The sequence below is a fragment of the Lactuca serriola genome, chromosome 8, assembly GCF_051521515.1.
Source record: "Lactuca serriola cultivar US96UC23 chromosome 8, Lser_US96UC23_V15, whole genome shotgun sequence".
NCBI classification, from domain to species: Eukaryota; Viridiplantae; Streptophyta; class Magnoliopsida; order Asterales; family Asteraceae; genus Lactuca; species Lactuca serriola.
Window position 1 is genome coordinate 182,852,313 of NC_136415.1, and position 72,089 is coordinate 182,924,401.

Sequence of the window (72,089 nt, forward strand, 5' to 3'; positions counted from 1 at the left end):
GGTATGTATTAGGTCCAATAGACCATCGCCCCTTTCACACGTACTTGTGAAGGGTGACTTGGTCATCTTTCCAAGTAAACAAGATTCGCATGTGTCATCTTCCCTAAGGTCGAATGACTCCAACCCTCCATCCTTTTGGAGTTGGGCTATGCGTTTCTTGTTGACATGTCCAAGACGACAATGCCACAAGGATGCTATATCCATACTATTGGAAGAATCTATGTTCAAAACATCATTTCCTAAGTTATCAACAATCATAACAGTTTCATAAATTCCATTACACGGTATTGCTTCAAAATAAATGACACCATTTAGATAAGCCAAAATAGAACCATTCTCATTATTAAAAGAAAATCTAAAACCTTGTCTAAACAAACCACGAAATGAAATGATGTTTCTAGCCATTTCTGGCGAATAGCAACAATTGTTCAAATCTAAACTTAAACCATTCCTAAGCACTAAAGAATACACTGCAATCTTGGTCACAGGCGACGATCTTCTGTTCCCCATGATTAGATTAATTCTTCCAGCCTCCACATCCCTATTTCTTCTTAGTCCCTGCACATTAGAACAAATGTGGTAACCACAACCGGTATCAAGAACCCAAGAAATAGCATGAGATGAATCGTTGGATTTAATTATGTATATACCTGCGAAAGACGGCTAGATCTTTCCTTCCTTGATGGCTTGCAGGTACTCTGGGCAGCTTCTCTTCCAATGTCCTATTTTGTGGCAGTGGTGGCACTCTACCTCCTTTGGGTTAGGGCAGTGCTTAGCAGGATCAACTTTGGTCCCACTAGAAGAGGCACCATCTCGGGCTTTAACCTTGCGATAGTTCTTAGAAGAAGCCTTCCTCTTCTTTCCCTTTCCTTGTCCAATAGCCAAAACAGGAGCAACGGGTGGATTGGGAGTTGGTGCAACAGACTTGTCCTTGAAGTTGCTCTCAGCAACCCTTAAGAAACCTTGGAGTTTGCTTAGGGTGACTTCCTCTTTATTCATGTGGTAGGTCATCCTAAATTGATTGAAGCCTGGAGGTAAAGAGTGAAGCACCATGTCGATCGCCAAGTCTTCCCCAAAGTCAACATTCAACTTGCGAAGACGGTCAACATACCTTTGCATCTTTTGCAGGTGCACGGTAAGAGACTCTCCATGACCCATCTTAGCGGAAATCATGTTAGTGAAAATATCATAATGCTCTTGTCTCGTGTTTTGGTGGTATCTCTCCAATAAGTCTTGGTGCATCTCGTACGGGTACATGTCCTCATAGGACTTTTGGAATTCAGAGTTCATAGTGGCTATCATGATGCAATGAACCTTCGTTGCATCACGCTCGTGAGTTTCAAAAGCAGTCATTTCAGCCGGAGTAGCGATTTCAGGGTTGATTTTCTCGAGCTTCTCATCGAGGACATACTCCTTATCCTCATAGCAAGCAATAGTGCGAATGTATCTTATCCATTCGCTAAAGTTCGTTCCATCGAAGGTGACCTTTTGACAAAGGCTCATCAATGTGAATGAACTAGCAGCAGCGTTGTTTGCGTTCTACATCTACAATTAGAAAGGAAAAAGCTAGATTAGAATATGAATCCCTAATTACCACACAATAAGAAAAATTAGGGCTAGGATCCAACAACAATATTTACATATTAGAAAAGGGATGCCGTAATTTAACATGTAAACAATTTGAAGGTAAGTGAATGACAATTCACTAATTCTCCACCATGAAAATCTAACTTTAAGTTCTAAATGAATTTGAGAATTCCTAGGTTTAGATGAGATTCATTGAAACATTTCAATGGCATGTTTAAATCTCGATATGCCCCTCTTGTTTGTGACTGGGATACCGAGGATCACAAAGCGGGTGTGAATTACCATGCAAATTCACATGGTGCCTTCATTGTAACGATCACCCATTCGATGTGCCGGTAAACCACACACGCTTTATCGAACTATGATAAACAATGAATCACCCTTTGCCACCTTCGCTTAGAACCAATTAGTGTGCCGGTAAACCACACACGCTCCACTAACTTCTTAGCAAGGTGCAAAGTGTAATTTCATGGGATTGCATCAATTCACTTTTCCTAAAGTAACTAAGATTGGGAAATTTTTGAAAAACATGTAGTTACTTTGTATTTCATATTATACTTTTAATGAGAGGATGAGGTTGCACTATCCTACCCGTTCGGCTAATGACCCTCCACCGATCTAGCAAGCGGTGGGTGTGAGTGTACACCCATTAAGCGCCATTTTATAGGCCGCAACCTTATACCTACCTTATAGATCGGCTTCGTGGATGAGGCCTACTAACGGTAAGACTAGCATTTTAGTTATACATACATACATATATATATATATATATATATATATATATATATATATATATATATAAATCTTGTAATATTATATTAGTATAGGGTTGTAATTTAAACTTGTAAAATTCTAGGGTTTGAAATTTAAATTGTCTAAATTAGAACTTTTAATCACAAAACATAAATTTCAAAACTTGAGGACAAGTTGTAAACATTTAAAACATGGAGGATCAAATAACAAATAATCTTTAATTAACAATTAATTCCATAATTATCCATATTTGATTTATTTAAGATTTCTTGCATAATAATTTACCAATTTGATCAAAATAATTAATTAATTATCACATAAGGAAATTAAATATTTTATTGATTGATAAATATATTTAATTAGATCAAGATTATAGTCATATATATCAAAAAATCGGATTAGGGTTGATCTAATATGATAAATGCAAGTTTCCATAAGATAAATATCAAAAAATCCCGAATATGGCCCTTCCTGACGCTCGGACTCGCCGAGTGCCCAACTGGACTCACCGAGTCAGGCCAACTCGCCGAGTCCACTATGGGACTCGCCGAGTCCATGACTCAGAAACACAAATTTCGAATTTTGCAGGTAAGATTCAAACAAACAAGAAACAATTTAATAGAAACCAATCTAGGCTCTGATACCACTGATGGGTTTTGGCCATATGAACATTCCTATGTGCACATGCAAACCCTAATGCTTGGATCTAGGTTTCTCTAATTAAACATGCTTTGAATCCAAGACTTCTAATGACTAATTAGGTATAAGAACTATACAAAATCAGATCTAGAAGTTTACCTTTGAATCTCTTGTTTGATCTTGTTGTCTTGGAGCTCTAGAGTCACAATTGTCACTCCTCTAATGGCTTACAAACACCAAATAGCAAAGAGGATGATTTGAGAGAGAGGAGAGGGATTAGAAATCGGCCAGGGTTTCTTTGCTTTAGCAGAGGTGCCGATTTCCCTTGCCCTAGGGGTCTATTTATACTTGTAAGGCTCCTAGGGTTTCACCCTTAAACCCTAGTTGGATAATCTTTCCTTAAAGCAATCCAAATCCTTTCCAAAGATAAGCCTTGGACGAATTTGAGGCTATCCCAAGCCCTAGAATTCGTCCAACCTCCATCCAAGAAGGATTTACAGCCCAAAGTGTAACTATCAAACAATTGACAGTTTATATCCTCTTATTTAATTAATCTCTTTAAGTCACCAAATTAATACTAATTAATTCATGAATTATATTAATCAAATAACAATATTGTTATTCATTATATTATTCTCATAATATATCAATAGTATTTATTCTCTCATAATAAATCATCCTGTCAAGTTGCTATGGTGAAGGCAACCCAAAAGGACCATGCATAATCGGTCAAATACTAGCCTAATATAGTTGCAGCCTTAGACACTATTCCTATAACCTTATCCAACATAATCTTGGCTGGAACAAGATGTTTTTCAATAACTTAGAAAAATTCCTTTTGCTTTGTCTTTTTCTTCAGATAGAAAAATCCAAGTTCATATTCTTCATTAGGGACGTTGGGTAAGATTTGAGCTTTAGGAAGCTCAGTTCAGATGATGATTAGAGGATCATCAGATGGATGCAATGGTGCGAACTTGATATAGAAGCGTCCACGAGGAGAGATTGGTAAGCCAAGTTGATCTGAATCATTTGTTGGAAGATAAAAACTCATGAAGGGCACAAAATTAATGTCATGTAAGATTCCTTCTTGGACGATAGGAGAAATGCCCATCATCAGATTGGGATTATCTTTCAATGGTTGAATCCAAATGCATTTTTTAAGAGCTTGTAACGTCTATTCTTTGGACCACTCCTCAGACTTTTTCAATGAGTTCACTGGTTTTTGTGATTTGGAAGAGATACATTTTCCTTTTTCATTAGTTGGATCTTCTTGGGTATAGATGGAGGAGATGATTTGATGGCTGGATTGAGTGATGATTAGCTCAGATTGAGGAGGAACCAAAGTCTGTTTAGGAAGATGACCAGGTTTTCTGGTGGGAGAACCTTCATCAATTGGAACAATCCTCAGAGTCTGGATAAGAGGAGGCATTCGCTGAGTGGGTCAGAAAGCATAAATAGTCAACTTTGTTTTTGCATATGTCATGTCGCAAATCCTTTTAAATGTTTTTGCTAGAGTTGATGGCCAGAAGACTGAGGAACATTTCTTCTTTCATGATGGTAGGTTGTTCCTTAATGGCTTAAAGTCCAACAATAGCATTACTCACAATATTAGTTTCATCAAATTTGTCTTCTTCATTGAATGCATCTACTTCAATTATCTCTTCCTCATTAGTTTCATATCGGAGTTCGTATTCAGAGATGGACTTCCATAGAACTATCTTTCCCCCCCCTAGCATGGGAAGGCATTGCCTCTGATGCAAGCAAAGTGTCTGAATTCAAATCATCCTACCAATCGAACACCCATTGGAATGTCTTGTTGATTTTATTGGAAAGAAAATCATAGGCATTTGTAGTCAGATCTTGGGCTTTAAGATGGTTGAAGGTTTCATCTAGGATAATGAGAATTTCATCAAATATATGGTTTGGAGTATCCACAAATTGTTGAGCTGATTGGACAACTTTCATAAGAACTTCTTGCATAACCATATCCATGGCATCCTCGTGAAGAATTTCCTTCTTCAATCTTTGAATTTGATTTTCATGATGAACATGAATTGTCTTGATTAGTTCTTTGGTGGTAGATATCATGTTATCGTGGATCTTGAGTATGGTAGAAGTGGCGGAGATGTGATGATCAAGGTTGTCTTTGTATCTTTTCTCGACTTCTTCTAAGGTGCTCTTCAGGCGGAGAGAAATAAGTTCATCTAGTTGGTTTGGATGATCATGTTCCAAAGGGGCCGCAACCTTGATCTCAGAAAGATATTTGATCACCAAATCGAGTTTTGAGTCAAGTGATGCGACCTTTTAAGTGACCTTCTCGACTTTAGAATTTTTAGTGGCAATGTTGTCTCGGATCCAAGAGTGAAAACGGATCAATAATGTTCTCTTCAGAGGATCCGGTGTCTGAGGTGGAGCTTTCAGACCTTTTATCACCATCTTCATCGTTATCCGTCTTCAGGACCCTTGTCGTCATTGTGTTGGTCACCTTGAGTTAGATTTTCTTGATCACCATCTATGGTTGTTTCAAGACGAGGAGAGGTGGTGTTGTTTTCTCCTTGATTATCGTCTCCTTCCATTTCATTCGAGGATGATGATAGACCAAAGTCGAAGTGAGCCTTGGATGAGGAAGGCTTTTGTAGCATGTTAAAAGTAGAAGGAACTGTGATTGCCCAAATGGTTTTATTATCATCTCCAAACATGATTTTATTAGAGATATCTTCTTCATCATCTGGCTTGGGTGTCTCAAAGATTAATATGGAGACATGGACATCTTTGGTAGAGTAAATCTTCAAGGGAGGATCATCGAACACAAAGGTTATATTGGGAACTTCTTTACTTGTTTTGGTCTTCAAGGCAATGATACATACAAGGAGTTTTTCATTAGTTTCCGCATTTGAGGGATAAGTGAAGGGAGTGTGATTTTGGAGTGCATGTTGACACATCAAGATGAGAGTGTATTAAAATTGATCCTGTGTTAGCTCCGGATGCCTCGAGGGAGAACTATCAATAAAATCAAATCAATCCTTGTCTAAAATATCCAATCATCCTTTACTTGAGCAACGTATCAAACCGGTTATGGATTTCAAGGTAGGATGGACTACTCCCATCTCGAAAAGCATGGAATCAGTGATAGGGGCCAGTGACTATGCTTGTGTAGAAGAAATGGGATCACTCAAATTGACACCTGAGTGTGTCCTAAAGGGATCCAAGGGACTTTGTTCAATACTAGCACCACCCTTTTGGGAGGGTGGGGGTGAATTATAAGCAGAATCTGTGTATGTGTGTGCAGATTGTGTTTTTGAAACTCTAAAGGGTATTTCGGAAGATTGGTTAGGTGGGGTAGGCAGTGACCTAGAGTTAGGTCGAGATCCGATCTGTGAATGCTTTTGAGAGGATTCACCGACTTTGGTTCTCTTTTTGGCTTTTGGTTTTTGAGGGGATGCCTTTCAATTTTGAGCGATGTGTTTCTTATGATCTTCCGAGACAGCTAGTCTATTCTCTTCCAAGGAAATCTCATATGAGACTGGGGCAGGTTGCATTGGGTTAAATAAAACCAAAGTCTTGATAATGTATTTTATATAAGAGAGTCGGAAGGAATAGTGCTCAACAGCTAGTTTATTTTCGGCCGGTGAAGTTATTGTAGATCACGTAAAGCCAATCTTTGCTCATCGTGTTAGTTCCACCATGAATCCTTTGAGAATGAAGTGCATCAAGATGGTTCATAAGCTAGGAACCGCTAACTTCTAAAACTCTTTGGCTTTGAATTCACCATTGTACTAGATTTGAGTTAGGAACGATTGGAATTCATCTGAAGTGGGTTCCTTCACTTGAAGACCTTGAGGGTTTTCTACAAATACAATAGCACAAAGGAAAGTTACTTTATGAATTGGTACAATTCGATCATCTATGATTTTTACTTCAACCTCTTCGATCTTGACTCTTTCAAAGGCTTTGTTCAATAGCCTAAGAAGGAAGTTAGGGTTTGGTATTTTAGTGAGAGGAATTGAGATGGGATGTCTGGAGATGAACTTAATCATGATTCTAACAAACTCATCATAGTCCATGGGATCGAGGGAAAAGAGTTGGGTGGTGTCCCTAAGGCTGAGTTTAGTTGAAGATGACGAAGAAGACCCATTTGATGATTTCTTCTTATTTGCATGTTTGGAATTGTTAACACCATTAATGAAGTCTGAAGAACAAGACGAGTATGGTTGAAAGGTTCTAAGAAGCTGATACCTAAAATTGAGAAAAATGGGAATAGTTAGGATTCAAAATCCTTTTATATTTGAATGTTTCCGGGGCGGGTCAAAGGTTAAGAATGATGACAACCGAAAAGGAAACAGATTAAATTTGATGCACATGTCTAAAAAACCTTCGTATGTGATAGTTGGTAACCACAAGATGAGACGTTTGTTTGTTCAATTTGGGTAACCGATGATTCGATTCGAAAACACTCAACACTTTATTGGAATACGTGCCAAAAGCATGTTTATTGGATATTAAGAGGATAATCATAAAGAAGTTACCTTTGATTTATCAAGAGAAAATGTTTCAGAATTAATTCTTTAAATGATGATCTTATAAATCATTTATTGTTTATTTATGAGGGAATCTCAAAGTGATCATGTTCTGAGATAGAAATGACATTAGATACTTTGGAAGAATTTTTCAAAGCTGCATTCATTCTTGATATATGTTCAGAGATGACATAATCTCCAAATGAGTATCAGAGATTTCAATGGATGAAGATCTCAGAGGTCAAATTTTGAAAAGTTTAGATTTGAGAACTTCCGAGAGATGAAGGAGAAAATATCAGAATGAGATAAGTTTGAGATCACATTACCAATTCGGAGTGGAATTCCAAGGTCTATTCATCGTTAGGATCTCAGAATGTGATATATTCTGAGGCGTAACATTTTTGTACTAGATTACTTCAGACATGACTTTCATGAGGTGGCGTGCTAAAAAATGTAGGATTAGAAGAAAAAGTTAGACAAAAAGACATATAATAATCCTTTATTTTCCGAGAAGAAACAATTCCGAGGTGAGAAATATTTGGTTCGAAATTATTTGACATTCTGATGATTACATCAAAGAGTGAAAAATTCTTGGACGAATTGAGGGACATGAATCATGATTCCTATTTTGTTTAGAAAACCATTGAATTTGGTTTCGTCTAATGGCTTAGTAACTATATTAGCAATTTTATTTTTAGATGGAATAAAAATGAGCTCAGTGTTACCTTTAAGAACACGATCTTTAATATAATGGTACCGAAGATCTATGTGTTTGGTCATGGAGTGCTGAATTGGATTGTATGAGATCGCAATAGCACTTTGTGAGTCACAATAGATTTGAATTTGTTGAAATCGATAATCATAGTCCAAAAGATGAGATTTCATCCATTAAACTTGATAGGTGCAGCTTGAAGCAATAATGTATTTCGCTTCGGCCGTAGAAAGAGCGATACCATTTTGTTTCTTGGATGATCAGCTAACCAATCTTGTAACATCCCAATTTTCAAGACCAAAATTTTTGTTTTTAACTAAGTAACTTATAAAATTGTTCACTGAAAAACCTCATCGAATCATATCATTTCATAAAATCATAGTCACATGTCTCAAAACCATATCATAAAATAGTAACAATGTCAGAGTACAATCCCAAGAATCTCATAATGCAGAAATCCTGTGTGTGTGCGATGCGCTGCTACCGTGTCTGCTCCTTCCTTTTCGAAGAAGAGGTACCTGAAAACAAAACTGAAACTATGAGAACAAAGCTTAGTGAGTTCCCCCATAATACATCATACCATACAACAACATACTACCAGGCAGTTCTGGGGTGCCTGACCTACCCATGTCTAGCCATTCTGGGGTGCTTGACCTACCCTCCGGTTTATCTGAACTGGATACGGGGACTACCCCTACTACTACTACCGTATAATAAAATAGCGTAAACATACTGCCAGACAATTCTTGGGGTGCCCGACCTGCACTTAGGTCCTTACGACTGTGACACAGGGACTATTCCCCCTACTACCACTATCACATAACATCATATCATGCCAGCACATAAACATATCAAGCAGTAGCAAACATAGATAATTATCACAAAGACAATCATCTAATCAAATAACACCTACTAGTGGGCCGACATTGTGGCCGTAGACCCACTTCAACTGGAAGGTAACTCACCTCAATGTCGTGAAGTGTCTGAATTGTCCTCGATGTTGAGATAAACTCCTCTCAAACTCCTACACATAACAACCTTCCTTACTCTTAACCCTTTCAAGGGTCAACCTAGGTCAAAGCCAACGTCAAGGTCAACACCCTAGTCAAAGTCAAATTTTGGTCAAAGTTAACATCTGGTTGACTCAACTCTCCGAGTTGGACCACCAACTCATCGAGTTCCATAATCCACCAAAATCCTGAAACTTTGCTCCTACTCGTCAAGTCTTTCAAGAACTCGTCGATTTCTCCTTCATACAAAATCGGGACGTTTTTGCTTCTGACTCGCCGAGCTCGTCCATGAACTCGTCGAGTCCTTCTTTATACAAGTTGAAGCGTTTAGTCCTTGACTCGACGAGTTCTTCCTGGAACTCGTCGAGTTCGTCTTCATATGAGTTGGGACATTTCCTTGAACTCGTCGAGTTCTTTGATCTTCAAGTCAATATTCACGTCCATCTTGTTGAGTCCTCTTCTAGACTCAACCAGATCGATTAGAAACAGTAAAGGTTGGGGAACCATGACCAGACTCGCCGAGTCCTATGAGCGACTCGCCGGGTCCGCCAAAGTCCAAGTCTACCTATTTGATTTCAGTCGAGCTTAATGCATCTAGAACATAGATCCGACCTTCTAAGATCGATATAGCACGTAAAGTTACAAACTTTATGTGCATGCATGGGTTAAATAGCTTATAAGGACCTAAAATGAAGTCTACATTGTGCATAGGACTCCCATGGCAATGAAGTTGGCACCTTTATGCCATGGGAACCCTTAAAGGTTCAAGATATGAAGTGTAACTCCATGGATGCTCACAATGTCGAATATGGCTTCACTAAGACCTAGAAAAGGTAGAAAATAGCACTAAATGGAGATCTAAGAAATGGATAGTCAAGGTATCATCTTTATACCTCAAATGAGCAGGAAATGTGCCAAAACTTATGGATCTACTTGCTTTCTCTTGATCTCCCAAGCCTCCTCCTTCTTCTCAAGCTTTAAAGACACACAAATGGCATAAAAGGCTCAAGAACACTCAATATTCGATTAGGTTTCGTGAAAAGAGTCTGAAGGTGATGGAGGCTGGAGTGGAGGCCCTATAAGTTGTTTAAATAGGGTGAAACCATCAATTTAGGGTTTCATCCAAACATGTCTACTTGTCGAGTCGGGCTTCCGACTCAGCGAGTAGACTTTTCCACCCGCGTCCAATCATTCACACCTACTCGATGATTTGGACCTCCAACTCGTCGATTCCCTGTGTAAATATGCAAAAACTTGTAATAAAAATATGTACCGAGTGTTACAAATCTTCCACCCAAAAATTGACAACCACGAGATGTGTTTTTTCTATTGATGAAGTCTATCACAGTTTGAGTCAGAATAAGCTTGCAATAGGAGACTTTCATTGGTAGGGTACCAAATTCTGAGGCTCTTTTTTCCTTTGAGATATCTAAAGATTTGCTTTACAGCCAAGAGATGAGACATCTTCGGATTGACCTGGAATCTAGCACATAAATATGTGGAGAACATGATGTCGGGACGACTTGTAGTGAGATAGAGTAGTGATCCAATCATTCCCCTATACTTCTTTTGATCAACAACAACACTCGATGGGTCCGATAAGATCTTGTGTCAGAAACCCATTGGAACCGTTATAGAGGCACATGTGTTCATTGAATATTTCTTTAGAAGCTCGGAAATGTAATTTCTCTTGATGTATAAAGATTCCTCTGTTGGTCTGTTTAACTTGCAGTCCAAGGAAGAAACTTAATTCTTGATTCATACTCATTTGGAGTTGACTAACCATCTGTTGGGTTTTGGTATAATACAACATCCTATGGTGCACATACAACCCTAAATACCATGGATCTATGTTTTCACTAATTATACATGCAAATGGTTTCCAAGGCATTAAACCTATAACTAGCATGCATTTGACATAAACCATATAATATACTAGTTAGGGAAACATACCTTTTATGTGGCTTGAAGTCTTGATGTATTTGGCCTTAAGAGCTTAGCACCAATAGTATGAAATGCTTCAAATGGAATCACAACACACCTAGGACAAAGGTGGCTTTTGAGAGAGAATTCCATGCACCAAAACACCTCCATATTTCTCTAAGAAAAGAAGTGGTGATTTTGGCTATGGCGTAACCTATTTATATGTAGGATTCCAAGGGTCATGGGTATAACCCATAATCCATACCCATAGGTTTTATGATCCATGGTTCATGTGGCCCAACTCTTTATGTATCCATACATAAACTTGGTCCAACATGGGTCATAAGCCCAACACATATAAATATAACTAATTATCATAATTAGTCCCCATAGATTTAATTAGTCTCTTTTGATCACTAAATTAATTCCAAATTAATTCTTGATCGATACTAATTAAAACATATGATTTCATATTAATATATTATAACTTATAATATATTAATAAACCATAAATAACCTTCTCTCAAAAGTCCATCCTAACAAATTATCCTGATGATATGCAACCCAAATGGACCATGCTACTCTCGGGTCATGTACATACCAATAATAGTTATGGGCTTAGACATCTAATCCAACAGTCTCCCACTTGGATAAGTCTAAAACTATTATTGCAAGTACGACTTCATAACCCGACTAGCAATCGTAGCTCTTAAAGCCGTTGTCGAACTCTGAACAAATCAATGACGCGTCCATTAGATAAGGGATCATATATTCCTCCATTCTAGATATCATATGGACTGAGACATGGATTATAATCATTCTCTATGTTCATTTGTTGTTTCCTGATTTCCGATTTATGACGACTGACTAATTGAACAAATCAAATCAGTCCTGGCCCGGCCGAGCACTTCCATTTGTCATCATCAAATCATTGAGGGGCCCGCAGATATCGTTTTTATCCCGAAGGTAAAAGGAATGGATAAACTTTGAATCATATGGCTTGTTCTACTACTTGTTGAATCATACGCAAAGGCATGTTTTATAACATCGAGTTACCAATGCGTTTTCATGCAATCAATGTATAACCAACTCATAGTAACAACTCATATCTCTAGGTTTGAAGAATATAAGATATTATCGTCTCATGATCACTCGTGATAAAATCCATGAAGTGATTCCAATGAGCGCGGGTTGAATCCAATACTCGATACTTATGAGCACTCATGAGTGTTGTAGCACCACCTTGTCCAACATCTTAGACCTCTACAAACCCAACCCATGACATTCTTGATTCATATATACTTCCAACATATGACCGATTGTGGATGGTTTGAATAATTTAGTCAATCAGAACAATGACCTAGTTATTCTGGAAGTCAAAACTTGCAATGTGAAACACAATAATAATCGAATCCAATATGGTCTCAGAACTTATGAATATAAATAAAACACCTTTTATTTATCACCATATGATTACACATTATTCATCGTATACTGTTTCAGATATCAACTTTATTCTTGAATTAAAACAATAGTTGTCCCATGCTCTAAGCATGTACACTATGTTTTTCTAAACACTAGTCATGCCACACACCAAGTATGCATACTATGTATGTCTATGATCTTTACTTTCTGAAATAGATCAATTGAACATAACTCCAATTATTCTCATTTCACAGTCCCAAATCTTACTACAAATGCAAGAATTCCAAATTCATGCCATTTACTGAAATCTGTTAGATTCTAAACGTATATGCATTGATCCTCTTGTAATGATTATGCACATTTTAGTCATATCAATTTCTAGTCCTTTTTCCCTTCTTCATGCCCCAGGCATTTGGAAAAACTGAGAAAGAGTGAATATAGCACATGTAATCGATCCTATATCCGAAGCATATGGGACACGATTCATGATGTCTCACAAAAAGACTAAACTAGTCTTTTGCTATAATATTTCCATTTTTATTTGCCAAGTTGTCATAATTCAGATTATGAAAAGGGATGCCGTTATCATAATCAAATTTTAGAACGCAAATAATGAACCCATATATAGAATTTCCTTATTTTGAGCCATCCCAACATGAAATTCATATATATTCTTGACTAAATACGATTAAGACCTCAATCTAAGCTTTTAGATTTGAGATGAAGTATAATTTCCTCTTCCTTAATTATAACAAAACAAAATTTTCAACCCCTGCAACCTCACGAATTGAAACTTTTGTTTTCTATAATTAACATTGCTAACTTGCAATACTTATCATAATTATCATGCTCCCACTAACATGATGATTATTAGCATAACACTTATGCTCCCACTAGCTTTGACATGTACCCAGAAATCAACTGAACTTCTAGAAATCAATACTTTAATGACATTCTTACCAAAGTTCAGATTTCTGATACTAGATTGCCTTGATAAGACTTTATCAATATCATAAACCACTCTTAGATAGCTCACATGTGTGTCTAAACAATTATGAAGAGGGATGTCATAATCATAATGTTTAGACCTTTTGTCATTCCCACAATTGCTATCTACTCAAAATCTACTTAGTGAAAGAGTTTCCTTACCATCATTTTCATGAATCGAAGAGAAACCTTATGACACTTAGATTTAATGGTGTATGTGTTCTTATCCATGTGAATTTTCAAAACCATAGTCACAAGACAAGGATAATGACAAATCCAAACTCATATGGATTGAACTTGTGCAATCTTAACTTCTTGCCACCTGGAAACTCAAGGGCCTGCCATTGCTTCCAAGTAGTTATGCAAACAATTGAGAACATGTAGAACTCAATTGTATAGCCAACTTAACTGGAATGGGCACAGAAATGTCGGCACGATAGGTTATAAACCTCTACTTGTGTGCTAGCGATGAAATACAGGTTTTATTCTTGATTACTTCTTGAAAACTTTTTCAGGATCTTTTAGACTCCCACTATCTCCTTGACCTATATGACTTTCTTGCCAAATATTCAAGAGATAGTGTGGATTCTAATCAAGATAGACACTTAACACAATTAGCCTTAGTTGGTCTTTGTTTTATCCAAAACATCACAACTTACCAATTTCAAATGTACAAGAGTAGAAAACTTTTACTCTTACATTTGACAAGTGTTTTAAACCTTCTTTAAGACATGTCACTCAAGTTACAATCTTAGAGTATAACTCTGTGAATTGTTTTGGAATGAAGTATGAATCATCTTCTTGATTTAACCACTTCAACAATTCATAACTCCTCTTCTTAAATATCAGAATGTAATTAGACGATGAATTGTGATAAGGTCTCAAAATCATTAAGATGACCTTAAAACATGATACTAAAGTACTCTCCCATCTTTTCAAATTTGAGAAACTTTTATCCTTCTGCCTAATTTGATTCTTCTTATTCGTTCTGTCATACATTGAAAATTTTCCAATGTTTCAGAATTATACTTAAGCTTGTAAGTATAATCATATTTACTAAAACTTAGTAAATCATGATGAATAGTCTTATCCATATTTTGTGGTGGACTTTGACAACTACACAAGAAAGTGTACTTGATCCCTTAGTCCTTCTCTTGACTCACACATCCATGTGAACAACTAGTTAGTCTTAATTTTTCCAATGCTCGAAAGTTCTCATTCATCATACTATACAACTTGCATGATTCCATGTTTGGGTCCAATTGAAACTTGGGTGACGAGAATCTTTCCTTATTTGGTAAATTTAGACACTACCACAAATGAACGAATCAAATTCATATTTCCAATATTGCTATAAACATACAATCATCAAGTTTTCATGAATGCCATTGTAAGGAGATAAAAATAAAGTAAAACAAACTTTTATTTATTTTAAAATGCGGAAAAAACTTTTTCCTTACAATGTAACTTGAAATGAAAACAATGTTATTACTTGTTTCCTAGCAATCTATCATAACTCCTAAGAGTAGCTCAAGAATGCAATATTCAATCAAGCGATAGAAATCCATCTTCGCGATCAGATTCAACATACTCTTTCTTTAAGTTTCCTTCACTTTTCCTTTGATTCTTAAACATCAACATGTGACCCAGTCACATCTTGTAATATAAATCTCATAATAGAAACTTAACCGAGTTAGATAGTGGACCTTACCTGAAATAGAGTCAAACTTATTGACTTTACTAGCCTTATGATCTTTCAAGTAAAATTGACAGCTTCGCAACCAATGCCCTTTCCTTTTGGCAATAGGAGCATATGGACCCTTAGGTAATAGTACATGGGACTATCTCAGACGTAGCCTTTCTCTTTACCATTTGGTCAACCGAGTTGCCTATGGCCGATCCCTTTCCATTGGGAAGAGAATGCTTTTCTGGATTTCCTGTGTCACTATTGTCCATGTCCATAAAGTTTTGGGAAGTTGATCTCCTAATCAAATTTGCTTTACTAGTACACTAAATCATTTCTGATTTAGCAGCACCAAGAAAATAGATAAGATCATTAAGGGTCTTGTCATAGTCTGTTTCATAGGAGTCCCAAGGAACTCACTATGTGACTTAGAAAGTGATTGAACCACTAACTTTCTTAAGACTTTGACACCCAACTCTCCCGGCTTGTCAGTATGTGACTTCATCTCCAAGATGTGATAACACCTAGAACTTGCCTTGCCAATAGGGCTTGAGTGACCTTGAACTTGTGGGTTAGGGAGAATAATTGGAGGAGGTGGAGGAGGTGAAGTTTCAAGATATTTGGGAAGATCATAGATGTCTGAACTAGACATCTTTTGGGAGATATTCAAGATAGTTGATTTAAATTCCTTAATATAACACCCAATATGAAATATTAAGGCTAGGACCCAACAAACTATTTTATAACTTGGAAGAGGGATGCCGTAATCCAAGCTATAGAATATTTGAAGGTAGGTGAATGACGATTCACCAATTTCCACCATGAAAAACGAAATAATTTATTAGGTTTTAATTGGATTTGAAACTCCTAGATCTTTTGAGATTCATTGAAATTTTCAATGGCATGTTTCAATCTCTAGTGTGCCCTTCAGGTTTTGTGATTGGGATGCCGAGGATCACAAAACAAGGTGTGAAGTAACCATGCAAATTACTTGGCACCCTTAAGTGTTTACCCCTCAATCGATGTGCCGACTAACCACACACGCTCCATCGATACTATGATAAACATTAAGTTACCCTTTTCCTACCTTGTTAAATATGAGTTAATGTGCCGGTTAACCACACACGCTCCACTAACCGACTTAAACAAAGCGCAAAGTGTAATTTCATGGATTAGCACCTTATTCACATTTTCCTAAGTAACTAAGATTGAGTATTTATAAAAGGTTTAATTACTTAGTATTTATCATTAATACTTTTAATGAAGGGATAATTATAGTCCTTGTCCTACCCGTTCGGCTAACGACCCTCCACCGGTCAAGGAAGCGGTGAGTGAGAGTGGACACCCATTAAACTGCCATTTTATAGGCAGTAACCTTATACCCCCTTATAGACCGGCTTCGTGAATGAGGCCTACTAACGGTAAGACTGACTTTACTCTTATACATATATATATATATATATATATATATATATATATAAATATTATTAACTTATAATATTATAAAGTATAAGGGTTGAATTTTAACTTTTAAAATTCTAAGGTCTAGTTTGGAATTAAAGTATACATGGGGGGTAACTTTACAAATTCCAAAACTTGAGGACAAGTTTTGAAACCTTTCAAAATTCTTGGCTTTTTCATAACTTATGAGTTTAATTAAGGTTTAATGAAAAAAAATTCAAGTTCCATAACTTGAGGACAAGTTATGGAAGACATTAAATCATTTAATGATGACATTAAAAATAGAGACTCTTCTATTTTCATAACCTATGAGACTTAATGACACTTTAAAAAGAAAAAATCTTCACTTTCCATAACTTGAGGACAAGTTATGGAGTTCGTAAAAACCATTAAGATCAAATATTCCAATTAACACAATAATCAAATAATTTTTCTATGATCTAGATTAAACTCATAAGTAAAGATAATTCACATCAACAATTTTCAAGAATTTAAATAATCATATAAACTAATACAAATCTTGAAACTTTGACAATTATCCTTTGAAGACTCTTGGACTTCATAACCTAAAGAGTTAATAAATGAGACATTTCACATCCATAACTTATGGAAGTTTCAAAACTCTTAAGATCATAAGTTAAAAAAAAAACTTTTGAGTTCCAAAATTTTATGACAAAATTTGTAACTCCTTAAAACCACTTAGATCAAACTTTTAAAACAAATAAAATAATCATATCATTCTATCTTTTAATAAATTGACCTAATTCAACTCTTGTAGTAAAGTGACTCAAATTTTACAAATAATTAGTTTTTCATAAAATCAAGTAATTATCATAAAATTTGACAAACTTCATGTTTTTTTCTTTTTTTTTTCATCAACTTGAAAAAAAATAGATTTGCATCAAATATAGTAGAAAACAACCCATGGCTCTGATACCACTTTTGGTTTTTGGTATAATACAACATCCTATGGTGCACATACAACCCTAAATACATTGGATCTATGTTTTCACTAATTATACATGCAAATGGTTTCCAAGGCATTAACCTATAACTAGCATGCATTTGACATAAACCATATAATATACTAGTTAGGGAAACATACCTTTTATATGGCTTGAAGTCTTGATGTATTTGGCCTTAAGAGCTTAGCACCAATAGTATGAAATGCCTCAAATGGAATCACAACACACCTAGGACAAAGGTGGCTTTTGAGAGAGAATTCCGTGCACCAAAGCACCTCCATATTTCTCTAAGAAAAGAAGAGGTGATTTTGGCTATGGAGTAACCTATTTATATGTAGGATTCCAAGGGTCATGGGTATAACCCATAATCCATACCCATAGATTTTATGATCCATGGTTCATGTGGCCCAACTCTTTATGTATCCATACATAAACTTGGTCCAACATGGGTCATAAGCCCAACATATATAAATATAACTAATTATCATAATTAGTCCCCATAGATTTAATTAGTCTCTTTTGATCACCAAATTAATTACAAATTAATTCTTGATCGATACTAATTAAAACATATGATTTCATATTAATATATTATAACTTATAATATATTAATAAACCATAAATAACCTTCTCTCAAAAGTCCATCCTAAGAAATTATCCTGATGATATGCAACCCAAATCGACCATGCTACTCTCGGGTCATGTACATACCAATAATAGTTATGGGCTTAGACATCTAATCCAACACCATCAACTTAGCGAAGTCAACAACCATCGTTGGATCAACTGAACCAAAGATGATGTCGTCGACATCGATTTGAAAGGGTCATAAACCCAAGAGGTTGTTGAAGACAAACTTCACTATTGAGATCACCGTTGAGAAAGGCACTTTTGACGTCCATTTGGTAAACTTTAAAGCCTTTGTGAGGAAAGTAATCTAGAAAGGTTCGGATTGCTTCAAGTCGGGTAACATGAGGAAAAGTCGTGTCGTAGTCAATACCTTCTATTTGAGTAAATCCTTTGGCTACCAATATTGCATTGTTTCGGATGATAACTCCAGCGTCCTCAAGTTTGTTTCGGATATGTCAGTTTCATCATCATTCGAAAAGGAAAAGAAGTTGACATCATCTTCATTATTGTTCAGTATTTCAGCAAATTGATCTACTACATCTTGTAATCCATTGACATTTGATTCGATGATTGGATTAATTTCTTGCCTTTGAGGCACTGAGGCAGAGTTATTCTCCCCCTCAAACCGAGATGTGAATATTTCAGAATTAAATGGTGGAAAGGTTGGGGTCGAACCAGATATATTTTGAGAAACAGGAGTGGTAACTAAGGATGGTCTTGATCTAGATTCCGAATCAAGAGTGGTTTCTATTGGTCCAAACAAGCTTTCGAAATCAACCTGATAGATAACTTGAGGATTTGGAGACCTAGGAGGTGGAGCGTTAGACTCCATGATGTGTGTTGTAACTTGAGTAGGTCCTGAGTTCCTAACAAAATTATCATCAAAAGTGATATCAAAGCTTTCTGTAATTACATGAGTTTGACAACTAAGAACTTGGTAAGCTTTTGATTTACCAGAGTATCCGAGAAATATAGCTTCATCGGATTTCGGTTGAAAGTTAGTGAGTTGATCTCAGTTGTTCCTGATAAAACATCGACAACCAAAAACATGTAGAAACGATATAATTGGCTTTCGACCATTTATTGTGTAACATCCCAAAAATACAGTCTAAGAATTTCGTTTAAATAACATTACTTAAACCATGGTTGTCAAACCATAACATAATTCTTAACGTAAATATGGAGTATTAGTTCAAAACATATTCATGTTATCAGAGTAAACATCTTAGGTTGACTAGCTATGGTGTGTGCACTGCAGTCTTCCCCAGCTCCTCTTTTGAAAACTAAGTACCTGAAACCAAAATTGAAAACTGTAAGCACGAAGCTTAGTGAGCTCCCCCAATCTACCACATACCACACAATAACACATAAATCACATACTGGGCCTTGCCCACTGCATCAGACCAAAGTCCGGAAACTACATTGGGTCGAAGCCCGGACTAACTGGGGCCTTTCCCCATGCATCAGACTGAAGTCCGAAAACTGCATCGGGCCGAAGCCCGGACTAACTGGGGCCTTGCCCCCTACATCAGACCAAAGTCTGGAAACTGCATCGGGCCGAAGCCCAGACTGACTGGGGCCTTGCCCCCTGCATCAGACCAAAGTCCGGAAACTACATCAGGCCGAAGCCCGGACTGACTGGGGCCTTGCCCCCTGCATCGGACCGAAGTCCGGAAACTGCATCGGGCCGAAGCCAGGACTGACTGGGGTCATGCCCACTGCATCGGACCGATGTCCGGAAACTGCATCGGGCCGAAGCCCGGACTGACTGGGACCTTGTCCCCTGCATCGGACCGAAGGCCGGAACTGACGGAACATAGCATAGCATAAACACATATACTGCATACTGCATCGGACTGATGTCCGGAACACATAACACATAAACATGCTTGAATCACAGAGACACCAAGCATACTGAACTACTGCATCAGACTAAAGCCCGAAACTACTGCTAACTAAACGAGCCGGTATTATGGCTGTAGACCCGTTCCTACTGGAAGGAAACTCACCTGAACTGCTGGAGTTATGGCTGATACCCTTCTAACTGGTATTTAACAACTCCTGAATTGCTACTCCAATGACTCCCCGATCTACTAATACCAAATATAACACTTAGTCCCAAACTGCCCTTCAACAGTCAACTAAGTCAACTCTAGTCAAAGTCAAAGTCCTGGTCAAAGTCAACCTTCCAGGTTGACCCTACTCACCAAGTCAGCCTACTGACTCGCCGAGTTCATAAGCTCAAAAACCGTTTCCTTCTCGACTCGCCGAGCCAGCCCATGACTCGCCGAGTCTACTAATTTCCGAGTCTAGTCCTGTCCAACTCACTGAGTCTCCACTCAACTCCTTGATTCGAGTCTTGACTCGAAGGGTTTGGGGGTTTCGCGAATTGACTCGCCGAGTCCAAGAACAGACTCGCCGAGTCCAAGGCAATCTTCAACAGACTCGCCGAGTTGTTCTTCGAACTCGTCGAGTTCCTGCCTATCTTCATCCAACTCGCCGAGTCTACCCATGTGACTCACCGAGTTACTACGCGACTCAAGTCTCCCAGACTTGCCGAGTCCATATGTGCATTTCCATAATTTCGAGTCACAGAGCTTCTCCTTTGCTCTAAACAATAGATCTGGTTTTCTAAGACTATCTGAACACGTAAAGTTGCTAACTTTACGTGTGTATTTGATGCAATGAAGCCAAAACACTAAAATTTAACTATTAAGAAGGCTATTTGGCTAGAACAAGGTCATGGCTTCCCAAAAGATGTCTCTCTTGAGCTCCTGGAACTCAAGGATGTCTAGATGTACAATATGAACCGATATAACTGCTTCATCATTATGAATTTATGGTTTTTGAGCTCAAAACCATCCATTTGGGGGCAAACTAGATCTAGAAGTACAATACCCAAGGTGAGAGATTTATTACCTGAAAATGATGAGGTTGAGAAGCTAATCCTGGACCAACAAGCTTCTCCCTGGGACCTCCCAACTCCTTCTCCTTCTTCTTATTCTTCAAATCTTGCAAATAACTTCTCCAAGGTTAGATCTTGCTCCAAAAAGGGATATGGTGGCTAGGGTTTGTTGTTTTGGGTGAGAGGGGTTGTAAAGGAACCCTAATAGAGAGAATAAGATGCATAAATAGTGCCCAAAGCCCCAGATTTAGGGTTTCCCTCTTCAGATCGGACTCGCCAAGTCCATGAGGCCGACTCGCCGAGTTGGTCACTTACCCGATCCCCTGGTTCCCGCTCTGACTCGTCGAGTTCCTCCTTGGACTCGACGAGTTGACCCATTTGACGTAGGGTTTTCTTTTCTTTCTTGGTCTTTCTGATTTTGGGTGTTACAACTCTCCCCCACTTAAACTAAACTTCGTCCTCGAAGTTTCTCTACTGCCAACCGCCCTACAATCTGTCTCCAATACTCTGCTTACTAATCCAACCCCAACTGCCTACCTTCGTTGGCCTCTCGTTCGGTCATCCTGATGACCCTTAATCCTTTCGGATACTAGTCTCCGGTCCACCCCTTTTCTCTGGCCTTCCCAAGTCAACATTTCGTAACCAACTACCTCCCTATCACTGTGAACGACCGTACCCTTCACGATGTCCATCACTCTAGCCCTTCCCCAGTGCTGGTCACTATTTCCGGAACATACTGAATGCTTCTTACTGCTATAACTTGGTGCTGAGCACCTGTCACGACAAATAGATCAGATAATCCTTCGAGTAAAAGGTTCATCCCTGCAATGGTTAAGACTCATACGAGAGCTGCGCAACAAGGTCAAAACCTCCCCCTTGAGATTATCCAATCATGCTGTAAGAGGCGTAGCACCCTCGATCAACTTTCTTCCTCTACCATACTTCCCTCATCGTTACTACCACTGACTGAAAATTCTGTTGCCCCTCATCCCCTACTGGATGCAGTTAGACCACCCTGGTCCAACTAATCTTCCTGCACTTTGCAACCCAACACAAGATTAATACTGACCGTCACACTGCAACTATCCGAAACATTGATCTGCCTGCAACACTGAACTGCCTGAAACACTGAATTGTATGAAACACTGAACTGCCTGAAACACTAAATTGCCTGAAACATTGAACTGCCTGAAACACTGAACTGCTACATGGCTGCTTCCCAAAATATCTCAAGACCTTCATGGTCTCCAATCATATGTCGGTTATCTGCAACACCGAGTTCTAACTCAACTATGGAGTCCAAGGACTCCTCACTTAGTCGCTCCCACGACTTCTAAACGAAATCTTTCTCTGGAACTAGTTTCCACTAGTTATACTGTCACTGTGGCTCTAACAACCTCCCAATCCACCGATCAGGTCCAAACGTCACATCCTGACATCATCAAATCCAAGACTAAAAATGATGGCTCCCAGACTAATGGTAGCCCTTAACATACACGAACCCAAGCGGTCCACTGCTTCCCTGATCTCATAACTGGGGTGATGATCCAATTGTTGAATCTTTGGCTTAACCATAACTGAACCATTTAGGAAATCCGAAATCTAACCCGTGGATTCCTATATCCTCACTGCTGCACCCGAACTGGTGGGTACTACTGTTTCCCCCGCGTCCAAACAATGCGCTCATGCTGCCTACCACCTGATAAATGCTACAGCTAAACTCGCAGACCTACACTCTCTAATATTATCTGGCTGCTAGTGAATGCTACGGCTACCCCCGCAGACTTACAACACTCTACTACTATCTGACTACTAATGAATGCTACGGATACCCCCACAGACTTACAACACTCTACTACTATCTGACTGCTAGTGAATGCTACGGCTACCTCCACAGACTTACAACTCTCTGCTACTATCTGACTGCTAGTGAATGCTACGGCTACCCTCGCAGACTTACAACACTCTGCTACTATCTGACTTCTAGTAAATGCTACGGCTACCCCCGCAGACTTACAACACTCTGCTACTATCTGACTGCTGCTGGAAAATGTTGCGGCTCTCCCGCCGCTCTACCATCCTCTGTATGCTGTCTCTGCCACTGGCTACGAACACGAAAGCATCTCTCGCTAACTTTTCTCAAAATCTTCATTCCGACTCACTAGAATCCTACAGGCGGCCCTCCAACCTGAATTCCCAACCAACTACTAACCATCTCGATCAAATGAACTAACTTGTTGGGAAGTTCCTCAAACTCCCAACCCTGAACTCCTCAATTCATCAATCGCTGTGCAACTATCTTTTCTTCTCGGAGGTTGCGTACTCATTTTGGATCTGCGTACTCTTACCCTTGTATACTCGGAGGGTTCTCCCCCACTCGGTTCCGACTAACTCCTTACTACTCACTGGGCGAAAGGATTCCCCAACCTTCCTTCCACGAAAAGGGGCGATCCGCTGCTCGCCCTCGTTTACCTCTGTTGGCGCTCCAACTAACCGTTACCAGATCCGAACCATTCCTGTTAACTAACTGAGCACTCTTTAATCCTTTACTGAATTTGCTTTAGTGACTACATCCCGAGAACTTGCGTTTAGGGTATACATCCCCAACTCACTTCCCTCCTGTCCGCTAGCTACTTCACTAGAAGCTTTAAATCGTCCCTACCGATGATATAACTGATCAATACCCGAATGACACCTTGATATGTGTATTTTTATATATATTTTTATGCACTTTATCTTAATATTTTGGCCTTATTTATTCTCTTTTAGAACTAAAAAGCACTCATAATGCTTTGAATTATGTTTTGCAGCTATTCGTTGTCGATAAAGCACAAAAGAAAATACTGAAGCGGAAACCGGGCTTAGAAGCTAAAAGAAATTAAAAATGCTGGATTAGACCAATTACGCCCCGCACAATACACCTGTACGCTAAGCATAGCGACCAAAATCATAATACGCCTAACGTAATTCTAGGTTACGCCCCGCGTAATGGCTAGCCTCAGATAAGTTCAATCGTGTAGAAATCCTTAGTACGCCCAGCGTAATCCGACTTACGCCCAACGTACGTAAGTCGGCTACAAAGGTTATAAAAGTCGATTTTCAGCTAACCAGGAAGGGGGATTCGACTTCCAACTTAATTTAGTCGATATTAAACTTCTGTTAAGCCGTTTTGAGGGTCTAGAAGGCGGCCGGAAGGCCGTTAAGCTAACGGGAGCGGAGATCGGAAGGGTTGGAGAGCGGATACGTGTCGATAATCATATGGGTTGATAACGTGACCATGTTTAGCATTCCATTGTGTTACTATTCTGTATTTATTTTCTGATTTGGGTGTAAAAACCTTTTACTTTGTGTTTATGTTTGAATGAAGCTTTGATTATTAGACTAATTGCTATATTTAATTGTTTATTTGTGTTTAATTTATCTTACCAATCTTGTTAAAATATCCTTACGTATTAATGATGATTATTTGCTATTAATTGTTAAGTGAATTGAGTTGTGTGAACACCTGCTTGATTGCTTGTCTCTTATGATTTTTGATGACCATCGAGATTATAAGTCTAGGAATAACGAATGTGAAACTAGGATTAACATGAGAATAATTAAGTTAATGTGTGAGCCTTGTTTGATGACCATCAACAAGAGGTTAAATTGAATTAGTAATTCTATTAACCATATTTACAAGTCTTGCTTGATACGAACTGAACACTAGGAAACATGTTAGTTTAATCAACTGATCACTGTTTAAATTGACTTGTTTGATAAAGGATTAATTATAGTGAACGCGAATCTAATCATTTTAGGAATCAGTGAACATGAATAAATGAATTTGTGTATGCAATTGTCTATGTTTTTAAGGTGTAATTTATCTAAACCAAAGTACCTGAAGAGATTTGTTTTCCTGTTAGTTTATCGAGAGTTGTTAATTGTTAGTTTGAGATTTATTAAACTATTTTCTTTATTATTTTCGTGTGACCTGTAACCTATAATCAAATATATTAAATTAATCCACCGTTCCCTGTGATCGACACCCGAATTACCTAAGCTATACTGTAATCTGACTTGGTACACTGCCTATAAGTGCATAGATAGTCTAAGTTTGTTAGGTTATAAATATTAAAATTAGTGGGTACTTTTGTGCACATCAAGTTTTTTTGGCGCCGTTGCCGGGGAACGGCTTGTCATTAATTTAGTTTATTTGATTATTTGTTATTTGTTTTTAGTTAGTTTTTATTTTTAGTTTGATTTTCGTTGATATCATTTCACTTGGCGGGAAGGTTCTTGTTGTTATTTGCAGGAATTTGGGATTGTACACATTGCTTGACTTTACTTTTTTGCATGGGTTTCGAGGATGAAAGCGATTAGGGAATTCTTGACCTGCTTAGCCTACTACTTTGTTGATTTGTCCAACTCAATCCATAAGGCGTAGTATAGCAAGGCGTATTGTGGTGGTTAAGTGGAAGACCGAGCTCTTGCTGTTCTTGACTAGTTAGGTCACTTCTTGTTCCGCTTTTAGTTAAAGGTGTAAAGAAAACAAAGGAAATATTCTAACGGGTCCCAAAAGTGGGTGTTTTCGCAAACCAATTCTTGCATGCAAAGGTTTTTGATCAACCGTTGTTGTTTGATCTTGACCAAGATAAGTGATTATGACGTCTCAGTTTTTTTTATGTCACTCTTCGGGAAGTCATCAGCTGTTGAAACAATTAAAAAAAAGAAAAATAATTAAGTTGTAAAGTCCCTTAATTAAATAGTTAAAAGAAACGGAAAGAAAGTTTAATTAAAAGAAAAGGAATTTTTTTCATTTAAAATTACGCCCAGCGTAATTTAGTTACGCCAAGCGTAATTAACCCCGGATCGCGGATGGCCTTCTCATGGAGTTGGGGTTACACCCAGCATAACATTGTTTTACGCCCAGCGTAAATCAGCGACCAGGTATATCTTTTGACCCTTTGACTTCTTTGTTATTCTTTCAACCATTCCTTCCTTCGCCGCGTACTGTGACGACGATTTCTCCAAAATATCTCCGATTCTTCTTCTTTTCTTGTAGAATTCGACACTAAGGTATGTTATTCGGAAGCCATATCACGTTAATTTGTGTTTAAATTAGTGGCATTAGCTGCATTTAACCTTTATTCGAAATCTAGGGTTTATAGGGTTCTTGAATTAGGGCCGATTTCGCAAATATATGTTATGATTACCACTTGAATAGACCGATTTCTATCAATTAACTAAACCCTAGAACTTAATTTGTCCTTAATCCCGTCCCACACCCATCGATTGAAGCTCAGGGACGTACGCCAAGTGTACGTCCTGTAAACTTTGATTATTGACTGCCCTGTAAAGATTCCCTATTAAGAGTTTGCTAATTTGGAATAGACAAGGAGATTACAGGAGATTGGTTTTTAAAGGAGTTCCCGATTTTTTTTCTACTGCCTTTGGACCACGCAAGCTCAAAATTTCGATATGCCATGTGTTTTCCCTGCTGTGTTTATTGCTTACAGTTGGGTTATGACTTTAGCACAAGCAAAGGAACCAGGACACAGACTCGTGAACCTGGACGTACGCCCAGCGTACAGACCGTGTCCAGCTCTAATTTTTTGGTTTAAAAATTTGTTAATGCTGCTATATTTTGTTTGGTTTTGTGTTTATTTGTGCAGATTATGGCCCGAAGAACTCAACACCCAGCCGAGGATGTGACCGATCATCGTTTCTTACAATTTCCGCAAACGCTGAACGATACAACCCGGGCACAATATGTCAACAGTTTGAGTTTGCTGCTCACCAAGGAGATCGACATAGCACCCTCATTTGATTGGGACTTGGCGACCCGGACTGGACTAGTTGCACTGATCCAGGAATTTTTGCAATACACGCACTCGGACGCGAGTGGTGTGGATTTGTTCGTGTGTCAGGGATGGGGACGATTGTTCAGGATCCAGGAGCCTGTTTATCGGGAATTTTTGCTGGAGTTCTTCGCTACAGTTTCCTATGATCCTAGGAAGGCACCCGATGACAGGAAAACTTTTGGCTTCAGACTGGGGGGAGTGAGCCGGGAATGCAGTGTCATAGAGCTTGCGACTCGAGTGGGTATTTACACAGCGGATGAGACGAGGAGTGTCCATTTCCCGGCATTCCTTGCTGATTGTCTTACGGAGCGGCCTGACGACTATAACGAGAACACTTTTTGGGCCGAGATTACGGGAGGAGTTTATACGCCATCTACTACACGGGGTAGGATGATACGGTCTACCACCTACAGATTGCTACACCGGTTGATTTCCATGACTCTCACGCATCACAAGAACCGTGAGAAAGCTGGCAGTAAGTTCAGTAGCTAGGTCCGACTGTTGCTAGAGAGAGTCGTGTGAGAGTTCGAAGATTATAGTCAAGACCCATAATTTGTCATAAGTGTGGGGTGCATATTGATTTCGTGAGAGATTGTTTAGAAGATTGGCATTTTTACGACATTTTGACTCTTATGATATGGATGAGCTGTTCCCACACCATAGAGTTCTATTTCGACACGAGGAAGAAGTATCATCCCGGCTGCCATGACATGGTTGACACTTTCCTATGTTGTGGGGGATTTTTCATCAAGAGAAGAGGATATCATTCTTGACGAGACAATGTGGTCGACACTTTCCCACGTCATGGTTACTATACATTGCATTTGTTTGCAATCTTTTGCACCACATTTTTGAATTCGGCCGTCTTGATTTTATTTTTCGGCAAGTTCAGAAGCAGCAGTTCCAGTTCCAGTCTTTCAGCAATATTTGAAGCAACTTGTAGCAGCCCCATTCGATCTCTCCACAACTACCCAGGGGAGTCTGTTCCTTTTTCTCCTTTTTTATGTTCTTAATTCGTTTTAGCATACAATGAGGGCATTGTATGAAATAATTGTGGGGTAGGGGGTCGTTAAAAGTAAATTAAAAAAAAATAAAAAATAAAATAATAGTTAGGAAATTGCTAGACTTAGGAAATTTAAAAATTTTAAAAACTTGAAATAATAGTTTAATTTAAGAAAAATCTAGTGATAATTTAAATTTTGCTAATATTGTATGAAATGATCCGATGAGAACTCAAATGTTTAGTTGAGCCAATATACGTTATAGTGCATTTGTGGCTTCCCTTATTTTAGTGAAATCATGGAACAAAAACACAACCCCGCTTGGTTTGAGGGATGCAATATGTTTAGCAGCCTAAACCTGAAATGTATCAAGGAAAATTATTATCATTAACCAATAAAGGTTGAGGTTGAGCGCCTCTGCTTAAGCATGTAGGTTTTGAGTGAAAAAAGTGAGGTACATGTAAAAAAAAGAGAGAGAGAATTATGAGAAAAAGTTTGAAGAATTTTGGAGCAAATAAAGTGAAGATCAAAAGATCAAAATTCCAAGAAATTTCATAAAGTTGAAGATACCAGAAATCAAACAACAAAGGTGGTGAATTCAAAGAAATCAAAGATCAATTGTCAAAGAATTGAAGAATTCCAAAAGAGCTCCATAGTGGTATCAAAATATTGTAATTCTAGATTATGTATGCTTAGGTTGCTCAATTAAAAATACCTTGAGGATAAGGAGGTCTTCTGCGGATGGATTCGGAGGGTTGCATAAAATAAGCATTGTTCGGAAAAAGTGGGCAAGTGTTTATGAAGATTGTGAGTATTTAAAGTATGGGGGGGGGTACTTTAGGAAAATTTTAGACACAAATGCATGCGTTGCGGTCTTGACATAATGGCTGAGTTTTAAATGGATTGTTTAATGCGATATTGGTAAAATAAAAGCAAATTTGCTTGGGGGCAAGCAAAGGCTAAGTGTGGGGTATTTTGATATGTGTATTTTTATATATATTTTTATGCACTTTATCTTAATATTTTGGCCTTATTTATTCTCTTTTAGAACTAAAAAGCACTCATAATGCTTTGAATTATGTTTTGCAGCTATTCGTTGTCGATAAAGCACAAAAGAAAATATTGAAGCGGAAACCGGGCTTAGAAGCTAAAAGAAATTAAAAATGTTGGATTAGACCAATTACGCCTCGCGTAATACACCTATACGCTATGCGTAGTGACCAAAATCATATTACGCCCAATGTAATTCTAGGTTACGCCCCGCGTAATGGATGGCCTCGGATAAGTTCAATCGCATAGAAATCCTTAGTACGCCCAGCGTAATCCGACTTACGCCTAGCGTACGTAAGTCGGCTACAAAGGTTATAAAAGTTGATTTTCAGCTAACCAGGAAGGGGGATTCGACTTCCAACTTAATTTAGTCGATATTAAACTTCTGTTAAGCCGTTTTGAGGGTGTAGAAGGCGGTCGGAAGGCCGTTAAGCTAACGGGAGCGGAGATCGGAAGGGTTGGAGAGCGGATACGTGTCGGTAATCATATGGGTTGCTAACATGACCATGTTTAGCATTCCATTGTGTTACTATTCTGTATTTATTTTCTGATTTGGGTGTAAAAACCTTTTAATTTGTGTTTATGTTTGAATGAAGCTTTGATTATTAGACTAATTGCTATATTGATCTGTTTATTTGTGTTTAATTTATCTTGCGAAGCTTGTTAAAAGATCCTTACGTATTAATGATGATTATTTGCTGTTAATTGTTAAGTGAATTGATTTGTGTGAACACCTGCTTGATTGCTTGTCTCTTATGATTTTTGATGACCATCGAGATTATAAGTCTAGGAATAACGAATGTGAAACTAGGATTAACTTGAGAATAAGTAAGTTAATGTGTGAGCCTTGTTTGGTGACCATCAACAAGAGGTTAAATTGAATTAGTAATTCGATTAACTATATTTACAAGTCTTGCTTGATACGAACTGAACACTAGGAAGCATGTTAGTTTAATCAACTGATCACTGTTTAAATTGACTTGTTTACTAAAGGATTAGTTATAGTGAACGCGAATCTAATCATTTTAGGAATCGGTGAACATGAATAAATGAATTTGTGTATGCAATTGTCTATGTTTTTACGGTGCAATTTATCTAAACCAAAGTACCTGAAGAGATTTGTTTTCCTGTTAGTTTATCGAGAGTTGTTAATTGTTAGTTTGAGATTTATTAAACTATTTTCTTTATTATTTTCGTGTGACCTGTAACCTATAATCGAATATATTAAATTAATCCACCATTCCCTGTGATCGACACCCGACTTAACTAAGCTATACTGTAATCTGACTATGTACAGTGCCTATAAGTGCATAGATAGTCTAAGTTTGTTAGGTTATAAATATTAAAATTAGTGGGTACTTTTGTGCACATCACACCTTCCGAAAGTAGTGAGGGACTACAGAATATTACACATACATGCTACAGTCACCGCATCTGAAGTAGCCTGATCTAAAGGGGACGACCTCTAATTTACCATTCTAATTCCAAAGTATGCAGATGGCATAAAACTCAGTCACAAGCAAGTAATATAATATCCCAACACATATGCTGATTAATATCGATGCATCAATATAAAAATAATATCATGAATAATAATTGACATGAAGGTAAAACATACGTACCCCCAACATCCAGCGCTGCTCGAATCCTTGTTGAGATCTACCAGAATACTCTGCTCTGAGCCGTGGGCGCCCTTGCCCGACCTTGATGTCTGCTGGTGGCCCTCAAAGTCCCATGGGCATGAGTTGGCACCTGCCCTGCTGTATACAGACTCGGACAATGGGCCTTCTTGTGGCCCCTCTGACTACAATGGAAACATATCGGATCAAGTTCTTGGGCGATGGTAACAGTACAATCTCTGCTAAAATGGTCAATTCGGCCGCACTTGAAACATCCAGCATTGCCACCACTTCTACGCCTGCACGCACCCTTGTTCGTCCTACCACACTTCCCACATCGACTGCGACTCTGATAGTCCCTTGATCTCAAATTCGACCCCTTGGGCCTCTTGCCCGAACCTGTGGCTACCTGTGTCTCATCTGTTTTCCTCCTCCTTTCCGACTCCCTGCCCGTCTCTCGCTATTACGTTACCTCGTCGACCCCATCCATCAGCTGAACAACCACTGCCTGATCCTGAAGCTTTGCGGTCAACCTATCAGTGATCCTCACGACCATGTCAGGCAGCTTCTCGCGATTAGCTCGCAAAACCTCCTCAACTATCCAATCATGCAGATGTCTCTCTTGGAGGCAGGGTGCCCCACTCACTCCTGTCCCCTGATGGAAAAATCTAGAAATGGAACCTCCCTCCCTAAAGGATCCCTGAACTTCATAAGAATCGGGCTCTAGACGAGCCCCAATCTATCCTGAAACTATCCCGGCCCTAATGGCCTCAAGATAACTTTCCATAAGCTCCACGATGGCCTCACTAACCGAACCGAAAAGCACTGGAGTCTGATCAATGATGTTGCGCAATATCTCTGCGGAAATGAAATCCCTCATCTGATCATCAAGTTGCCCGGCTCCAGAGCCCGAGCCAGATCCCTCCGCGGTACCGGAACTGCTAACTGGTAACTCGCGCAATGTCACCATGCTGAAAATATAACACTTCCTGATCAATATACACTCCGCTGCTGAGGGATCTCTCACACACTCTACAAGTTACCTGGTCTTGTCTTGGCCCCTCTTGATTCGAGTACGTATCCTCTGCTTTCAGTAGTACGGGCCCATACTGATGGGTTTTGGCCATATGAACATTCCTATGTGCACATGCAACCCTAATGCTTGGATCTAGGTTTCTCTAATTGAACATACATTGAATCCAAGACTTCTAATGGCTAATATACAATAAATATAATATGAAATCAGAGATTAGAAGTTTACCTTGAATCACTTGCTTGATCTTGTTGTCCTTGAGGCTTTAGAGTCACAATTGTCACTCCTCTAATGGCTTACAAACACCAACTAGCAAGGAGGATGATTTGAGAGAGAGGAGGGAAGAGAAATTTGGCCAGGGTTTCTTCTCTAAGCACAAGTGCCGAAATCCCTTAGCCCTTGGGGTGTATTTATACTTGTAAGGCTCCTAGGGTTTCACCCTTAAACCCTAATTGGATAACTTAAGCCCTGAGCAATCCAAATCCTTTCCATGATAATCCTTGGATGATTTTATGGCTATCCTTAGCCCTAGAAATCGTCCATCCCTTATCCATAAAGGATATATAGCCCAAAGTGCAACTATCAAACAATTGACAGTTTATACCCCTTTATTTAATTAATCTCTTTAAGTCACCAAATTAATTCCTAATTAAGTTATGACTTATATTAATCAAATAATAATATTATGATTCCTTATATTATTCTTATAATATAATAATAATATTCCTTCTCTCATTATAAATCATCCTGTCAAGTTGCTATGGTGAAGGCAACCCAAGCTACCCGATTCCAGAGCCCGAGCCAGATCCCTCCCCGGTACCAGAACTGCTAACTGGTAACTCGCGCAATGTCACCATGCTGAAAATATAACACTTCCTGATCAATATACACTCCGCCGCTGAGGGATCTCTCACACACTCTACAAGTTCCCTGGTCTTGTCTTGGCCCCTCTTGATTCGAGTACGGATCCTCTACTTTCAGTAGTACGGGCCCATACTACCTTCCACATCTATCCGTACTTTCCTCAAGAGTTATTTCAACTCCACCAAGTCACTCTCCTGCTACTGATCTCTGTTACTACCTTCCTAGGCTTGCCCTAGAGAACCTTAGACTCCACCCAAACCAGTCCTCAGCTACTGAAGGCCTCCTTGTAATGCCAATTAGCCACCACCTGAATACCATCACATGCAATGAGGCTCAGATAATCCTTCAAGTAAAAGACTCGTCCCTACAACGATTAGACTCAGACGAGAGTTGCAGAATAGGGTCAAATCCGGCACTCTGAGATTATTCAACCCTGACCACATGTGACGTGACGTATTCACCTAATGGCTAACTCCCATCACTCAGAGTCCCACAAAGCACAAAGCAAGCAACATTCGGACAAAGGAAACATACTCATGCAAGACTATTCTCATAACAAGAAACTGTACTAGCATACAATGCTAAGCCCATACTATCAGGCATAACCTACACAAGCTATCCTACTACTGTCTACTCAATACTAGCATGCAATTCTTATCAAGCTGAAACACATAAAGCAGGTACATAAGGTATCCTCCTAGATCCTTAGTCCTATACTAGCATGCTGTTCTACTGAAACTGAAACTGAACTGATCTGAAACTGAAACTGAAACTGATAACATAACTTGTATGGGTAATTTGGGAATACTTACTTGAGCTCGGCTGATTGCATGCACCACACCCTTTTTCTCTTTTCAAAGTTCTTTTCTTTCTAAAAAAAATTCTTTTCGCTTTTTCTAAAACTCTTTTCTTTTCTCAAAATTCTTTTCGAAAATCTTTTTCTTTTGAAAAACTTTTTCCAGTTTCCTTGGTTTGAGTTTAGACACACCCGAAGTGTATCCGAATCCCTCAAACCAAGGCTCTGATACCAACTTGTAACATCCCAAAAATACAGTCTAAAAATTTCATTTAAATAACATTAGTTAAACCATGATTTTCAAACCAAAACATAACTCTTAACGTAAATCTGGAGTATTAGTTTAAAACATATTCGTGTTATCAGAGTAAAACATCCCAGGCTGACTAGCTATGGTGTGTGCACAACAATCTTCCTAACCTCCTCTTTTGAAAACTGAGTACCTGAAACCAAAACTGAAAACTATAAGCACGAAGCTTAGTGAGCTCCCCCAATCTACCACATACCATACAATACATATAAATCACATACTGGGCCTTTCCCACTGCATCAGACCAAAGTCCAGAAACTGCATCGGGTCAAAGCCCGAACTAACTGGGGCCTTGCCCCCTGCATCGGACCGAAGTCTGGAAACTGCATCTGGCTGAAGCTCGGACTGACTGGGGCCTTGCCCCTTGCATCAGACCGAAGTCAGGAAACCGCATCGGGCCGAAGCCCAGACTGACTGGGGCCTTGCCCCTGCATCGGACCGAAGTCCGGAAACTGCATCGGGCCGAAGCCAGGACTGACTGGGGTCATGCCCCCTGCATCAGACCGATGTCCGGAAACTGCATTGGGCCGAAGCCCGGATTGACTGGGACCTTGTCTCCTGCATTGGACCAAAGTCTGGAACTGACTGAACATAGCATAGCATAAACACATATCAACTAGCATAAACACATATACTACATACTGCATTGGACTGAAGTCCAGGACACATAACACATAAACATGCTTGAATCACAGAGACACTAAACATACTGAACTACTACATCAGACCGAAGCCCAGAACTACTGCTAACTAAACGGGCCGACACTGTGGCCGTAGACCCGTTCCTATTGGAAGGAAACTCACCTGCACTGCTGGAGTTCTGGCTGATACCCTTATAACTGCTATCTGAAAACTCCCGAACTGCTACTTCAATGACTCCCCGATCTACTAATACCAAATATAACACTTAGTCCCAAACTACCCTTCAACAGTCAAACTAAGTCAAAGTCAAAGTCCTGGTCAAAGTCAACCTTCCATGTTGACCCTACTCGCCAAGTCAGCCTACTGACTCGCCGAGTTCATAAGCTCAAAAACCGTTTCCTTCTCGACTCGCCGAGTCTACCGATTTCCGAGTCCAGTCTTGTCCAACTCACCGAGTCTCTACTCAACTCACTGATTCGAGTCTTAACTCGAAGGGTTTAGGGGTTTCACGACATGACTCGTTGAGTCCAAGAACAGACTCGCTGAGTCCAAGGAAATCTTCAACAGACTCGCCGAGTTGTTCTTCCAACTCGTCGAGTTCCTGCCTATCTTCATCCAACTCGTCGAGTCTACCCATGTGAGTCGTCGAGTTACTACGCGATTCAAGTCTGATATCTAGCCCGACTCACCGAGTCATCTCCCAGACTCGTCGAGTCCATACGTGCATTTCCATAATTTCGAGTCACAGAGCTTCTCCTTTGCTCTAAACAATAGATCTGGTTTTCTAAGACTATCAGAACACGTAAAGTTGCTAACTTTACGGGTGTCTATGATGCAATGAAGCCAAAACACTAAAATTTAACTATTAAGGAGGCTATTTGGCTAGAACAAGGTCATGGCTTCCCAAAAGATGTCTTTCTTGAGCTCCTGGAACTCAAGGATGTCTAGATCTACAATATGAACCGATACAATTGCTTCATCATTACGAATTTATGGTTTTTGAGCTCAAAACCATCCATTTGGGGGCAAACTAAATCTAGAAGTACAATACCCAAGGTAAGAGATTTATTACCATAAAATGATGAGGTTGAGAAGCTAATCCTGGACCAACAAGCTTCTCCCTGGGACCTCCCAACTCCTTCTCCTTCTTCTTCTTCTTCAAATCTTGCAAATTACTTCTCCAAGGTTAGATCTTGCTCCAAAAACGGATATGGTGGCTAGGGTTTGGTGTTCTGGGTGAGAGGGGCTATAAAGGAACCCTAATGGAGAGAATAAGATGCATAAATAGTGCCCAAAGCCCCAGATTTAGGGTTTCCCTCTTCAGACCGTACTCGCCGAGTCCATGAGGCCAACTCGCCGAGTTGGTCACTTACCCGATGCCCCGGTTCCCGCTCCGACTCGTCGAGTTCCTCCTTGGATTCGACAAGTTGACCCATTTGACTTAGGGTTTTATTTTCTTTCTTGGTCTTTCTGATTCTGGGTGTTACATATTGCTTCATATGGTGTCATGTTGAGACGATGATTCCTGATACTCCGATTTTGAGTAAAGCAAGTTATGGAGATTGCTTCGACATAAAAAAAAGAGAGGAAGATTTGCAAAGTTTAACATTGACCGAGTAGCTTCAACGAGAGTTTGGTTTCTTCTTTCAATGACACTATTTTGCTGTGGGATGTAGGGAGCAGAAAAGTTATGTTCAATGCCTTTGTCAGTAAGAAAATTTTCAAGATTCGCATTCATGAACTTGGATCCATTGTCATTACAAATTCTTTGGATGAGTAACTTGGTTAGTATTCAATTCCTTTCATGAAATTAATAAGCTCGGAGGCAGTTTCCGATTTCATTCTCAAGAGGAACACCCAAGTAAATCTAGTGTAGTCATCAACAATCACAAGAATGGTCTTTTTGTGATATTAGCCTTCAACGGCAGATGGCCCACAGAGATCAATATGAAGAAGTATGAGTGGTTTCGAAATGGATTTTTCAATTTGAACCAGATGAACTTTCTTTGATTGATTCCCACATTCATATGCTAAGCAGAGATGATCATTTTGAAACTTGAGGAATGGAAAACCTTGTACCATTTCACCAGAAACAAGATCATTCATGTATCAAAAACTGATATAAGCAAGCCTCATATGCCAACACAAGCTTACATCAGGAATATATTTTGATAGAAGAGAAAACCGAGGCTTCCCAGTGATCATATTTATATCTAGAGGATACATATTTTTGATCAGATCGGATTTAATAAGGCATTCTTTTCGGTCTTATGTTATAACATAACTATGCTTCTTACATAATTCAACCCTCCGATTTGCATCAGTGAGTTGTGCTACACTAATCATATTAAGCTTGAGATCAGCTATGTAAGCCACATTTGAGATAGAGAAATTGTCATTGGTTAAGACACCGTAGCCTTGAATTTGGGAATTTGAATTGTCGCCATAAGTAACATAACCAACGTTCAGAGCAAGCTTCAGATCACACAGAAAGTCTGTCTGCCTAGTCATGTGTATGGAACTAGCATTATAAATGTACCACATTGTATCTTGTTCCAAAACATAAAAAGCCTGTAAAATCAGTGAATTTTGCAGTTTTTAGGCCCTGAGTTAGAATTAAGGGCTTTAACATGGGTTTTGGACTTAGATAGTGATTTCTGAGTAGCTTGTGTTTCAGAAAGATTTTTCTAAGATTTTGTTGGGAATATGAAGAATGTTAGAGTTTTCATTAATCCAAAAGTCATACTCAACCATTGGTTGTTTTGACACTGCTTTTCTTGGAGGCATAGTTTTCTGAGGTGGTTCAAGAAGAACTGTGTTCCGAGATGGTTCAGTTGAATGTTCATACCTTTTTACTTTCCAAACAAACTTTTGATTTGATCCTTTTCAAGGTTTCTGAAAAATAGTGTTCCGAGTATCTTTTTCTTTATTCAAATCATTCGTAATCGCATTTGATTTTGGAGATTGTTTTTGTTTGAAAATCATGCCATCCAAGGTAGCAATAAATGTAGAAGAGGATACTTTCCGAGGAGTGTGATTTTTATTAGGTGAGGGATCAACAGTAATAGTTTTCAAACATGTTTTGAAAGACTTGTCACAAGTATCCAAGCTAACAGGAATAGATGGTCTCTTAAGAATCTTAATAGGCATGAAGGTACTTTGACTCCTAGTCACTAGACTAACTATTTGAGATACATTTTTCTCGGATTTCTCAAGGAACCTAGAGAATTGCCTAGATCTAGTTTCTTTTTCTAGAGATTTCCTATCTTCGATCTTTGGATGAACAATATCCTTCTTGTTTAACCAAGGTTTCTTTCGAGAGCCAGATGATGACTTCGAAGACTGTCCAATATGTGGATTGTTGAAATGAGGCTTAATAGGAACTAAGGTCAACTTAGAAACAACTTTGGAGTTAGAAACACAGGATTCCGATGAAGCGTCGTCACCACACCTAATTTTTTCATCTTTATCACTATCAAAAGACGCCCAAAATGAATTTGTAGGATAATTAATTTTGTCCAAATCATGTCCATTTGTCTTAAGAATAATTTCCTTAATGACACAATTGTTTGGAGGACCAGAGTTCAGAATATAAACTCTAGTACCATCTATGACACGTGGAATTTCTGAAGACATATTCATAATCAGGGATATCAGATACAAATATTGCATGGAATCAGGATAGGTAACAATGATTGGTTTGAACAATGGAATTAATGATTGATATATGTCCAGGGTCTCATGAATGGATAACAATGGCGAGATAGGGTTACCCAAATAAATGTGGTTTGGAAGATCTCCCATAATTTTAAAATTTAAAGTTCCTTAAGAGGACAACCAATAGGTTTCAGAAACTTGCTTCTAAGACCAGGTGCTTTGGACCAGGGATGACGAAAATTATGAGTCATTCCTTCATTAGATTGAAGAACATCAACTAAATTATGCAAACTAACGATTTTAGTATTAAGACGCTTGTTATCAACAACCGAAACATTTATTTCACTAATTGAAATTTCACATTTGTCATTTAAGTTCTCTCTTTAATGATTCAGTCTTAAGCTTGCGGTCTTCAAATCATATTCTAAGTCTGGTCAACTTACTATCCAACTTCTAACTAACCTTTATGGTAGACTCATATGCTTTATGGATAACTATCATGCTTATTGAATTTTAGTTATATACAGAAACAAATAAATCAAAATTATTATTAGTAATCATGGATTTTACCTGCTAGATGATGCTATGGCCATATGGATCGTTGGTTGACCTGTAGTACTAATATAGGTCAACATCTTCATCATCATCTTTTGAAACGAAAGACCAGTAACCTCCATCACACTCAATTGTCTGTCTGGCATTTAGACACAAGTTTCTCCTATATTTTTCTTCACCCTCGTCACCAGATGACCAATATCTATCAACATTTCTTGAAACCGTAGTGACAAATGCTTGTCGGTTTCAGCAAGTTCTTGTGCTCAAATAGCATAGTAGACACAATCCTTCACCTTTGGTTGTTAAGGATCATCATCCAAACAATCCTTTGCATAGTGGTTTCTGACACCACATTTGTAAGAGACACTCTTCGGTTTAGCCGAGTTCGGAACTTCCTGAGGTTTCGAGGAGCGATTTGGGAATATTGGGTCAATAAGCTGGTGGAGTTTTATTTGGTTTAGGATATAGTTGAGGATTGATTTGGTGTGGAGCTTGAAAGCGGTTTTGAGATGGTTTTTGATTGTGATTCCAGGGTCGTCTATACTTCATGGACAAAAGTGGAAACTCTTGCTAGAAACAAAGTTCGGAATCAACAACTTTTGGATCAAAGTTTTATTCATATGGGTAGTTCGTAACTTGAGGAACAAGTACAACAAGTGGAGTAGGTCTAGTTAGTTGAATATGTGGAACAAGTGGGATGGCTCTGAAAGGATCAAGAACTAATGGGTTTGGAAGTGGTTGATTGACTGAACTGACTAAAGCAAGAGTGCCTCCTGAGATTTTTCTTAATATTTGAGCAACGTTGGATTCATGACCTTGTAGTTTGCTAAATAGTTGGTAGAGCTTCAGTTTCTTTAGTAATCCATTACTCTGAACACATGACTTAACATTTCTTCATCCTTTTCCGAGGCTGTTGATGAACTTGAGATTATACTCAGGGTGTTCGAAATACACCATGCGTAGTCATGTTGTTCACCATGATCATATAGCGATTTGATGCAGAGGAAAAAAATTCACCAGGAGTTGTAGTGAAAGTGTCAAATTCGTTTACTACCGAGGTCAAACGCTTATCCTTCATGTTCTCTGATCCTTCAAACAAGTCTTGAAGTGTATCCCAAATCTCTTTAGTAGATTTGAACAACTTAATGTGCTCAAAGAGAGATGGTGGTACACCAAACACCATTTCAGAAAAAGTGATTTAATCTACACGCATTTTCTCAATGTCATTTGCAGTTAGTGGTCCTGGTCGAGTCTCTGCTTGATGCATGAGAGTGGAAACAACATCTCTAACAACTTGTCTAACAGCAACACGAGGACCTTCTTTCACTGATCTCCATATTTCTTTACTTTTTTCTTTACAAGAAAAAATATCCCCATTCTAACTTTCTATTGATCATACTCTTCAACAAATAGCAATGGGGCACATGATGGGCAACCCACGCTATTTGCTATTTGCATTGAATACATTTGTTGAGATTAATTAGAAGCAGCCATTGAAGTTAAGATATTAGATCTAAAGTTGTATAGAGAAGAACTTTTATCCTGTACACAAAAATGGTTGAGATACCAAGTTAATCTTCAATCAACTATAATATATTTTTATGGATTCAAAGTGGAACCACCTAGGCTCTGATATCAATTGTGATTGCATGGATTTTTGCAGACAAGGTTTGAAAGCTCAAACCTTGAATTAACTTAATATCAATGATTGCTTGTAATATGATTCTAGTCAAGTCTGGTAAACCAATCGTATCTTGGATTAAATAAACTCAACTAACTACCTAATATTGACTAATAATACATATGAACAATGAAAAGAAAAAATAACAGAAGAATGTAAGAGAGAATAATTGGCTGAATGTTTCTTTGATTTAATGGAGTGAAAAAGGTACACACTTCTCTATCTTGATACATGGAACACCCCTCCTTAAATAGTCAAGGAGTGAATAAAAGACAAATCAGGTAAAGTGCGCATGGACTGAGAAACAACTGAAGATTAACTGACTCAACTGACACATCCGTTGTTGATATTGTCTCTTATACTATACTAAAAAACAATAAGACCATTACATAATAGTACTTGATACAATTAATGCGTTACAAATTCAAAATACTACAAAACAAAGGTAGATCTCCGACAGGTCTTCACTTTGGAATCAATTTTGATATCAGATAGTTGCATCTTGGATTTCATAAGGATCACTTTTCATGTTCTAACAACATTGACTTTCTTGACTCGTATTCCATTGTAGCAAAGTTGGTGGCTGTTAAATTGCTACTTGCATTATCTGCATAGTGAAATTGGCCTCTTATACAACTTGTTGTCAATTATACAACTTGTTGTCAACAATGTGTTTTTGAATGGTGATTTAGAAGAGGAAGTCTACATGAAATTACCTCAAGGGTATGTTTATTTTGGTTCAGATTCACAAGATAAATCCTTGGTTTGCAAATTCGAGTAATCAATGTATGGATTACGACAAGCATCAAGACACTGCCACTCAAAATTTTCTTCTTTTCTTATTTTTCAAGGTTTTACTCACTCCAAAGCATATTATTCCTTATTTTTTAAGGAGAATGTTCCAATTATGTGGCTTTATTAGTTTATATAAACGACATTGTTTTGACTGGGGCTTCGCTTCATCAGATCAATCTTATTAAGGAGCAATTAAGTGCATATTTTAAATTGAAGGACTTGGGAAAATTACAACATTTTTTTGGATTGCAAATTGCAAAATCTCCAGACGATATTGTTATTTATATAAGACAATATGTTTTAAATTTGCTTGAAGATACTTGTTTTTTGGCTGCCAAGCCAACTCAGCATCTAATGGATCCATCGTGTAAAGCATCTAATTTTGAAGGAGCTCCTTTAACCAATCTTGCTTATTGAAGACTCATTGGTCGATTGATGTATCTCAACATCAGTTGTCCTAATATTACTTATGTTTTAAATCGATTGAGTAATCTCAACATCAGTTGTCATAATAGTACTTATGTTTTAAATCGATTGAGTCAATTTGTCACTGCTCCCAAACTACCTCATCTTCAAGTGGCTAATCATTTGTTGAAGTATCTCAAGCTTAATCCTAGTCAAGGATTATTTTTATCATCAATTCCATCTTTAAAAATTCGAGCCTTTACTAATTTTGACCGGGCTTGATGTCCAGATATTGTTCGATCTGTCACCGGTTTTTGCCTTTTCATTGGAGACTCCTTAATCTCGTGGAAATCTAAGAAACAAAACATTGTTTCTCGTTCATCAATTGAGGCAGAATATGAGCAACTGCTACTACTGAAATCATATGGCTTCATCATCTACTGAGCAATTTTGGCATCCACTGGATAGATCCCACTTTGGTTTTTTTGTGACAATGAATCTGTTGTCAAATTAGCATCAACTCGATTGTCACTTCATTCGTGATAGAATCTTGAATAACACCATAAAACTTATGCTTATCCGTACAACAAACCAACTAGTAGATATTTTCACGAAACCATTGCGGCGGCACATGATTTTACCAATTATGTCAATGATGGCTTTAAAAACCATTTTTCAAAGCTTATCTCGAGGGGGGATATTGGAGTTACATAATACATATTTTGTTAACCAAAGTTAGTTGGAATCATGGTTAGTTAGTTTAGTTAAGATTCAATTAAATTAACTAATATTGTTAGATGGTGTATAATAGCATTAGATGGTGTATATATAGATTAATTTGATGCTTAATGGAATAAGAAAGCGTGTCATTTTCTCTTTCATTTACTTTGATAATACAAAGAGAAGGTAAAAGATCGTTCAAGATCTTTGCTTTAAGAAGAAAAAAATTATAGAACTTTATTATTAATCTGCGGCGAACATGCATTCTTAAACAGAAGTATACCAAGGCAAGCATAAACACAAGCTTTGGCTGTTGCTTGTATCGTTTTTCAAGGGTACAAACTCATGCAGTAAAAGAACAAGACAACTCGGAAATTGTGATTGGAAAATTGACATTAAATGAATTTAAAACCAACAGATTAAATCTGTCAAAGCATAACTTTTTAGCGATATACGTTTGCTTGGTCCTCTTCATTATCAAACCTTACTTTGTCTCTTCTCTTGAGATTAGTGTAAGTAGAAAATCTTTATAGTTTCCATTAGCTGCAACCTTAATTCTTTCTGACAATGTGATCGCATACTTGTGTTGATATTCCTCTTTGATATTCTTCATATCAACGTCAGCTCGGGTAACAATCACCCTTGTAAGACCTTCCCTTGTGTTCTCATCAGCTTCTTTCACCATAGCCGCTTCCATAACCTATGATGGCCATTTATAAGAAGTTAAACACAGGACTACAAATAAAGATCATTTCCGAAGGCTAAACCCACTCTATGTGATGATCACCCTTCTGATTTTTATTCATAATTTATATATAACGATCAAACTCTAGGAAGTGAATCAAGTAAACTCAAACCTTGCAAAAGTAAGTAGGTGGTGCACATATGCATTGCACTGTGTCTTTCAAGCTCTCGTTTGTCCCAAGATCCTGCAGAATGGTGGTAGGATTGTTAGATATCTTCAAAGGAAATGGATATATTTATACAGGATTCTGGGTCAAAACAATTCGACAAGATGGAAAACAGAATCTATATATCATTCCATGATTGTTAGGTTGTGGATCTTATGTCAAAAAATATTATGCCATTAGTGGTAACAGGAACAAATTAATACTAATTAATATTATCACACAGGCTTTAGTTTGGAAACTGACCACGTCAATAGAGTTGGCACTGATTTTTTTGTAATGCTGGAACAATGACATGATGTGGAGCTTGCTTCTAATTGCTAGTATTGTCACTACGTCATCATCCAAGAGAGGGTTTTTCTTATCGGCATTTTTCAAAGCTTCAAAGACTATTTTCGCCTCAGATTTTGCGACTTCTTCATTCACCTTTGTGCCTTCGTAACGATATGCACTTACCAATGCTACGAACAGCTGTTTGTTAATATACACCACAGAGAAAATCAGGATTCACTTTAGTTTTGCTAAAAGGAGAAGAAAGAAATGGAAGAAAACAAGTATACATGATTGTCTACTATATTAGTTTTCCTATTATAAGAATATATACCATAGTATTGAAAGTTATAGAAAGCTATATTTATAATGACCTTGCGTTCAGTGGTGGTGATATAAGAAGCAACATCTTCTTCAACAGAACGTTCATAGAGGGAGTGATAAGCCCTTCTTGCACCGAGTAGCTCTTCTGAAGATCGTGTGCATGCAATTTCTACGATAACGTTGTTGGATTTGGGGCCATCTAACAATGCATCTTTAATCAAACGTGCATCCCTTTCCCATGGGTGCATCGTCCACAGTACCAATGCACTCTAGTAACAATTAAAAAGATATATACTTGTAAATTAATACGCTCACAATCATAAGTAAGCGAATTGTTGGTGTCTTTTACATATGAATTCAACTTCAATAAGCAACCACAAAAATCAGAAAAAACGAGTTAATTGCTTGATGATGAGAAGATACGTAACATCAATATACTTACTTTAAAGCGTAAAAAGTCGTTCTTGAGTTGATTGATTTGATGCTCAACCAGTTTTTCAAATGACCTTTCATCCTCACCAAAGAAACGAGAAGTTCTTAACCTGAAAGATTTTAGCTGATTTGCATCCCACTTCCCCAGAATGGATATAAGCGACTTCTCATCAATTCCAAGACCTACAAATTAACATAACTTTGTTATTATTACAGGAAAAAGATTCTTGATTATCCATGAATTGAAATGTCCAAAAGGATGATACTAAATGATGAAAATGAATAAAAAGGGAGAAACCTGAGAAAGCTTCGTTGACAACTCCAAGTTCTTCCGAAAAGGCCATTAAAGAAAGAGAGGGAGACGGAAGGCTAGAGATTTGTTTGTGTTTGCTGATCATATTCAAGTCCCATTTATATGCGTTCTTTTTGTCATTGATGCATTAAGAATTCGGATTTCATTTATTTTTAATTGACAATCTACTACTAATTAATACATTTTGTAGAGGTGGAAGATTTTTAAATGGGAGATATTAACTGACTTGATGAATTTAATTTGTAACAAATATTTATATTACTCAAAAGGTTAAAAGAAATAAAGACATACGACTTATTGATTTGTTCATATTCATAGTAAGCAACTTTTATTTCATTTTTTATTAAACCGGAGGCCACGACAAAGTGAAAATTTTGGGATTTGAACCCAAATCTACTCCATTGTTTTATACAAAATAATCACCACTAAGCCATGATGCCATGAGGATGGTTTTTTTCATCTTATTAGGCTAAACGGTTTGGTAGTGGGTTTGCCGGCAGCAATCGCACACGGCTTCTTTTATCGTCGGTGAACACCGACTCGTAACACTGTTTTTACCTGCGGCATAATGCCACCGGTGAATTTCTACCACCCAAAATGTGACCGTTGCATTGTGGGGATTGCATTGGCTGTTAGAAAGAAATGTGATTTTTTTTTTCATAGACAAATCTATCACCATATCTTGGTCATATAAAAAATAGGACAAAATCCTACGCCTATGTATCATATTTTTACCATTGATAAAACAACCACCGTATCCTTAATTTATCCTTACACTTCTATTCTAAATGGAAGATGTTGCATGACTTGAATACAAAATACATATTTTTTCATTTTTTTTTGGAAATAAAACTTCTCAAACAAGGGTTTTCAGGCTCGTTTTTGTGCACCCATTAATCTCTCGCTGCGAAAATGAGGCCATGTCTAGTGCTTTGGGGTCAATGTAGATAAACCTTCATGTTTATAAAGGCTGAGTAGTGCCATGATTTGAATGTGACTCAATAGATTATCCATCATATTAAATTTTCACATGTGTTATCAAGTCACCACAATCCAAATAACTATATTTTTTCACTGTTATAACCACGTATATTTGTTAAAGTGTCATATCATATTAGATAAAAAACTAATGTTATATTCAAATAGATTATTAAATATATAATGCTAATTTAATTAATAACATAAAATTGAATGTAAAATCATGTGATATAGAATACTTTTAAAGTTGAATATAATTGCCTTCTAGAAATAAAATTATATAGCTGTCAATATATATATATATATATATATATATATATATATATATATATATATATATATATATATATATATATATATATAGAGAGAGAGAGAGAGAGAGACTTTATTGAGCATGTTGATTCACGTGGTTTGTTTTTTATTTTTTTCATTTTTTTAATTAATTAGTCTCATCCACATTGAAGAACATATACTAGGTGGCCACGTTTCATCCCTAATTAGTATAGAATACTGAGAATTAATTTTGGTAATATAAAGTAGAATTTTCGTAATATAAAATAAAAGGTTTATGAAACATAGTTGATAGCTAATTTTATCAATATTGTATAATAATTAGTTTTTTCCGAACAATCAAAACTTTTTATTAAGAAAAACATGCAAGGAGTTAGCCGCGATACAAGAGCTTAAGTTGGTCGTTTTAGCCAGTTAACCAATAAACTTACTACCAAAGGGCAAAGGGCCAATGGCCTAGCGGTAAGGAGTGATCCTCTCATAGGTGGTTATTTAGGAGTAGTTTAGTTAGTTTGCTCGTTCTAAAAAAAAACCAATAAACTTACTACGATGACAGGAAAGTATAAAAGAGAAATTGTCATAACAAGATCAAACATAGATTCCAAGCCCATCCCATATTCTCTAAAAACTCAACCATTTCGATGCATACAAATTAGTCCCCCAACAATTAAAACAATCATGTCAAACCATTGCTTGCGTAAACTTGGATGCCCGACAAAATCCAACAACCATATAACAAAACACAAATCAAAAGGAACGAACTCTGTAATTCACCAATAATGCTGAATCTTCGACCATAGGCTTTGAGTCGTAGAACAAGGATAAAATATGCCCTTGAGCGATTCGTTTTCCAGATTGTAGAACATACACAAAAGAGAATGTGAATTCACACCACAAAAGAGAATGTGAATTCAAAGCCACTCTCCGAGACAAAACGTCAACTTTAATTAGTACAAATTTGGTCAATTTTGTAAATATATCTGGTATAACATAACTACTATCCAAAAAGTAATGAACCGTAGAGACCAAAAACAACATGATCCATCTAAATCCCAAGATAAAGAATCCTTCAAATTCATGAGAGTGAATTATGCAAGAAAGTCTTTCAGATTATTCACAGTGAAACACAAGAATAATACTAATCCTATATGACCCAAAAACGTTTGAGTCATATTCATTACTCATTATTCATTGTATAATGTTTCGAATAATCAACTTAATACTTGAATTGAAACAATAGTTATGCTATGCTCCAAGCATGCACACTATGTTTTTCTAAACTATAGTTATGCCATGCTCCAAGCATGCACACTATGTTTGTCTATGGTCCTTACATTGTGAAATAGATCACTTCACAATTCCAAATCCTTATTGCAAGTGTAAGAATTCCAAATTCTTGTCACTGCTAGAAAGTGTTAGATTCTAAACTATCATGCAATGATTCTTTTGTAATGTCTAGGTACCAAAAGTCACAGAGACTTGACCAATGATATTACAAAATATTCCTTTGGAGATTGTTACAGGACAATTCCATGGAAATAAAGTCTAAAATTCAAAGTACATTCCTTTGAACATCCTTCTTGCATAAAAAGTTTATAACTTTCTCGTCTATTCTTCAACTCCCAATATGGAAACATTCCATATTTTCCGTACGAAAATTCATTATTAATAGACTTCTGTCTATTCATAATAATGTCAATATTGTGCATCCATTACTATACTTCCAAATGTCCTTAAGCGACCAATCCTTGGCGAACCTTAGATTGTCCTTAATAGTTGTTTAACCACTTTAGTCATATCCGGTTCTAGTCCTTTTCCCTCTTAATGCCATAGGCATTAGGAAAATTTAGAACACGAGAATATTATATCATATGCAATCGGTCGTATACCCGAAGCATATGGGACACGGTTCATAATGTCTAACATAAAGACATGATACTTGATCAGTCTTTTGCTACAATATTTCTATTTTCCATGTTCTCACAATTTGAGTTATTAAATGGGATGCCGTAATCATAATCGAATTTTGAGAACGCAATTAACATTTCTATATATAGAATTTCCTTATGTTGAACCATTCCAACATAACATTCATACATATATATATATATATATATATATATATATATATATATATATATATGACTAAATTTGATTAAAATCTCACGATCTAAGCTTTTAGATTTGAGAAGAAGTACAATTGCCTCTCCCTTAATTATAGCAAATTTTTTTTCCAACTCTACGACTTTGCGAATTGAAAATCTTGTTTTCTATAATTAACATTGCTAACTTGCAATATCACCATAATTGATTATGCTCCCACTAGCATAATAATTACATCCTTATTAGCATAACACTTATGCCGCCACTAACTTTGACATGTACTCAGAAATCAACAGGACTTCTAGAAATCAACACTTTGTTGACTTTCTTACCAAAGTTCAGAGTTTTGATAGGAGATGCTTTGACAAGACTTTATCTAGGCCTCTCAAACTCATAACATCTTTCCTTACATAGCTCACATGTGTGTCTAAATAGTTTAAGAACTTACAACAATAAGTCTCCAATGTCTAGACCTTTTTCCATTTCTCACAATTCAAATTATGAAAAGGAAGTCACAATCATAATTGAATTTGAAAATGCAAATATCACAAGTGCTATCTCCTAAAATCTACTTAGTGAAGCGTTTCCTCACAATCAATTTCATGAAGCGGAGAGAAACCTTATAACACTTCGATTTTATGGTGTATGTGTTCCTATCTGATGAGATTAAAACAACTTTTAATCTATAAAGATCGATTAGATCTTGAACAAGTATATGAATATGAAACTGCAAGAACACAATATAAATAACAAGTCAGAACGCAACAATAAGAACAAACAGCTTGAATCAAACGTGTCGAATGATTAAATAAAATCCTTAGAAGAGCTCGATTAAGAACATCAACTGTAAAGGATTGGAAGATTACAAGAGAGCAATATCGTAAAACTCTGGAATGCTAAAACTGAAATCTTGAATCTTAACCTAATATGCATGCAAGCGATAACTTATATACAATACATAAAAGGCTCTCGGTTGGACAGGCCCAAACCGGAGAATACAAGGCTAATCTACGAGCCCAAAAGACGCAACATAAAACAGAACTTCAGCCCAACAATCTCCCCCTTTACGTCAATTTGGAGCGAGACCTTCACTTCGTACTTGGGCCGGCGGGTGAAGCTGGTACCTTCTTCTTCACGGTACTAAACAGACATTTGGTTATGGAAAGGATGGTCTGTCTAAACCGGATGTACCAATTGATCATATCTTCAAAGTACTTGATGTCATCAGCCGAATTGTCCTTACACCGCTTGACGATTGATAGGACGTGTTCCAAGCAGGTAGTGGTGTAGAGGTGCTTGTCAGCTAACGCGAACAGACATTTCTGTCCTTCAGCTCTGGTGAACATCACAGAGTTTCGCCTCGAATCTATCTTGCCCATTTTCATCATATTTAGATCACTGGCCGATCCCACAGGCTTGACTTTCGGTTTCTTCTTAAACACTGTGGCAACCTCCTGATCCATTAGGGCCACCTCCATGATATAGCATGCCAGCATCCTTTTGACATGGTCTAAGATGGGACCATATTCGGCTTCGTTTGTCAGCAAGATGTTGTACAAGACTATCCAATCATGAGGGTTCAGATTGGGCAGATCCGCCAGAGAGATCATGTGAGCAGTTCTTGCAGATCCTCGGATACGCTTGAACTTGACGTTTGTGAATCTCCCCACGGCAAAAGGCTTCATCACCCGAACATTGACAATCTTCTGGGCGCTCCATGTAAGGTATTGAGGGCGAGCGGCCTCCAGGTAAAAGTCAATGAGCTCCCTGTCAAGCTCATCGTTCGGATGCGGGACTTCAAAGATGTTGGAGAAGGCGTGGAAGATGAACGCCTTTCGATTCAGTGGCATATCGAACTGCGAATCGATGGTGTTGTTGCAGTCGAACGATATCACCGGCTCGAGCCATAGTATGCTTGGAGTCTCTATGGCCTCCTTTATCAAACGATCCCTGGTCCAGGCAGGGAAGAGCAGCTTTCGGCTCTCAAGGAGATCGTTGGCTTCTTTTTGTTTACGTTCGGCTTCTTCAGCTTCACGTGCCACACGACTGACATCGTCATCAGTATTGCGACTGTTCTTTCTCTTTAACATGTCCGCAATAGTCTCCTTGTCTTCATCTTCATCTTCATCTCCTCCCTCTGCAATGTTTTTGCCCTTGTCCTTCACACCCGAACCCGAGGCATGACCAGTTGGGGGTGGTTCGGTTGTGTGAGTTGCTTTTGAGGAAGGAGGTGGTTTCGATCCTTTCTTCTCATCTCCCCCTTGTTTCGGAATGGACACGAAACTGGGTAGGCCTTCAATTTTACTCAAGAGGGCCATGGCCGGAGAGAGTTTCTCAGCGAGGGTACGTCTCACCGAGTGATTGAGGATGGGGTCGTGTGCTTCCAGGATATTAGATAGAGCGGCGTGGACATCCGAAACACACGTCTTGATGATTTCCCTCTCGGATCGAAGAGCCTCCAATTGTTGTTCGGAGTTGGAAAGTTGGGTGCTCTTGACCTTGAGGGCAGTAGTCTTGCTCGCCAGGACGTCCATCAGTGAATTTTCAGCCGCAAGATCCTCTTGTAGCTTTGCCAAGCGGGCATCGATGGAGGCACGGAGTGCCGAGTTGTCGTCGCTAAGGTTTTGTCTGAGGGTGGCGAACGAGGATAACTCCGTCTTTATAAACTGGGCCAATTGATTAACAACTGGTTCCAGAGTTGTTTTGGTGGCTTCGGCGCTTTCCTGCATAGACTGCAGCAGGATTGTAGCGTCATGGAATAGTTTATCGACTTTTTCGGTCGCTGCCTCACAGGCTCGGGTGGAGGCGTCTATCGCAGCAGTAGCTGAGGCCACTGAGTCATGTTGAGCCCTAGAGAAGGCATCAACTATCCTCTGAAGGGCAGCTTCAGATAAGGATGACTGCTGATTGGAAGAGGAGGCGAGAAGTTGATCAACCTTCTCGTTCAGCTCGCGGAGATGCTTCTTTGTCACAGGAGCATCATCCTCCTCATCACTTTGAACTTGAAACGGACTAAAGTAGACTGAATCAAAGTTCAGGTGATCACCACTAAGGTATTGATCATCACCATCGGAGGCGTCTTCTGGAGATTGAGGTGGTGGTGAAGCTGGGGGTGTTATGGGTTTGGTTGGTTCAGGTTGAGTGGGTGGGGGGTTAGTTTCGGGTGGTGGTTGTGTATGGGTTTCGGTTTGTGGAGGTTCGGTTACAGGTGGGGTTTCGGTAACAGGTGGTGTTTCGGTTGATGTGGTGAGTATGGGTGGTGGTATAGGGAATGAGGTTGGTGGTATAGTAGGGTTTATGGTGGGAATGGAAATAGGAATTGTGGGTGGAGGGGAAGGAACTGGGGATTGGTGAAGTTCCATCTCCGGGGTTGGGGACCGAGGGGGTGTGTTGCCTCTTTGTGGAGATTCGTCTCCTTGTGATCCCTCAGAGTCCGAACTCCCACCTTCGGATTCACTGGAGGTTGAGGGAAGGACGAGCTTTCGTTTCGGTTGGGTCTTCCTCCTTTTCGGTTGTGGGGAGGAAGCAGCCTTTGGTTGTTTGCGTTTCTTGGGAGTAGGTTTTGGGGCTTTGGATGGTTTCTTCCCCTTGTCTGCCTTCTTACCCCTGGCCACCGGTTTGTCGGCATCATGAATTGATCGCAGCATGTCCGGTGTCAGTTCCCTCGGACCAGATGGCCCTAACTCCTTGATCGCCTTGATCATACTGCTGTCTGATGGCACACTTCCATACATCGACTCCGGGATAGAGCCAATGAAGGAGAATTTCGATGCATCGGATACGATGATCTTCTTGGTATGGAACGTACCGACAGAAGACATTGGTGCACCGTCAGCAGTGGGGACCTCAAACCTGTCCATGGCCCATCTTGTGATCAGGATCCAGAACCGGGCCAGCGACACTTCAGAGTGTCGAGAAGTGGAAGAAAGGCTCTGAATCAGCTGTTGCCAAAGGACAAACCCATAATCGAGGTTGATCCCGTTGTACACCCCATACATGATTGACAGGAAAAGACGACTGGCCCCGTCCGATCCTGAACTCCTCTCAGACAGTCCCTTGAAGAGAACTGTAAATAGCCCATTCCACAGGGGCGGTAGGCATGACTTCTTGAACCTTGCGACGGAGGTTAGAACTTCCGTGTAGCCCATGTTGTAGAACATGCTGTATAACATGCCAACCGGAATCGTCTCCGGGTTAACACGTGATGGGTCTGCAGCAAACCCAAGCATGGTGCAGAAGCGGGGACGAGAAATCGACGTCTTGTGTTCCGCCACTTCGAAAAATATCCGGTCGACGCCCTTGTCGTAGTAGGCGGTCGCATAGACCTGAGATAGAGCCACCATTGGCACCGTTTCAATTCTGGACAATGCCGGAGCAAGCTGGGAGAACTTGAGGCATTCGATAACCGGCAACATGTAGGGATCATAGGCTAGTGGGTTCAGATCAATGACAAGGCATTGTTGAGGTCTGATGGGAAGAATCTGAGAAGTAGCATGAACGGATGAAGATTCAGCCATTGTTGCAGGTGTGGAGAAGAAGATGACCGGGAGAGAGTTTTGGGAGTAATGTTGCTTTGGGAATTATGGGGGCAGTAAAGAGGTAAAAGGTGGTGTTGATGGCTTTTTATAGTAGGTGATAGGAGAGAGAAAGATTGTTTCAAATCTCTTATTGAAATACGGAAGGGTTTTAGAGTGACTGATTGGTGACAGTTGGGACGTGCGATGATCACGTAGGAGAGAGAGTGTCAGATTCCTAGGATCACGCCGCCCAATAAGCGCCGGTTCAGAGAGAGAAACCGTTTCCATTTCCACACGCGCCATTAATGCCAGATGGATGACGCTTCAATACTGCACACGCGTCCAATAAGTGTCAGAAAAAGCGTGGCTTCTTCAAATTCACGCGCCCTCCTTTTTACCGTCGTTTGAATATCTATCCTTTGAACTCCCGCCACGTCAGCAACCTTTTGAACTTATCCCTTTTCTTTTAAACGCCACCTTTTGAATAAAATGCCCACGTGGATTATTGGCAACCACAACTTCAGTATTAACCATCCATTGATTATCCAGCCTGTAAAATAATTAGTAACGGAATTTTTGAAAATCTAGGATTTTCGTGCAAAGAGTGTAAAAGATAAAGAAATAAAGCAACTCTTTTTGGAATGATCTGTGATGTCAATTATGACACGAAACTGATGATCCCGGGCACGAATCTCTTCCTTCAAGGTCAAGAGAGACCTCAAAGTGTTAGTGTGGAATCCCGTTGAATTTCGATCAAACATTTATCAATAAATTTTGAAAGGCTTCTTTAAATAAGGCAAATTAAGGGTGGTTTCGCTTTGATTCAACAATTCAATTCCTGATATAAGAACGAACGTGAACAAGGTACTTGTGAGACCAGTGTAGTCTGTTGAACAAGCAGGTTTGAGTTAATTTTGTAGTGGCTTGGATTAATATGAAATCTCAGATAAAAATTTAAAACTGGATCCCTTGGGAAGAAATGTCATGGTGTGTAACAATTTCATTGGAACCACGCAAAAAGGAAAAAAAATGAGATTTCATGAAGGTATATTCGTTAATTCATTGGTGAAAACTTGATCAAGTTAATTGGTCACCGTCAATTCGTTGGTGTTGAATTTTGGGTTTCACTCAGCTCGTAGTGGCACGAAGCTAAGATCATAAACACAGATGTTGTGTAACCATAAACCTCAGTGGTAGTTGCTGAGAGTCTCAAGGGTTACAGTGAGGATACGAAGGTTATGGAGAAGTATAATGGGGATGGTGAAAGAAGACATAGTACCTCTGCTGCGAACATAAGGACCAAGCAGGAGACTCTGAACTCATGTGAGAAAAGAGTGAGGTAGCTCACGATTAGAATAAATGAGTTAGCCTTATTGGGAAGACAAGGTTTGTGTATACCAGGTCATAAATGCTATTATTCAAAATCTTATGAGGCTTGGGACACATACAACAGCATGCTTCTAGGGACACTTAAGTAAGTCATCAAATATATCCCCATAAACGAATGAGCACACACAAAAAAAAATTAAAATATTTTTGGAGTTTTTGAAATTGAGAAGAAAGAAAAAAAAAATTAAAATTAAAAAAAAATAAAAAAAATAAAAAATAAGACATAACAAAAAAATTATAAAAGAGTTAAAAAAATGATAAAAAAAATGTTGCAAGAAAAATGAAAAACCGAACCCGAACGTTCGGTTGATTTAGGTTGGAAAGAGTTGAAAAACCGAACCCGAGCGTTCGGTTGGTTTCGGTTCAGGAAAATTTTGAAAAACCGAACCCGAACCTTCGGTTGGTTTCGGTTCACTAAAATTTTGGAAAACCGAACCCGAACCTTCTGGAGGTTTCGGTTCACTAAAATTTTGGAAAACCGAACCCGAACCTTCTGGAGGTTTCGGTTTTGGAAAAATTTTTAAGAAACCAAGGGGTTTAGATATGCAAAAAAAAAAAAAACTTTTTACATAAAGAAAAACAAATTTTGCACTAGAAATATACAATATGGAGAAACTACCTTTGAAGAAATGAGCGAGTGAAATGGTTGAACCGAACCCGAACGTTCGGTTGGATTCGCTTCTTACGTTTGAGATCGAGAGGTAGTTTGAGGTACTGACTCTGATTCCATCATACCTAGCCCTTGCAAAATTTTATTGAATGATGCTTCTGGAAGAGCTTTGGTGAAGACGTCAGCCAGTTGATCAGTGGTTCTTACGAAGTGAACTTCGACATTTCCATCTTCCACGTGATCTTTGATGAAGTGATACCTCAGTGCTATGTGTTTGGTTTTAGAGTGTTGCACCGGGTTATGACAGATCCTAATTGCACTTTCAGAGTCACAATATAGAGGGATCTTCTTCATATTGAGTCCATAGTCTCGAAGTTGACTCTGGATCCAAATCACTTGTGATGTGCAGGATGCAGCGGCAATGTATTCCGCTTCAGCAGTAGACAGCGACACACATGTTTGTTTCTTGGATTGCCAGTTGACCAACTTCCCATCAAGAAATTGACAGCCACCAGTTGTGCTTTTGCGGTCGAGTCCACATCCTCCAAGGTCAGCATCAGAATAGGCTTGAACGAAGAAGCCAGAGTTAGATGGATACCATAGACCTAAAGAGGCGGTTCGCTTAAGATAGCGTAGGATGTTCTTCACTGCCAGCATGTGAGGTTCGCGTGGGTTAGCCTGAAATCGAGCACAATAACATACAGAGAACATGATATCAGGCCTGCTAGCAGTTAGATACATCAGTGAGCCAATCATTTGACGATAGAGCGTGATGTCGACAGCCAGTTTATCCAGTGAAGGGGTAAGTTTGGTGCCGAATGCCATAGGGACTTTGACTTTTGAGTCTCCCATCATGCCGAACTTTGCTAGGAGAGTCTTTGTGTAAGCTTCCTGATTGATAAAGATGCCTTCGGGTCCCTGTCTTATATTTAAACCAAGGAAAAAATTAATAGGACCCATTGAGCTCATTTCAAACTTAGTCTCCATCAACTTTCTGAATTCAGCTGTTAAGCTGGGATTCGTAGAGCCAAAGATGATGTCATCGACATAAATTTGAACTATCATAAGGTGGTTACCTTCCTTTTTGCGAAAGAAGGTTGGGTCAACCGAACCTTGTTTGAATTTGGACATCTTTAAAAATTTTGTAAGCATTTCATACCAGGCCCTCGGAGCTTGTTTGAGGCCGTACACAGCTTTATCCAGAATGTAGCAATGATTTAGATACTTTTCGTTCACGAACCCAGGAGGTTGCTCCACATACACCGTTTCTTCAAGTTCTCCATTGAGAAATGCGCACTTGACGTCCATTTGGAAGACCTCAAAGTTTTTGTGAGCAGCATAGGCCAGAAATATTCTAACCGATTCTAGCCTAGCTACTGGAGCGAACGTCTCTTCGTAATCTATTCCTTCCTCCTGACAATATCCTTTGACAACCAGACGAGCCTTGTTCCTTATGACATTACCTTCCTTGTCCATTTTGTTTCTAAAAACCCATTTGAGACCAACAACTGAAGCATCCGGAGGAGTTGGAATCAGGCGCCAGAGTTTGTTCCTTTCAAACTCGTTTAGTTCGGCTTGCATAGCTTGAACCCAATCAGAGTGATCGAGGGCAGTGTTCACTGTCTTCGGTTTAACTTTTGATACAAATGAGTTAAACATACAAAACTCAACCTTTGAGAATAAGGATGTCTGTTTTGCCTTCAGTTGAGATCGGGTCAGAACCTTTTCAGATACATCACCAACTACTTGAGAGATAGGATGATCTCTGGTCCATTTTGTAAGAGGAGGGTAATTCAGATCGAAGGTTGGATCTAGTTCAGCGTTGATCATCTCTTCAGGCTCAGATTGGCAATCGAAATCAAGCGTCATATCATCATGCTCCCCCTCAATTGATGAGTCTTGACAAACATGAGGTTCAGGGGTTTCTTGTGGTGCTGGATTTTCAGGCATTGAAGCACCTTCGTTTGGAGGGGCACCTTCGGTTGGAGAGTTACCTTCGGTTGATGAAGGACCTTTGGTTGAAGTAGTAGAGCTTGGCTCCCCCTGGACATGTGAGCTAGGCTCCCCCTCGACATGAGAACTTGGCTCCCCCTCGACTGAAGCATTGTTGGTTGGAGATTCATTAGTAGGCGATTCTTCTTCATGCATTCTTCTTGCAGCATCTTCGACAATCTGCTTCATATGATCTATTTTGTTGTCGGCTGCACCTGCTTCGGAGAGAGAAGCTTTTTCAGGTTCGTCAAATAGTTCCAGAAAATTTTCGTACAGATTGGCGATTGAGACAGTGACTTGGCCAGTTTGAGGAAAGATTTCACTGGCAGTGTCATCTATGGCCTGTAGCTTCTTGACATAGTTATCGTCGAAGGTCACATAGTATGTCTCTTCAATTCTTCTTGATCGTTTGTTTAGGACCCTGTACGCCTTTGAAGTGTGTGAGTATCCCAGAAAGATTCCCTCGTCGGCTTTGACATCAAACTTGTTGCGGTGTTCTTTAGAGTTAAAGATGAAACACCTTGAGCCAAAAACGTGGAAAAATTTCACATTGGGCTTCCTATTGTTTAATATCTCATATGGTGTGAGCGTGAATCGCTTGTTGAGATAGGACCTGTTTTGTGTATAACAAGCAGCAGAAATAGCGTCAGCCCAAAAATAAAGAGGTAAGGAAGCGAAACTTAACATAGTTCGGGCAGCTTCACACAACGATCGGTTTCGTCTTTCGACTATCCCGTTCTGTTGTGGTGTGTAGGGAGCTGAGAAATTATGACTGATTCCCTTTTCTGCAAGAAACTCTTCAAATTCTTTGTTCTTGAATTCGAGACCATTGTCGCTCCTTATGTTGCGAACGACCTTCTTGAGCTGGACTTCAATTTGCTTGATAAACACTTTCAGTTTTTGAGTCGCTTCAGATTTGAGCTTTAGAAAGAACACCCATGTAAATCGAGAGAAGTCATCAACGATAACAAGAATGTACTTGCTACCACCGATGCTTTTAATAGATGAAGGACCACACAAATCGATATGAAGCAATTCGAGTGGTTCAACAACTTTTGTGTTAATTATGTATGGGTGACTTTGACGACTCTGCTTTCCCATTTCACATGCAGCACATAAATGCTCTCTGTCAAACTTGAGCAATGGAAGACCCCTAACATGACCTCCAGTGACAAGTCGGTTAATATCTTTGAAATTGAGATGAGAGAGTCTTCTGTGCCACAACCAGCTTTCGTCGGATTGAGCTTTTGATAGCAGACATATTGCTGGGTTTCCTTTGATGGGTTTCATGTTCAGCGGAAACATTTCACCCTTTCGCTCTGACTTCAGAATCACTTTCTTTGTCTTTTTCTCTATGATTTCAGAACCTTCATCATCGAATGAAACTTTGAGACCTGTACCTCCAACAAGCTGAGATACACTGATGAGGTTGTGTTGAAGTCCTTCCACATAGGCCACCTTCCTAATGGTAAAATCACCATTCGTTATCATCCCATATCCCTTTATGGTGCCGAATGAGTTATTTCCAAACTTAACGTTGCCACCATTTGCAAGAGATCTGTATTCCCTGAGTTCTTCTTTCCTCCCTGTCATGTGACGCGAGCAGCCACTGTCGATGTACCATTCTTCGTCAAACTGCTCGTCACTTATAACCTGCAAAAATTAAGCAGATTTAGGAACCCAAAGTTTCTTGGGTCCATGTGAGGTTTTCATGGGAACAGGAATAGTTAGAGAGATGTCAACAAGATATGTTCTTTTAATTAAAGTTGTTTCATCTTTCTTTTTAATGGTGAATACTTTTATTTTGTTAAGATTAGGTTGGTTTCCTGTGGGCTCAGGCTTGGATTCATCGACCTTTCGCTTTCCCTTCTGTTCAGCTAATGAATGAGGTTTTTGAGGAAAAGTGGGATTAGCTTTAGAGAAAGATGGAGATGAATGAGTAGAAGTAGAATGACGAGAAGAGTTAGAACGAGAGAATTTGGATGGGGAGGACTTCCTTGCTGATGACTTTAGGTGACCCTTTTGCTTTTGATCGTTGGTGGGTTTAACCTTTGAGTCTTGTTCTCGTCTGACTTCAGAGCCGAACCTCTGAGTTCGGTTGGAGTTGTTCTTGGAACCGAACCTTTGGTTTCGGTTGAAATCCTTTTCAGAACCGAACCTTTGCTTTCGGTTGGTATTTTCATGCGAACCGAACCTTGACTTTCGGTTGTTGGAATTATCAGGCTTTCTTACGGGATTGTTTTCATACTTCAGAGTCTTGTCTTTGTGGGAATAGTATGCATTCTGGGAGTGCCAGAATTGTTTCCTTTCAGAAAGGTTTTTCCTGTATCTTAGGTTCCTTTCTATCTTTTTATCCCTCATCTGTTTAGGTTGATGATGAACGTTCGCTTTTGCTTTTGATGTCACCTTTGCTGGTTCCTTTTGAACTTTAGGAGTTTTTCTTTGAGCTGAGGGTGCAGAGGGATTGTTTGAAGAAGATTCAGTTTGCCCTGAGAAAGTGGAAGGAGTATCTGATGAAGTTTCACTTCGGGCTGTTGGCGTAGAAGGAATATTTTCTTTTGCTAAACAATCATCCTCTTGGGGAATTTCTTTGGTACCACTTGTACTTGGTTCACTGAAATTATCAGGCTTGTTCAAGGGTTCAGGTATGTACCTCCCTTTCTTCATCCAGGAGGTTCTTTCAGAAAGACCAACGGTTTCGTTTCCATTAACAATAGGAGCTTCCCAGAAATACTCATCACAACCATCAGCATTTTCTTCGTTAACAATAGCTGTGAGTTCAGCTGTTTGATGTTCGGTTACTCCAGTCACCTTGTATACTTGATTTGGAGTGGTCCTGACCTTTTGATACACAACAGCTTTTTCTACTAATTTCGGGGACTTTTGTTGGGACAATCTAGCGAATTCCACAGAATTTTCAGAAATAAGGTTTTTGTGGTTTTCAGTTTCGCTTTTAACAAATTCTGAGCAGTCAACCGTATCCTCCACAGAAATTTCACTCATGTTTTCATCCTCGTTAAGCTCAGATGAATTTTCAACATCGATTTTGTTTTCTGAGCTTACGTTGGCGTTAAGAGAGTCAAACTTTTGCATGGTTTCGGTTCTCAGTTTAAGTCAGTCATTTTCGTCCAAAAGGTTTTTGAGCATGTCCTTGTGGTCTTTGGACTTAATGAAGGACTCAATTTTGTCCAGTCCATACATATAGGTTGGATTGACATCATCAGACGATATCACACTTTCACAATTGTAAGCTTCGGCATCGATTTCATCCTCCTTAAATTCTAGAAAGGGCAAAATCATGCGATGGATCTTTCGACCTATCTCACAGTCCAAGTGAAGTTGAGTAATATTGGAATATAAACGTTTAGCTATTAAACAAAAAACATTTCGTTGTTTTAACAATTTCAAATTGTCTCTCTGCAAATAAATGTTTTCGTCTTTAACTTTAATTAATTCCGACTCTTTTAACTCAATCCACATTCGCCGCTCCTCACTCTTCGACGCCACCCTGCTTAATTGATCAGTCAGGTTAGAATTGGTGACTCGAGTTTGAGTTAAGCTACTATCTAAATGAGAAATTCTTGTGTTAACGTTTTTTAGTTCTTTCTCATATGAGGATGATGGTACTTTAGATGAAATGAAAACAGATTGTACCTTTTTTATCAGTTCATCAAGCTCATTGAACTGTTGGCTGAGTGGTTTGGCTGTGAAGCACATATCTTCCTGCACCTTCGGTCCATTGCTTCCTCCATCGGTGTTGTATCCCCTCATTTGAGACACCTCAGTCACCATGAAGCATTTCCACCACTGCTTTCCTCCTTAGCCACATATGCCTTTCCATGAGTAGGCTTTCTCACTTCTTCGTCTTCTGAGTCAGTAGACCAAACTTCAGTGCTACCGAACTCATCGTCATTGACCGAACCCTGCACAATAAGAGCATTAATAGAAGGGTTAGCGGTAGACTTCTTCTTTCTTAACTCATCCAATCTCTTCTGCAACACAACTTCCTCATCATTTCCATTGTCCTTTTCAGCCATCTTCTTAAGAACACAGTCCTTAGCGTAGTGGTTCTTGCCACCACAATAGAAACAGCTTACTCCGGAATCGCCATCTGCTTTCGGTTCCTTTTTGGGCTCCTCAGCTTTCGGTTCATTGTTTGCTTTTTCTGAGCTGTAACTCCCCTGCCAGTTTCGGTTTTTGTTGCTGGGGAATCTCTTCTTTATGAACCTCTTAGGATTGGATACCATCATGGCATAATCCTCAGTTGAGAGGTCATATTCATCCAAGTTGAGCTCTTCATCCTCCATCACAGCTTTACTTTTAGATAGGAGAGCCAACGAACCAAGACTGGAGACAACATTCTTCTCTTGAACCACAATCTTCTCTTGGGACTTTAGAATACCCACCAGTTTCGCCAAAGAATATGATTTAAACTGTTCATGGGCTTTGACTGTGGAAACAACTGCTCTCCATTCAGATCGCAGTCCATTCAAGAAGGTAACCTTTTGTTCGATAAGCTTCCTTTCAATGTCGTGTTTGATCATCTTGCTGAGAAGATGATTGAAGCGATCAAACGTCTGGGTCACAGTTTCTTCGGCCCCTTGCCTGAATTCACAAAATTCAGATAGAAGTAAGGTTTGGATGGAATGTTCAAGATCTTCGTCTGTGGAATACAGTTCGCGAAGTCTATCCCATACTTCCTTCGCCGTAGTGCATGAGCTGACCAGCCTGAATGTGTCGGACTGAAGGGCGAATCTGATCAACCTAAGTGCCTTAATATTGCACTGGAGTTTGTCTTTTTCATCTTGCGCGATATTCGTCACGTCCTTGAGCAGATCATTGTACTCTTTTTGCGTCTTAATGATTCTGGATGTCGCGGAATGAGAAAACGGTCCATTGATAATGGCTTCTCATATGAGAAAACCATTGTCCTCCGATCCAATCACGTAATCTTCAAAATGATGTGCCCATACTTCATAGTCATGGGTGTACAAGATTGGAATCTTTGTCGTCGAACCGATGCTGTTGGAAATATTAATAGGGTTTGATTGCGTTGCGTCCATAATGATCGTAAAAACCTGTTCAAAGATCAGACTTGTAATAAAGCAGATTAGGGAAAAACAATAAATACTAAGATACGTCAATTAAGATGACGGCTCAATAAATATCGATGATTGCGGAAAACCCTAATGGAAATCTTTTTCACAGAAAAGATGTGTATCAATTACACAGCCTCCTCCTCTGATACCAATTGATGAGATTAAAACAACTTTTAATCTATAAAGATCGATTAGATCTTGAACAAGTATATGAATATGAAACTGCAAGAACACAATATAAATAACAAGTCAGAACGCAACAATAAGATCAAACAGCTTGAATCAAACGTGTCGAATGATTAAATAAAATCCTTAGAAGAGCTCGATTAAGAACATCAACTGTAAAGGATTGGAAGATTACAAGAGAGCAATATCGTAAAACTCTGGAATGCTAAAACTGAAATCTTTAATCTTAACCTAATATGCATGCAAGCGATAACTTATATACAATACATAAAAGGCTCTCGGTTGGACAGGCCCAAACCGGAGAATACAAGGCTAATCTACGAGCCCAAAAGACGCAACATAAAACAGAACTTCAGCCCAACACTATCCATGTGAATTTGTCAAAACCATAATCATAAGACATGGTTAGTGACAAATCCAAACTCATATGGACCGAACTTGTTCAATCTCAATGTCTTGCCACCTGGCAGCAAGAGGGCCTACCATTTCTTCCATGTTGTTATGCAACCAATTGAGAACTCATAGAACTCATATACATAGTCTGTCAATTGGATTGGGCACAGAAACAAGAATATGTCAACACGATAGGTTACAAACCTCAAGTCGTGTGCTAGTATTTAACAACATGTTTATTCTTGATTAGTTCTTGAAACTTTCAAGATCTTTAACACTCCCACTGACCTCTTGACATATAAGTTTCTCTATGTCATGAACCGTTCCTTGACAAACAAATATTCAAGAGTTAGTGCAGATTCTTATCAAGACTAACAATTCATACAATTGGTCTTAGTTGGTCTTTGTCCTTACCAAGACATTACAACTTACCAATTTCAAATGTACAAGAGTAAAAAACATTTTATTCTACATTTGATAAGTGCTATAAACTTTTCTTAAGATTGTGTCACTCAAGTTACAATCCTAGAGTATGACTTTAAGAATTGTCCTTGGAACGAAGTATGATTCACCTTTTGATTTAACCATTTCAACAATTCACGATTCCTCTTCTTAGCCATAAAATGCACTAAGATATCCTTAGAGGATCAATTGTGATATGGTTTTCCATAATCATTAAGATGATCATAAAACACAAAACTAAAGTACTCTCCCATCTCTTCAGATTGGAGAAACTTGTATCTTTCTGCCAAATTTGATTCTTCTCATTCGTTCTGCCATACATTGAAACTTTTTCAATGTTCAGAATTATACTTAAATTTGTATGTATAACCATATTTACTAAACTTTAGTAAATCATGATGAATAGTCTTATCGATCTTCATGGTGGATCTTGACCAGCGCACACCTAGTGTACCTGATCCCCTAGTCCTTCACTTGACTCACATATACATGTGAACGATGAATTATTGTTAGTTTCCAAAAGAGAAAGGTTCTCATTCATCACACAATCCGAGTTGCATGTTTCCAAGTTTCTATTCAACTAAAACTTGGGTGATGAGAATCTTTCCTTATTTGGCAAATTCTCGACACTACTACAAACAAAAGAATCAAATTCATATTGCTAACATAGAAACATACAAACATCAATAAATGCCATTGTAAGGAGATATAATAAAATAAAACCAAAAATTTATTTATTTATAAATGTGGAAAACCTTTCCTTACAATGTAGTTACAAATGAAAATTGTGTTATTACATATTTCCTAGAAATCTATCATAACTCTTAAGCAACAACTCAAAAATCCGATCTTCGAACCATGCGATTAAAATCCATCTTCACGACCAAATTCAGCATACTCTTCCTTTAAGCTTCCTTCCCTTTGCTTGATCCTACATAACTTCAAAATGCAACCTTGTCACATCGTGTATTAAGAATCAATAATTAGGAACTTAATAGAGTGAGACAGTGAATTTACCTGAAGTAGAGTCATGTATTATGACTTTACCCTCCTTGAGGTCCTTCCGATAGATGCAACAACTTCGATTCCAATGTCCCTTTCCTTGGCAATAGAAACAGACAGGCTCATATGGAACAGTCTCAGATTTTGCCTTTCTCTTATGATCAAAACATTTGACCATAGCCAATTCCTTTCCTTTAGGAGAAGGAGTTGTTTATGGGATGTCCATGTTAGCTTGGGATGTAGATCTACCAATCAAATTTGCTTGACCATTGTGCCAAATCATTGTTGATTTAGCAGCAATTAGAAAATAGGTGAGAACAATTAGGGTCATGTCATGATATGTCACATAGTAGTCTTTAACGAACTCACTATATGACTCAGGAAGTGACTGAAGAACCAAGTCAATAGCCAATTTCCTTGGGTAGACGACACCCAACATCCTCAACCTATCAATATGCAACTTCATGTCTAAGACATGCGTACATACAAGGCTTCCATCTTTGTGTTTACTATCCAATAGGGACTGAGTGATCCTGAACTTTTCAAGTCTTTGAGCTTGTGGATTAGGGAGAATTATTGGAGGAGGTGGAGGAAGTGAAGTATGATTTCCATGATCCAACTATGGAACATCATCTTAAAGAGGAAAGCTTGTTCCAAAAGATTTGGGAAGACCATAGTTGTCTGAACTAGACATCTATAATGGGAGAAATTCAAGTTAGTTGATTTAAGTCCTTAATATAACACCAAAATGAAATATTAAGGCTAGGACCCAACACAATAATTTACAATTCGGAAGAGGGATGCCGTAATCCGATTGTAAACTATTTGAAGGTAGGTAAATGATGATTTACCAATTTCCACCATGGAAAACGAAAAGGAAACTTTAGGTTTTAAGTGAATTGAAACTCCTAGATCTTTTGAGATTCATTGAACTTTTCAATGGCATGTTTAAATCCGATTGTGTCCTTCAAGTTTGTGACTGGGATGTCGAGGATCACAAACAAGGTGTAAATAACCATGCAAATTGATGGGTTTTGAGCATTCTAACACTTCCTAAGTGTACATGCAACCCTAATAACCTTGGATCTATGTTTGTCTAATAATCATGCAAAGTTGTTTTTCCAAGGTTATGAACCTATCTAGCATACATGGGGAACAATTCTTCTTTGTATAAAAGATAGAACTACATACCTTGTTGATGAAAGTGTTTCTTGAAACCTTGTGAGCCTAGCACCTCAAGTGTGATTCCTCAAATGCTTCACACAACACCAACTGCAAAGTATAAACTAGAGAGAATACTCTAACACACTCAAAATCAGCCAAGCCCTCTTGTTTCTCTAAGTGTAGCCGATTTTGGGGAGAGACATGGTCTTTATATAGTGTGTTGCATTAGGTAAAACCCTAATGTAACATGACTCTTCATTTCTCAATCCATGGGTTAACTCCATGGAGCATCCTATGGGTGGAACCCAACTTGATAATCCATGAAGTCTTTTAGCCCACTATATAAGATATGGAAGATTTACATAATCTACCTATATATATTTAATTAGTTATCTTTTTGATCACTTAATTAATTCTAAATTAATTCTTGATCAAAACTAATTAAATAATATTATTAATATATTAGAACTTATAATATATTAATAAACCATATGTGTTATTTCTCTCATTTAGTTTATCCAATTGCATGGTGCCATGCAACCCAAATGGACCATGCTGGGTCGGGTCAAGTACATACCAGAAATAGTTATGGACTTAGACACCTTATCCAACAGTCTCCCACTTTTAAGTCTAATAACTATAACTGTAATACTTCAGGAACCGATCGGCAATCGTAGCTTTTTCAAGGTCTCTCAGAATTGAGAAGATGTTGATACGCCATTTCAGATAAGTGATCATATAATCCTTTGTTCTAGATATCAGCGGACAATTACATGGAACAATGTCTTACTTATTGTCCAGCAGTTTGTTTCCCGATTTCTGATTTGTTTGACAAAGAACTAAATTGAACACATCAATTAGGTTCTGACCGGGTCCGATACACAGGTCAAAAAAAATCATCGAGGGGTCCAGATATCAACTTCTAATCCAAGAAGGAACAGATAAACTTCGACTCATATGTTTGTTCTACTACTAGTTGAATCATACACAAAAGCACGTTTTATAACATCGAGTTACCAATGCGTTTTCGTACAATCAATGCATAACCAATTCATAGGCAACAAATCATATCTCTAGGTTTGAAGACTTATATGATATTACCGTCTCACGATCACTCGAGATAAAATTCCATGAAGTGATTCCAGTGAGCGTGGGTTGATTCCAATACTCAGAACTTATGAGCATTCATGATTGCTATAGCCATGTCCAACACCTTAGACCTCTGCAACCAATCATGACGGTCTTACTTCATATCTACTTCCAACTTATGACTGACTGTGGAAAATTTGAATAATATGTAAAATCACAACATACTATTCTGGAAGTCAAAACATGCAAAAGAAATTATAGTAAACGATTGACAAAAGATAGTAACACTTTACTCATAAATAAACACAACTTTTATTCATTATCAAATGTCAATTACACTTTACAAATTTCATAATTTATCTAACTACTAAAACTTATATCATCCTTTAGCCCTATGCTCCGAGCATGCTGAAGATGCTTAACCCTACTCAGTCCCTTCGTGAGGGGATCTTCTAGGTTCTCATCTGATGATACCCTCTTTGCCACGAGGATTCCTTCTTCTATGCGATGTTTGATAAAATGATATTTTCTGTCAATGTGTCTGGATCTCCCATGATCCCTTGGTTCCTTGGCTAAGGCAACAACACTTTCACTATCACAAAAATTTTCTATAGGCTCCTTTATAGCTGGTACAACTTCAAGGTCTCCAATGAAGTTCTTCAACCATATAGCCTCCTTTGCTTCCTCGCTCACTGCTATATACTCTGATTCACAAGTGGAATCAGCCACTATCTCCTGCTTGGAACTCTTCCAAGTGATTGCTCCTCCGTTTAGGGTGAAGACCCAGCCCGACTGAAAGCAGAAATTATCCCTATCAGTCTGGAAAATAGCATCACAATACCCTACAACTCTCAAGTTATCACTCCCACTCAGGGTAAGGACCCAGTCCTTAGTCCTCCGTAGGTACTTGAGGATATTCTTTACCGTAGTCCAATGAGCCTTGCCAGAGTTCCCCTGATACCTGCTAACCATGCTCAAAGCAAAGGCTACATCAGGTCGAGTACAAGTCATAGCATACATGATCGAGCCTATTGCCGAAGCATAAGGCACTCGACTCATTTCTGCTATCTCAGCCTCAGTACCAGGGCTCTGAGCTTTATTCAATCTGGCATTAGTCTGGATAGGTAATTCTCCTTTCTTGGAGTTCTCCATGCTGAATCTCTTCAGCACCTTGTCCAAGTAGGTACTTTGACTAAGTCCAATTAGTCTTTTACTCCGGTCTCTCAAAATCCTTATCCCTAGAATATAGGTAGCTTCTCCTAGGTCCTTCATAGAGAAACACTTCCTAAGCCAGAACTTCCTACAGAGTTGGGATGTCATTTCCTATGAGTAGTATGTCATCCACATACAATACCAAAAAGCTAACTATACTCCCACTAGCCTTGACATAAACACAAGATTCATCTTCACTCCTAGAAAAACCAAATTCATTGACCTTTTCATCAAAGCAAAGATTCCATCTGCGAGGTGCCTGCTTTAATCCATAAATGGATTTCTCAAGCTTACACACTCTATTAGGGTACTCGTTGCTGACAAAACCTTCTGGCTGACTCATGTAAACATCCTTAGTCAACTTTCCATTAAGGAAAGCGGTTTTGACATCCATTTGCCAAATTTCATAGTCATGAAATGTAGCTATGGCTAACATAACCCTAATAGACTTAATCTTGGCTACTGGAGAAAAGGTCTCATCATAATCCACTCCAATAATTTGAGAGAAACCCTTAGCAACCAGTCGATCCTTATAAGTGTGTACATTACCATCCATGTCGGTCTTCTTCTTGAAGATCCATTTGCACCCTACAATCTTACGACCTGGTACATTCTCAACCAAGTTCCAAACTTGATTGTCATACATGGATTGTATTTCGCTATCCATAGCCTCTTTCTATTTTGCAGACTCGGGGCCTGCCATGGCTTCCGCGTAACTGTTAGGTTCATCTAGACCTACTAGTGTCTCATCACTAATAAGTGTCTCACCTTCCGCAGTAATATGAAAACCATAGTACTACTCAGGTGCATTCCTAACTCTCATGGAACGCCTCAGAGGTACAGACTCGTCAATTGGCTCAACAGGAGTTTCCTCCTCAAGTTGAGGGCTAGGGTTTGAAGTTCCTTCACCACTTGACTCTTGAAGTTCTTCAAGGTCAATTTTCCCCCCACTGTCTCCTTGGATTATAAACTCTCTCTCTCGAAAGACTCCTCTCCTTGCTACAAAGACCACATTATCACTGGGTCTGTAGAAGAGGTAACCAAAGGATCTTTGTGGGTAGCCGATGAAAATACACCTCTCGCTTCGGGGTTCTAGCTTATCATGAGACTCGCGCCTCACAAGAGCCTCGCAACCCCAAATCTTGATGTGATCTAGTTTGGGTACATTACCAGTCCACATCTCGTGAGGAGTTTTGGCAACTTCCTTTGTAGGGACTAGGTTAAGGATATGGGCGACAGTCTCTAAGGCATACCCCCAGAATGAGATTGGTAGCGAAGCTCGACTCATCATGGAACGAACCATATCCAAAAAGGCTCGATTAGGCCTCTCAGCTACACCATTCAACTGCGGTGTCCTGGGAGGTGTCAATTGTGAGACAATCCCACATTCCCTAAGATAGTCGAGGAACTCTGAACTAAGATACTCACCACCTTGATCGGATCGAAGCATCTTAATGTTCCTGCCCAATTGATTCTCAACTTCCTGTTTAAATTCCTTAAACCTTTCGAAAGTCTCTGACTTATGCTTGATTAAGTAGACATATCCATATCTACTATAATCATCAGTAAAAGTCAAATAATAACGATTAGCATCCCTTATGGCATGTTTGAATGGTCCATACACATCCGTGTGTACAAGGTCTAACAAACCTTCAACCCTCTCACAAGAACCAGTGAAGCGTCACTTTGTCATTTTTCCAAGTAAGCATGATTCGCAACTATCATCTGACTTTAGGTCAAATGACTCCATGACTCCATACATTTGGAGTTGGCCTATGCGTTTCTTGCTTATATGTCCAAGACAACAATGCCATAATGATGCTTTATCCAAGTTATTATTATTAACATAATCAATACACAAAACATTATTTCCTAAGTTATCAACCACATATAGATTTTCATACACACCATCACAAGGTAATGCTTTAAAATAAAGAACATTATTAAAGAAAGCATCAATAGAACCAACTTCATTATTAAATGAAAAGGTCAAACCTTGTTTATACAATGCATGAAAGGAAATAATATTTCTTGTTATTTCTGGCGAATAGCAACATTTATTCAAATCTAAACTAAACCCACTACTTCGCGATAAAGTATAAACTCCAATCTTGGTGACAGGTGAAGCTTTCCTGTTTCCCATGATCAAGTTTATTCTTCCTTGCTCCACATTCTCACTTCTTCTTAGTCCCTGCAAATCAGAACTGATATGAATTCCACAATCGGTATCAAGAACCCATGAGTTAGAATGGGGTGAGTTATTAGATAAGATAGTGTAAATACCTGCATGGTTGGGTTTAACTTTCCCATCCTTCACAACTTTCTGATAATTTAGGTAGTTCTGCTTCCAATGTGCCTTTTCATGACAATAGAACCATTCAGCCTCTTTTGGGTCAGAAGAAGGAGTGATGAAACCTTTCTTGGTTCCACTTGAAGAAGAGCCATTCAGGGTCCTAGCCTTGGTACCCTTCGAAGAGCTCTTTCTCTTCTTCCCTCGTCCTTTCCCGATTGCCAAGACAGGGGCGGAGTTGGTAGGAGTAGGAGTAGTAACAACCGCCTTTCCCTTAAGACCACTTTCCATAGTCTTTAAGAGTCCTTGAAGTTTGCTGAGAGTGACCTCTTCCTTATTCATGTGGTATGTCATGTGGAATTGATCATAACATGAAGGTAAGGAGTGCAAAATGATATCTATTGCAAGCTCCTCGGGGAAGTTCACATTAAGCTTCAGCAAACGGTCCACAAATCTTTGCATTTTCTGCATGTGGCCCGTGATTGGTTCACCATCCTTCATGCGAGTTGTTATCATGGAGGAGATGATTTCATAGCTCTCTTGACGAGCACTTTGATGGTATCTTTCCATCAAGTCTTAGTGCATCTCATAGGGGTAGAAATCTTCATAGGATTTTTGGAGATCCGCGGTCATGGTGGCCATCATGATGGATGCCACTTTGGTGGCATCCCTTTCATGTGCCCTAAAGTCAGCGATCTCTTGAGGAGTAGCAACTGTCTCATCAATCTCCTTAAGTTCCTTATCGAGGACATATTCCTTGTCCACGTAGCGAGTAATCATTCTGATGTTTCTGATCCATTCATTAAAGTTGGATCCATCAAAAGTGACTTTCCCACACAAGTTCATAAGGGTAAAGGAGCCATTAGGATTAGAGCCAGAAGCAGCAGTATTTGCAGACATCTGAAAAGAAGGAAAAATTTAGTTTAGAAATAGAGATAGTCCTTAATAAAACAGCTAAATGTAGTATTAAGGCTAGGACCCAATCACAATATATTATACTTAGAAGAGGTATGCTGTAATCTAAGTAATAACATATTTGAAAGGTAGGTGAATGACGATTCACCAATTTCCACCAAAGACAAAATATTAAAAATATTTAATTTGGTTCTTAGAAACTCCTAGATTCTTGTTGAGATTCAATGAACTTTTCAAAGGCATGTTTCAATCTCGAGTGTGCCCTCCAAGTTTTGTGACTGAGATGTCGAGGATCACAAAACGAGGTGTGAAGTAACCATGCAAATCACTTGATACCCTTAATGTTTACCCCTCAATCAATGTGCCGGTTAACCACACACGCTCCACCGATACTATGATAAACATTAAGTCACCCTTTACCTACCTTGTTAAGTTCAAGTTAGTGTGCCAGTTAACCACACACGCTCCACTAACAACTTAGACAAAGTGTAAAGTGTAATTTCATGGATTAGAACCTTATTCACATTTTCCTAAAGTAACTAAGATTGGGAATTTAATAAAACATTTAGTTACTTTATAATTATCATTATACTTCTAATGAGAATTTATAAGTCCTTGTCCTACTCGTTCGGCTAACGACCCTCCACCAGTCAAGCAAGCGGTGGGTGAGAGTGGACACCCATTTAGTTGCCATTTTATAGGCAACAACCGTATACCCACCTTATAGACCGGCTTCGTGAATGAGGCGTACTAGCGGTAAGACGACTTTGATCTTATACATATATATATATATATATATATATATATATATATATGCATATATATATATATATATATATATATATATATATATTATTAACTTATAATATTATAAGTATAAGGGTTGAATTTTAACTTTTAAAATTCTAAGGGTTGGAACTAAAGTTTTAATATGACTTTACTTGTTCCAAAACTTAAGGGCAAGTTTTGTAAACTTTCAAAACTTTTCATTTCTTGTAACTTATGAGTTAATTAGAGTATTAAAAATGAAGACTCTTCATTTTTATAACCCATGTGTTCTTTTAATGGTTTTAAAGCAAGGTGACTTTTGGTTTTCCATAACTTGAGGACAAGTCATGGACTCCATTAAAACACATAATGATCAAGAATTAATCTACCACATAGGTTACAAACAATTCCTATGATCATCTAAACACCATAAGATCAAGAACATGAACATGAACACTTTCATGAATAAAAAGATTACACTTAAAACTTGTAATTTTGATAACTTGTTGTTGTAAATGGATTAGCATGAACATTACACCAACTAAAATAAGTTTTCAAGTACCAAAACAGTTTAGGCTAATGTTCCTAGTCCATTTCCATCAATTAAAGTCGAAAATCTGCATTCTGAGGCTCCTACTCGCCGAGTGCATGGACCTACTCGGCGAGTAGGTTGAAGATTCACATGAACTCGGCGAGTTCATCAGTCAGATTGCACAAAATCGACTTTTTTCAACTATTTAGCACAAATAACAACCAAACAAACCTGGCTCTGATACCACTGATGGGTTTTGAGCATTCTAACACTTCCTAAGTGTACATGCAACCCTAATAACCTTGGATCTATGTTTGTCTAATAATCATTCAAAGTTGTTTTTCCAAGGTTATGAACCTATCTAGCATACATGGGGAACAATTTTTCTTTGTATAAAAGATAGAACTACATACCTTGTTGATGAAAGTGTTCCTTGAAACCTTGTGAGCCTAGCACCTCAAGTGTGATGCCTCAAATGCTTCACACAACACCAACTGCAAAGTATAAACTAGAGAGAATACTTTAACACACTCAAAATCAGCCAAGCCCTCTTTTTTCTCTAAGTGTAGCCGATTTTGGGGAGAGACATGGTCTTTATATAGTGTGTTGCATTAGGTAAAACCCTAATGTAACATGGCTCTTCATTTCTCAATCCATGGGTTAACTCCATGGAGCATCCAT

At 38.6% G+C, this 72,089-nt stretch overlaps 1 protein-coding gene across 1 annotated transcript; it reads right to left on the reverse strand.

Annotated features, from left to right (window-relative positions):
* Nucleotides 1–42,375: 42,375 nt before the first annotated feature.
* LOC145071131 (annexin D4-like) lies at nt 42,376–44,551 on the reverse strand. The gene is made up of 6 exons (XM_079018041.1): nt 44,402–44,551; nt 44,114–44,286; nt 43,722–43,940; nt 43,324–43,548; nt 43,027–43,098; nt 42,376–42,869 (listed from the first exon to the last, which is right to left on the reverse strand). Exons 1-6 carry the CDS (start codon nt 44,499–44,501, stop codon nt 42,654–42,656), a joined length of 1,005 nt encoding a protein of 334 aa, XP_078874167.1. The 5' UTR covers nt 44,502–44,551; the 3' UTR covers nt 42,376–42,653.
* Nucleotides 44,552–72,089: the final 27,538 nt, after the last annotated feature.

Bases quoted from the DNA above. Each gene is read 5' to 3' on its own strand.
- LOC145071131 (XM_079018041.1), bottom strand. From the start codon at position 44,501: ATGATCAGCAAACACAAACAAATCTCTAGCCTTCCGTCTCCCTCTCTT. The intron at 44,287-44,401 runs GTTTCTCCCTTT...GTTAATTTGTAG, and splicing joins TGTCAACGAAGCTTTCTCAG to GTCTTGGAATTGATGAGAAG. The intron at 43,549-43,721 runs GTCATTATAAAT...ATTAACAAACAG, and splicing joins TCACCACCACTGAACGCAAG to CTGTTCGTAGCATTGGTAAG.